The sequence below is a fragment of the Adiantum capillus-veneris genome, chromosome 15 (genome assembly GCF_014529385.1).
Source record: "Adiantum capillus-veneris isolate H3 chromosome 15, ASM1452938v2, whole genome shotgun sequence".
Classification (NCBI taxonomy): Eukaryota; Viridiplantae; Streptophyta; class Polypodiopsida; order Polypodiales; family Pteridaceae; genus Adiantum; species Adiantum capillus-veneris.
In genome coordinates this window covers 108232174-108304262 of record NC_140945.1, presented here as the reverse complement: position 1 = coordinate 108304262, position 72089 = coordinate 108232174, and the positions used below count along the sequence as shown (strand labels likewise).

General features: G+C 43.8%; 1 protein-coding gene and 1 pseudogene across 5 annotated transcripts; one reads left to right on the top strand and one right to left on the bottom strand.

Moving 5' to 3' along the window:
- Positions 1-17887: 17887 nt before the first annotated feature.
- Positions 17888-18418, bottom strand: LOC147441238 (16 kDa phloem protein 2-like; annotated as a pseudogene).
- A 10179-nt stretch (positions 18419-28597) lies between these two features.
- On the top strand, positions 28598-69940 carry LOC147441237 (uncharacterized). Of its 5 annotated transcripts, none has more exons than XM_086482917.1 (12): positions 28598-28785; positions 28892-29017; positions 29141-29382; positions 30184-30396; positions 30955-31431; positions 31510-31629; positions 31699-31821; positions 32237-32344; positions 48469-48541; positions 48632-48711; positions 68744-68823; positions 68997-69940. In XM_086482917.1, exons 3-12 carry the CDS (start codon positions 29239-29241, stop codon positions 69493-69495), a joined length of 1917 nt encoding a protein of 638 aa, XP_086339043.1. In that variant the 5' UTR covers positions 28598-28785; positions 28892-29017; positions 29141-29238; the 3' UTR covers positions 69496-69940. The 5 variants fall into 5 exon arrangements, with proteins under 5 accessions (XP_086339043.1, XP_086339042.1, XP_086339041.1 ...); XM_086482916.1 differs by having other exon boundaries at positions 28881-29017; XM_086482915.1 differs by lacking the exon at positions 28892-29017.
- The last annotated feature ends 2149 nt before the right edge of the window (positions 69941-72089 follow it).

The following is a 72089-nucleotide window of genomic DNA, read 5'->3' as shown; positions in this document are numbered from 1 at the left end:
GTGGTAGCAATGTGGTTTCTAATTCCTCACTCATGCAAGCTATGGTTCAAACAAAGAATGTTGAGAATGTGGATGTGGAGGAGTTGAAGGAACGGGAGCGACGTTCCAAGAACATTGTTATTCGTGGAATTCCCGAAGAGAAGCTAGAGACACCTCCTTCTCTTGCCATTGTTATTGAAGATTTCTTCAAAACCCACTTTGGCATGTCCGGAGTTATGGTCTATGGAGCACATAGAGTGGGGAAGCAAGGAGCTCCTCGCTCGGGAGAACGGCCAATTGTATGCACCATGCCGGATGAGACCAAGCGAAAGATTATCCTTGATAATAGTTGGATCTATTTGAGGGATACAAAATGTTTTTTATGTGAAGATCGCACTATTAAGCAACAAAATATGCGTCGCAAGGCATATGAGGAAAAGAATAATAAAAACAAGGAGATCTCTCATGAAGAAAATGTGCCCAAGGAGGAGGCAAGTCTCTCAAGCAAATAGGGATGCGTGACCTATGAGACCGAGTTACAATTGAAAATATGCTTTTGGAATTGTAATGGATACCCATGGAATGCGAGGGTTGGCATTGATGAACTAACAAGCAAAGCCGATGTTGTACTTCTTGTTGAAACTTGGGAGCATGACACACAAAGGATTAACGGCTTGGAGGATTACAATGTACATTCATTGATGTGGTCAAAGAATCTCAAGCAACGAAGAGGACAAGGAGGGTTAGCATGTATGGTTAAGAAAGGATTGGAAGATTTTGTATCAATTGTGAAAGATGACAAGTACAAACGTTATGTATGGCTGAAAATTATGACACCAAAAAGAGCACCCATTTTTGTAGCCGGTTGCTACATTCCTCATCATGATTCTCCCTTTTATGCTTGCATGGATAGAGATCAATCATTTTCTGATTTGGAAGAGGACATTGCTTATTTCAAAGGTGAAGGTGATGTTATTGTATTTGGGGATATGAATGCTCGCACAAAAACATTGCAACATGATACTCAACAATTTGATATGCCATACATTTCAAGGGAGTTGGAGGAAGTTCACTTGTATGATCGTACTTCAATGGATGAGAAAGAGCCGGATCACTATGGAAAGTGACTTTTACACATGTGTAATAGCACGGGTATGCTCATTGCCAATGGTGTATCTTTGTGGAGTGGAACCAATGGATTTACATGTAGGAGACATAATGGGGATAGTATGATTGACTATATGCTACTCTCTGAAGCCATCATGTATCGCATAAAGAGTTTTATGTTTGGTCAATGGACCCCGGAATCCGACCATCGCACCTTATGTATTGACCTTTCATGTTGAGAAGCAACTAATCATGATAATCTCAGCCAAAGGAAAGAGAAGTTATCACTATGTATGGATTTCAAACGGGCACCAATGCACATTGAAATGGTTGAGCAAAAATTATGGATGACAAAGCTTCAATGTGATGTACCATTGGAAACTAAATGGGAAGCTTTCAAGAAAGCTATTTGTTCTTGTGCGGAAGAATACTTTGCCATAAAGCATCTCCATGGTATCAACAAAGATAGATCACGCAAAAGGTGGTTTGATAAAGAATGTCAAGATGCTCGAATGTCCTTGATAAAGCTTGATGCAACTATGGACAAAGACAACTATCAAAGTCATTTGCATACATACAAGGCATTGATTCAAAAGAAGAGAAGAAGATGGGAAGTAAAGCAACAAGAATTTCAAGTCCAAGAAAAGGCACATGCATGTGGAAGATTTTGGAGAAACTTGAGAGGCAAGCGGGTTGAGAATTTTGGTAACTTGAGTCTAGTGGATATGTACACACATTGTAGGCAATTATATGAGCAAGCAAATATTGAAAAAATGCCATTTTATGGTTCACTCCCATGTATGCCGTCTTTTTTTACTATTGAGGATGTCTGCGGTGGGCTTAAAAAGTTGGCCACTTGCAAAGCGGGAGATCTTCAAGGTATCAAGCCGGAGATGATCAAATGGACGGGAGATTTTACCCATGAGTGGATGTGTGATATGTTCAACCTTGCACTTCAACATGGTATACCTTATGATTGGAGTACTAATTGGGTTAAGCCTTTGCATAAAGGAGGGGATGTAAAGAATGTAAGCAACTACCGGACTATAATGATTGGGTCTCTTATGGCAAAGTTGTTTGGGTGCATAATGGAGATGAAATTGAGTGATTGGGCTGAAGAGAATGACAAGCGTGCAAAGGGACAAGCGGGTTTTCGTCGATACCATAGCACCATTGATCATCTTGTCACTCTTCGTGTTCTCATGGAGGAAAGTCGGTTGAAAGGCAAGCGATTGTATTGTTGTTTTGTGGACTTTAGGAAAGCCTTTGATATGATTCCACGTAACAATTTGTGGAGAAGGATGGAAGAACTCCAAGTGCCAAGTGAGTTTATGCTTGCGGTTTCTCGAATCTATGAGAAGGTGATTTGTCAATTGCGCATGGGAAGAGAAATTTCAGAAATTTTTGTAAGCACTATTGGGGTTAAACAAGGATGTCCATTGTCACCAACTCTCTTTGGTCTATGCATCGATCAATTGGAACAAAAGGTAATTGACTTTATGCAAGAAGAAGGCATTGAAGAGGTCACTATTTGCAATGCGGTAATCATGCTTTTGTTGTATGCGGATGATGTAGTGCTTCTAGCACACACTTTAGAAGATGCACAAAAGCTTATGGTTGTCCTTGAGAACTTTTGCTTGCATAGTGGGCTGATTGTAAATGAATCCAAAACAAAGGTTATGCTTGTGAAAACCAACCATAAGGAGAAGCCATGCATTGTGTACAACAACGAGACACTTGAAGTTGTTGAGAGCTTTAAGTACCTTGGCCTTGAGGTTCCATCCAATCACAAGTGGCATGAATGTGCTATGCGTCGTTTGGAAGCGGGAAAGAGAGCATATTATGCATTTGAGAACATGTGTAATGCGGGAAACATCAAGTGTTGGGTTCTCAAGAAGTATCTTTTTGATGCATTGGTGACACCGGTTCTTCTTTATGGAGTTGAAGTGTGGGGCGGGAGCATCTCAAAGTCTACTTGGAAAGAGTTTGAGAATGTCCAAAAGTGTTTTCTTACAAACTTTCTCCAAGTTAAGACACAAACACCATATATGCTCCTACTTCTTGAGTCGGGATCTCTTCCAATTGAAGTTATGGGCATGGAAAGGGTTGTGGAGTACATGATAAAGATGCGTCAAAACCCCTCACATCGACTTCCTACAATTGCATGGGAAGCAAGCAAAAAAGTTCAAAAGAGGCATAAAAGCAAGATCTTGAGCACGGGATGGATGCAAGACATAAAGAAGTGGTTTGGGAGATGGGATGCATTACACTTGCTACATGATGCTTCAATTGATTCTCAAGTGAATGAAGCTTTTCTACAACGCCAATGTATTACGGCTTGGGAGAAATCCGATGGGTCACGCTTCATACATTACACCACCTATATTGCCCCCAACTACAAAACCATGTTCTTCGCTGAGAGAGGAAATCGTACTCACACTTACATGCTTGAGCCTATTCCCTTGTCCGCGATACGCACTATCGCAGCAATTCGGCTTAGCTCCCATTTCCTTCGATGCGAGATAGGGCGTTGGGGCAATGGAGAAGAGTCAAATCGATTGTGCACATTATGCTCACTGCAAGTTCGAGAGTCTGAGTACCACACACTACTAGAGTGCTCAGCTTTTGATCACATCCGAACTTGCTTCTCTCACATTTTCAGCCATAACTTAGACCTACACACTTTCCTCTCCCAGCCAAAGTGTGGGCTCTCCATTGCGACTCTCATCACTACAATTTTGGAGCATCGAGAGTCACTCATCAGCCATACACATACTACATCACATGTAACTTTGGTCCCATAGGTCATATTTGACCTCCGAGGACGATAATAAAATCTATCTATCTATCTATCTCTCTCTCTCTCTCTCTCTCTCTCTCTCTCTCTCTCTCTCTCTCTCTCTCTCTCTCTCTCTTTTGATGCACAAAAGCTTATGAGTGTCTTGGAACGCTTTTGCCTACATAGCGGGCTGATCGTGAATGGATCCAAAACCAAGGTTATGCTTGTAAAGACCCTCGATGATGAAAATCCATGCATTGTATATAACAATGAGAAACTTGAAGTGGTAGATCACTTCAAGTACCTTGGCCTTGAGGTTCCATCCAATCATAAATGGAAGGATTGTGCAATGCGTCGCTTGGAAGCCGGAAAGAGGGCCTATTATGCATTTGAGAACATGTGCAATGCAGGAGATATCAAGTGTTGGGCTCTCAAAAAGTACCTCTTTGACACATTGGTGACACCGGTGCTTCTTTATGGAGTGGAGGTGTGGAGTGGAAGCATCGGGAAGTCTACTTGGAAAGAGTTTGAGAATGTCCAAAAGCGTTTTCTCACCAACTTTCTCCAAGTCAAGACACAAACACCCTACATGCTCTTACTTCTTGAGTCCGGATTGCTTCCCATTGAGGTCTTGGGCATGCAAAGGGTTGTGGAGTACATGCGTAAGACACAACGTAGCCCTTTGCATCGACTTCCTAGAATCGCATATGAAGCAAGTCAAATGGTTCAAAAGACATGCAAGAGCAAAATACTAAGTTCGGGGTGGATGCTTAATATCAAGAAATGGTTTGGAAGATGGGATGCATGTCACTTGGTCAAGGATGCGTCGATCGACTCCCAAGTTAATGAGGCCTTCTTACAACGCCAATGTATCACGGCTTGGGAGAAATCCGGAGGTTCTCGCTTCAGCCATTACACCACACACGTTGCCCCAAACTACAAATCTCTCTTCTTCTCGGAACGAGGTAACCGAACCCATTCCTACATCCTTGAGCCCATCCCGTTGAGTGCGATCCGCACCATTGCCTCCATTCGTCTTAGCTCCCATTCTCTACGCTGCGAGACAGGACGTTGGGGCACTGGCGAGGAGTGTCATCGACTTTGCACCTTATGCCCTCGTCAAGTGCGAGAGAGTGAGTACCACACACTACTTGAGTTCTCAGCTTTTGACCACATTAGGTCCTCTTTTCCCCATATATTCAGCCATGATCTCTCCCTACATACCTTCCTCTCCCAACCACGATGTGGACTCTCTATTGCAACGCTCATTTCAGCCATTTTTGAGCATCGAGAGTCACTTATGAACTCCACTCACACCACGTGACATGTTCATTTGGTCCCATAGGTCATATTTGACCTCCCAGGACGATAATAGAACTATCTATCTCTCTCTCTCTCTCTCTCTCTCTCTCTCTCTCTCTCTCTCTCTCGTTTATGAAAATGGATTTTTATCTTTGAGGATCTTAGACAAAATTATTTGCAATGAGCTCCAAAATCCTAATCATGTCAGCTAATACGAGGTACATTGGGATTTTTAAAGATTTGAGGGTTTTTTAAAGGAATTTCCACTAGTTACAGGGTTATTTGGATAATGGTGAGAGAAGCAAAGAGAGGATGGGAGTGAGATTGATGAAGTAATTGAGTGAAGAGGGATGAGATAGACTATAGGAGTTCATGGTGGAAGACATACATGGAGGGAGTGGTTGAAAGTGGGGGGGGGGGGGGGGGGGGGGGGGAGAGAGAGAGAGAGAGAGAGAGAGAGAGATGACAATGTAGGAAGAGAGTGTGATATGTGGTAGAGGGTGGAGCAAGAGCGAGAAAACAAGAGTGGGAGAACAAGCGAGTTAGAGATGAAGAGATAATCAAGATGACCATATGGACAAACGTGAATATAGAGAGGTGGGTAGTGTTTCTGAGATAGGAGTATTGTGAATTGTCTATAATATACCTTTGTGTGTAACAAATTTCATCTAGCCATAGCCCTGAACAATTATCTCACAGATATTGGCTTCCTCTTCATCATGCAAGGTCATTTTGTTTTTGGATACTTTTTGTGCTGCACCAATATTACTTGATTGTCTTGCAAGATCTGTGATGGTCAATCCTTGATATTTTGGGGTTAGTAGTAACAGTAAGATGTTTGCTTTCATGTCTACCCTTGAGGGAGATATTCAAACTCAAGTGAAACATGGTGTGACATACGGTGATCAATTTCACGGACTCAACCTTGTCTACAAAATTCCTATTGGTTATAAACAAGGGTACAACTAGGAATCTCGGTGTAGATATGCTCACAACATCCAATGTGGCAATAGTTGAGCTATCTGATAGATCTTATGAAGAAAAGGAAGAGCAAGGATAAAAACATCCTTTCTCATTCAAACAAGCTTGAGAAAATACTAAGTACATTGGAGTACATAGTGCTAAATAGTCAACAATTCCCCAAGCTAAGTAGAATGATTTCCAGGTGTTTGATCAAGAGAAGGTTATAGAAGTATCACAAGTGTATAATGGTGTTTGCATCTATGAGCTAGATCCTATATTGGATGGTGTTTTTTAAAAATGGTGGGGATGGAACAAAAGTATGACAGCCATTGTTGGGTTAAGCTTGTTCAATCTAGAATGAAGTATCTGGCTATAATCAAACAAAGTAAATATGGTTGACATCTCTCTGCAAAAACATCTTATCAGATTGGGAAGTTGATGACATCAAATTTGTATGTAGGTATGTTAAGCTCAACAAACAGAACTCTGAGGTGCTTCCATTGTGGGCAAAGTCTAGTTCTACTTCGGGAATGTCCTTGTACTATTTATTACTTACTCATTTAGAACAAATAGAGCTACTTGTTCATCCTCAGAAGCCATAACCACCATGTTGCAAAGGGTGTTTTGCAATTGGCAATACAATGGACGAGGGAGCTCAAGTCTCGCGTGGTGTCAGAAACACCTATGACTGGTCTAAGGAATTTGCAGCTAAATCTTGCAAAGAAGATGGTGATGGGAACAATTGTTCAAAAAAATAGACAACTATTAAATAGGAATGAGCTTCTCTTTATACTGGAAGAGATAAGGCCATTGATCCATACACAAAGGTAATGTCGTAACATATCTAGGAACATCTTCAACGTTCTTGTAAGTAACATTCAAATAATGCCCACATTTATAGGTTTAAGCACTTGATGGAGAAGCCACATCTACAAGGATTGGAGTAGGCGATGAGTGTCAATTGCCAAGGCTGAAGAACACTTGTAGACATAAAGTTTTGTCATGGCATGTTGTTTCCAAGACAATCCACAAATCCAACTAAAAGATGTCACATATTCAAAACGTGAATCAATGGACCAGTGTTTGGTGTCGAGCTAGTCAATAGAATGCAAGAAGATGGGAATGGAGACTTGCAAGGGAGCTCGGTTTGCTTTGATCACGTTCAAAGGGTTGTGGGATAGACAACAATGGTAGCACATGTTTACGATCCTTTGTAAGTCTTTCTTAAACAAGCTAAGAATCTTTTCTCGTTTGTTGAGGCATTGAACAACCCTTCATCCATGTTGAATTCAAGAGAAGCAAACCATTGCTATATGTGAAATGAAAGAACAAGACACGTAGTCACAAATCATGTTTTGGGAAATGATGAATGCCGTGTTTTTGGATAACGGACACCGACACCGTCCAACTGATTTCAAAGGTTTCATGGCCGATGAGGGTGGAGCAAATTGGAAAGGAATATGCACGGTGTTTAATAGAGGTCCTAACAATGTTACCGAGAAGAAGAGAGCACTCATGCTTGTTTCACTGGGAGCAAATCTTACAAATTCATACCACTCAATTTGTACATAAGAATTTCCAAGATGAGCACAAGCGTATGTGTGAATTATGGCATTGCGAAATGAGTGAGGATGAAGCGACCAACTTGTATAGAAACGTAAATGCTTGGTGGGCATTTGGGAAAGTGTTAGACTGTAACTTATCGTAAATGGATTGTTGGCTAAGTTGGTGGCATGCACGGTCCTCATTGGAGGAAACACTTTGTTTGGGTAAACATTACCTAACCATATTCTGGATAGAGTTCATTATAGGAAGCGTATATTGTCACTAAAAACAATTGTGTTGCAGGAAGTAGATGACCTATCATTCATTCCTACTACAAACCTCACCAAAACAAAGCATGTGAGTTGGTTGGCAGGCGAGGGAAACAAAGAAATGTTAAGCTTGTATGATGCATACGCGATTGATATATCAAAATCTTTGCTTCAAATTGTGAAAATGCTTGGTTTTGTGGAGGGCAGATATCATGGGGCTGGACCTTCTGTAGAAAAGCAGTCTTATCAAGCATAACAAGGATGAGCACCCACACTAGCTGCTACTACAAGAGAGATTGAGGATCAACTCGGAGATACACCTCTCTATCAACAACCAACAATTGAAGGGGAGAATATTACAATATCTAGGAAGCAAAATTAGGTTGGGCATGTCATTTGTGCGGAAGAAAATGTTTCACATTGACCCAAATTTTTGACACAAAACATTTCGCGTAATTGGTGGAGGTATTCAAGCAACTGCCAGGATAGCCAATCAAGAAGGTGATGAACAAGAGGGTAGATTGGTGGTTGAGGAGACAGACATTCACAAGACAATGTGGAGAATTTTTCATATACCAAAGGGTAGTAGAGTTCAATGCCAGTAGTGGTTAGGGTCTAGAGTAAAAAAATGCAAAAAGAACATTAAAAACACCGGCACAGATATTGTTGCACCATCCTTTTGGGGTATCAATACTTGGGAAAGTGGGATAGACATTGCTCATGGTAAAGGTTCAAAGGAACAATTCATGTGGTTTTGCAATGATAGTGTGGATAACACGTGGCAAATTTGTAACACAATCACTCAATGCCTGACTAGAGTACCCAATGGAAAAGGGAACAAATTTGATTGCTTTTGAGTTGCAAAATTTGGAGTCAAGAGGGTTCACAATAAAGAAGATTGCAAATAAGGAAACATAGAATGTGTGTTATCTTTAAACGTTATTGGCCAAGAGTTTCAATTCAAGCCTCCAAGAGAATTGAGTCAGCAGTAACCATGGAAGCTCAAATTGGGCAGCACACTATTGTTAAGATGAACATGCATGAGAAATTCATGGTAGAAACAACCATTTCACATGTTTGAGGCGAGAGGTTCATATCGCAAGTTGTAAGGTCTCCAAAAATTCCAGATTGATTATATTGTGTCTAAACTTTACTTGCAACTGATGTACACAAAAAGTGAGAAAGCACTATTCCAAAATTAAGTAAGATTGGGATTTTTGGAATCTTAAGCAAGGCAATACTATAGCTAGAAACTTTTACAATTTAGTTCGGTCAGAAATTGACCAGATAGACTCTCTCGAAGTTTTCATTGTTAATTTTACCCACTAGGCCTTATGGATAAGAAATCACATGGCCTAGAGATTAATCATTAAGCTATCCAATCAAAATTGGTATAGAACCTACCTAAAGTAGCAGACTTAGGCTTCAAGCTGAACAGGGGGTGGCCAAGGGAGAAATCCACCAAAGTCCAGTGAGCAGTTGGGGGTGCCTCCTCTTTTGTAGGGCTGATTTGGACTGGCTAGAGGCCCTGTACACACTAGTCCTGGGCACCAGAAAGCTATAAAAAGGCCCTGAAGCTCTCATTTTACTCATTCTCTGGGAATTCCTCTCATTTTGTTGAGAGAAGCTTCATGTACCTCTTAAGAGAGCAAAACTCTTAAAGAGGATTAGTCCAGGTAATTAGGATTAGTGAATTAATTAGCAGTTAAGCTAGGTTTAATTTTCTTTCTCCTAATTGTAAATTAGGAATCATTAGGCTTCCTAATGTTATTAATTTCTCTTATAATATCTAATTAGAATAAGTAATCTTAATTCTTTGATTTGTAACAATAATTTGTACTAGTTAATTATTATTATAATTAAAATAGTTTGATTTATGGCCTAAATTAGGCATAAATCATCATAATTAGCTTCATTAGTCTTATGATAATTTTTAGAGCTTAATTAAATTATTATTAAGCTATAGTAATTATGTGAAAAAACAGTTAGTCATTTTTATAATTATTGGAGTTAATAATTGCTAATTTTTATTAAAAGTTAAGTGGGAATATTAGTTAATTAAGCTAAATAATTATAATATAATTTTAACAGCTAGAATACATTATTAGAAAGCTATGATAATTAGGTTAGCCACAAAAAAATAATTTAACTAATTATCTTAGTAAAAAAATCCTGTTTTTCAAGGTAAATTAAAGGGGGGAATTAGTGAATTAGATTATATAGCTTTGAGATATATTTCAGAGTTATAATAAATTATTCAAAATCCATGATAATTACTTAGTGATAAAAAATTAATTTAGCTAATTTTCTTAGTTAAAACCCTTGTTTTCTGAAGGTAAATAAAAGGGGAAAATTAATAAATTAGATTAGATGGCTTTGAAATATTTTTGAGAGTTAGAATACATTATTAAGACACTGTGATTATTAGCTTAGCTACAGAAAATTAATCTAACTAATTATCTTAGTCAAAAATACTTGTTTTTGAAGGTAAACTAAAGGGAGAAATTAATAATTTAGGTTGGAAAGCTCTTAGGTAATTTTTAGAGTTAGAATACATCATTATATAGCCATGATAATTATCTTAGCCACAGAAAAATAATTTAGCTAATTATCTTAGTAAAAAACTCTATTTTTGAGAGTAAATTAAAGGGAAAAATTAGTAAATTAGATTAGATAGCTTTGGATAATTTTTAGAGTTAGAATACATCATTAGGGAGCTATGATAAATAGATCAACTATAGAAAATCAACTTATCCAAGTAATTGGCTTATTTAGAATGAATTTTTCTATAAAATTAATTAGGAAAATAGCCAATATAATTAAGGAATAATTACTAGAGCTTGATGATGGATATTTTTCTATGCCTGGGCCATGGAGCAGGACCAGACAAGAAAACCAAGCAAAGACAAAAAGACAAACTCCCAACCCAAGCCCACCAACAAGGAAGTATGGTTGGAGATGTGCTGCTAAAATCTGCTGCCAAGGAATGAAATGCAGTCTCGGTGCCAGATTGTATCAATGATTATCCACGAACATGATCACTTAACAGTTTAGCAAAAGGGCAGAGAGAGAACATTGTCTTTAGTTTGAAAGAGAGAGACGAAAATCGAGACGAGAACGAGATATTGTGAAATTATTGAGCAATTTGAATAGTGAAAATATTGTTTTTACAACAAGTTTTACAAAACTTATCTTTGGCTTCAAAACCTTTCATCGATGCAGCTTCGTAAGCTTCCACTTTGCTTGAAGGTATCAGGGCTTACACCCTATAGGGCAGCGCAGGTATTTGGCTTGCACCCTATAGGGCAACACGATGACTCGTTTCTTTCTCTCTCTCTCTCTCTCTCTCTCTCTCTCTCTCTCTCTCTCTCTCTCACACACACACAACAGCCTCATGGCAAACTCACTCACTCTCTCTCAACAGTAGCCCCGAACAGGCATCCCAAGCGTCCTCTTTCTCTCTCTAGCCCGACTTGCAGCTGCCAACAACGACAAATCGCTCTTTCTCTTCAATCGTCCTCGAATCCCTTCCTATGGGAGCATCCCTAGTGGGTTTTAATAAAGCCAAAGGCTTCAAAGAAAGAAAGCATCTCTCACTCTCTCTTTCGGTAGCAAGCCATCTCATCTTTCTCTTTCACTCACGACCTGCAAAGAGTTCTTCTCTCTCTCGTCATCATCTCGCAGGAATCCTCTCTCCCCTTGATTTCGGTAGCCTAGAGAGGCTCTCCTGCCCTCTCTTTGGTTACCCACACCAAGAGATCTCTCTCTCCTCACTCGTTTAATCCTCAGCAGGGCTGAGTACACTCTCTAGCTCTCTTGCTTCGCAACAGGGCAGCGCCCTCTCTCTCTTTGATTATGCACACAGAGAGATATCTCTCTCTCGTTCATGGTGCAGCCAGCAAAGGCTCCCCTCCTCTCGTTCTCGGCACAACAAACCCCTCGCAACTTCTCTCATGGGCTGCAAATTGTGGTTCTTCTCTCCATCAATCGGCACCCCCTCATGTTCTCATCACAGCCAGTAAAAAATGCTCTCCTCTCCTGCTCTCGGTGCAGCCCGAGCCTCAATCAATAACCCCTCTCATGGCAACCCTCTGGCACCTCGCGACTCCTGCTTGCGACCAAAATCGGCGCCCCTTCCTGCTCATGGCTCTCGTGGCCTGCTCGGACCCTCCTTTGCCAACGGTGGTGTCTCTCCAATTGACCCCCCTGTTCGCCACCCTCTCGTCAGTTTATTCCAGACAAAAAAAATCCTTTACAATACCTTTTTTTTTTGTTTCATTCATCATAGCCTCCTCAAGCCCCCCCTTTCACACGAATCTTGCGGCAGCTCTCTCTCTTCTCTCTCGTCAGCATGCAAAAAAAAAACATTAATATCACCTTTTCCAATTTAAGCAAGCCTTCTCAAACACTCTCGTTCACACCCGACTTGGCCTACAGCGAGGCTCGTAGCCAAGTCTCGTCCTCTCTCTCACATACGGCCTATCTCAACTCCCACGGCTCTCTTTCATTCGTCTATCTCCTCATGGGCACCACACATAGGGGAATCCCTCAAACTATTGCGACCCCCTCTCGGCCATCATGGTCCTCTTGTTCTCGACAGCCTCGACATGGTTCAAAAACAACGCATATGGCTACCTCATCATGCTCAGTTCCCTTCCTCTGGACAGCTTCAACATGCTTCCCGCAACACATTAAACAAACATATTAAAGCCCATTTTTTATATTTGACAAAGGCTTCTCCAAACTCCCTTTGACAAACACACACACTCGCACAATATGATAAAGTCACAGATGATATGCAAAAACAATAAGCGGCCATTGGTGGCCATCCTCTTCAAAGTCTTGCCCAACTTCCTTTGTACACCTCTAGTAGTGACCGATCTCGATCTTTAGTCATCAAGGTCGTGGACTTCATTGTAGCATTTCCAAGCATATCATACCCTGTCAAAACAACTCCTTAAAGCAAACCAAGTGAGATCATCGCTGTGAAAATTATGATAAAACAACCTTTCAAGCTCGCTTCAACACTCAAATCTCATGTAGATGCTCTGTTTCTCTGTCGAAATCCCCATGCCCTTGGCCAAAAAAAAGTGCAACACTTGAAAATGACCTTGGAGTCTATAGATAAAAATATCATAGCCTATTTTATCGCTAAGGAGCTATTATGCTTAAAACAATTAAGTTGGGTCCTAGAAAAGGAAAAGGAAAATAGGTAAGTAATTGGACAATCAGAATTAAAAATACTCAAGGATTGGATAATGAATCTATTGAGAAATTGATTATTATCGAAGCGCTCATTTGGATTAAAACGAAAATTCAAATGATTCAAGCGACTAATAAAGTCTCTCATTAACTCCCCTTCCTCTCGTTTGGCTTTCTGGAGTTGAAATGCTACACCCCAAAGCACACCCTCTCATATGTACTCTTTCAAGGACAGTCTCCCAAGAGTAGGATAGTTCGTGCGCTCTTCATTTCGTAGGGTTCTATACCAGTCCCTTGCCTTCCGACTTAGATTCAAGCTCAAAGCTTTGCATTTATGCAGTTCATGGTGCTCTTCCAAAAATCACATACATGCTCAAATACCTCAATATGGTTTATAACATCCCTGTCCCCTCTATATTATTGTGTAAGCTTGGCCACCTATAATGCCTTACTTCTAGGCTCTCTATCATGCGTATTATGCATATTTTCAGCAATAGATCAATCAATAGCTTGAGGAAGTTTTGCCAAGTCACCCAAGTGAGTAGGTATAGTGGGGACAGGCGCTCTGGGACTACATGTGGAATGGGGGTTGTCATTGAGGTAGGCATACGGGTGATCCTCGGGTCCCAAGCTGGGTACGATGTTTGTGCCATGTTATGCACAAAGTTCATATGTGTGGCCCTAGGCATATCAGACATAGGATATGACATGTTAATACTAGCTGGTATGGCCCCACTAGAATGAGTACTCGGATAGGGTAGTTGTGGAGTGTAGGCTGTCAAAACAATCAAGGGTATGGGAGCTACATGGGTATGAGGCCCCATAAGTACATATGATTGATGTACACTTATTTATAGGTATTGTTGTGGGCACTGTGCTACTATGTAGCGGTGCTTTACTCACGAATGAGGTCCAAGGTGTACTTTTTGGTGGGATGGACATAGTAGCCGTAGATTCTTTGAGGGAAAGATGAGCTAAATTTGGGAACGTGAAACTGTTGCTTGTGGGTTCAGAGGGCATTGAAAATTGAGGCGAAACAGCATATGAAAGATCAATGGGACTCACTAAGGGAGTCTCCATTTGTGATAGCGTTGGTGTTTGGCCTTTTTCGTATCCAAGAATCTCATAAGACCCATTGAAGGAATGTTAATTCTCTGCTCTTGCCTCCCTAATTGGATGGCAACATGGATGACATCACAGATTAACCGTTGCTGCTCCTCTAATCTTGTGGCCCCAAATGTGGATTGTACCACCTCTAACCACCCCACAGGGTATGTACAGCTTGTGTATAGGTCGTTCAATGTCTCAATTTGTAGGTCATACTCCCAATTTTCTCTGAGAAATATCCCCTCTAAGCTTGGCATGCTGGAGGTTCCCCTTGAAGTGGAAGCATTATGGCTCCCCATCGCCTGACCCTCCGTGTGACTGCTATCTTGGGAGCACTCGGTTTCTTGGCTGGCATGGTTGTTGTTAGAGGGCTCTTTGCGTTCATAGCTCACCTTTGTTCTAGCATTCTTAGGTTCTCAATTTCCCTCTCCCTTGTTACTTGCATATATCGTTTGATCTCTTGCACTTCGGCAAGACTTCTACCATCGGGTAGTAGAACCTTCGGGGGTGATGGCTCACTAAGGTCTTTAATGAACAGAGTAGGTAGGATGTCAACATGGGCACCCTTGGGGAGTACAGGGTCTACATGAGAAGTGAAAGGCAAATCTACCTCCCCATTGCCTTCGTTCACTTCACTAGTTGTGGGCTCCGAACGGGTGACTCGACTAAAAATCTCTTTTAAGCGGCTAAACATGATAGACCCGTGTCGTGGGGCAAAGACATGCATGGCTTGACTTGACATCTCAGGGTTTTGTGTAGGATATCCCTCCATGATGTCGTAGTCAGAGGAAGAGTCACTAGATGCGATATGAGGGTCTTGCGTTGCACTACCTTGGTTTCCAGCCGAAGGCCCGGAACCTAACATGGGTGGATAATGGGTTCCCCTGCAATTCGAGGCACTCTCTAATGGATTGGACTCTATCACTCATCCAAAGTGAAAATACATGTGAGGCGCATATCCCAAAAGTGCTGAGTGACAAGTACTCTAAGAGGTCTCGCCACTAGAGATTTTGGTCATTTTACTTGGTTTTGTTTGTTTTGTAATTTTTTTTAAAACCCCTTTTTATGTGCGTGAGATGGAATAGGTCCTTGTGATAGCTCAAACCGAGCGTATCGTTCGTGCTTTACAATACACAAAACTCTCGTGACCCCCAAAATAGTTGAATTCTAGTTGGGCATGTAGGCAAAAATGGGGAAAGTCCAAGGAAGTTAGTGGAAGGAAAGGATGAAGCCTAAATCCCACATGCTTTCTTTTGACCTCTAGACTTGGGGTATACATATAGTATAAGGTACTCTATTCCTTCACTTGAAAGCAAGCTATGGAGGTCTCCTCTTCCTATAATATATATATATCAAAGATCGAGACCGAGGCCGGAGCTGAGGCTAATGGGGTCTTTTCTTTTTCGAACGCTCAAGGGCTAGCCATAGTCGGAGGGTTTTTTTTGCCAATTCAAAAACTGTATGGGCGTTTTGGTTTTTTTCCCCTTTTTTCCTTTTTCTTCTTCTTTTTTGTTCAAATTGTGAAATTTCAAAATTACTGAAATGCAAAATCACAGAAATGCAGATTTACACAAATGCAACAGAAATTTAGATTTGTAGAAATACAATACCTAGGCGCACACATCTAAAGCAAACATAGTTTTGATAGAAAATTAAAAAAGACAATGCCAGCTTCACTAGATCTACTTCCAAATCTGCAAAAACAAACACACACACACACTCTTTCCAACCTTTCTCTGTAAACAAAAGGAAATATTAACCTCATCAATGCAGTATGTAGGCTACAGGCGGAGCTTGGCGCAAAGCATTTCCCCGGCAGCGGCACCAAAAATGTCTATTTCGCTATACATCGTGTGCAAGCCATAGGGCTACAAGCACACAACGTGACAGATGCAAACAAGCTCTACGTCTACAGGGTGGTGTGTCACTCACCTCCTACAGTGCTGCCACTGAGGGACTTTGTGTGCGTGTAGAGAAGAAGAAGTCGTTGCGTCACCGCTCGTCCTTCTCCATGTCGCCGTGCTCATCGATGCTCTCTCTCTCTCTCTCTCTCTCTCTCTCTCTCTCTCTCTCTCTCTCTCTCTCTCTCTCTCTCTCAGACAGGTAAGAAGAGGTGAAGCCAGAGCAAAGCTTGCGCATTCAAAATCCCTTGAAAATCCTAGTTTATAGCCTTATCTAGGGCTTGCCATCCTTTTCACATTCGGGCGTCCATAAATTGTCACTCATTGCTAAATGGGTATGGTGCGTCTTTCATCGGCTATCACCAGCCTTTTACGATAAACCTCTAGGATCAACAAGCCCGGCATATGCACAAAAGAATAATGGCGGCATCATGGGTTAACACCATGGCAATAAGTTTATTGCTTTCATGGATAATGTCCTTGAAGCTGGCTGCCATGGTATTATTCTCAAAAAATCCGACAACTTCTGGCTTTCCACAAGTGTTGAAAATAGCAAAATCTAACAGTTTGAGTACATATCAGTAGCGCTTGGCTTTCAATTGCAAGTGAGAGGCTTAGTTTTTACCTTTCTAAAATAGAGTTTTAACTCTCATGACCCCTCATTAATCACTTTTTTGCCTTTTGAAGGCCCCCGTGAAGACTTCAGCTTGTTGAACTACTATCCTGAGGCATTCCTAAACTTCAAAACAATATAATATAAATTCAAGGTATCATTAAACTAATAATATAATATAAACAACTCGTTATAACGAGACAAGATTATATTGACGCTATTCCTCTCGCATATGAAATTCATGGAGAGAGAGAGAGAGAGAGAGAGAGAGAGAGAGAGAGAGAGAGAGAGAGAGAGCTACATGCACTCATACTCTATACATTTTTGGCCTACATAAAGCCTTAATCTTATTATCTATATTAAAACGACAAGGGTTGATTGCCATGCGGCAGCATTTTCACGATCGCCCTCCCCTCTGCCTTGCCACCTCAGCAATGAAACCTCTCTCTCTCTCTCTCTCTCTCTCTCTCTGGCTTTGCAGCGCCCTTGAGGTGCGAGCACGTGCACTCTATCTATTTCTCTCCTCTCGGCTTCGCAACATAGTACCATTGAGCTACGGGCGTTCTCTCTCTCTCTCTCTCTCTCTCTCTCTGTGTGCATGTGTGTGTGTGTGAGAGAGAGACTTTAAACTAGCCCCGTTCTTCCATGGCCACCTCCTCCTTCTAGTGCCCTGCCACCCATCCGTTGCTCTGTCATCCTCTGATGATCGTTGCTAGTGGCTCTGCTGCTAGGGAATCGAACAGCTCTACGTCCACTCTGTTACCTAAGCTAGGGGTCCCTGCACTACTGGCAACAATAGCCTTCATGGCCTCAAGGTGTAGATTATTAAGTCTTGGACCCTCTCTCTCTCTCTCTCTCTCTCTCTCTCTCTCTCTCTCTCTCTCTCTCTCTCTGTGCATTGAGAGACAAGGTGCCTGTGTTACTGGCAACGACAGCCTTCATGGCCTCAAGGTGTAGAGTATTAAGGCTTGGACCCTATGTGTGCATGTGTGTGTGTGTGTGCACGTGCGCATTGACAGACAACCCTAAACCCCCATACATACAATACACATAGAATCTCTAACTTCAGCTCAGTTTTTGCAAAGTCAATCAATGACTCATGGTACAAAGCAAGATGCTGTCAAGGCTGGCATAACCTCTGCCAGCCACCCTCATTACTATCACCATATGGACCATTGCTACCATGATGTGCGGGATTGAAATGAATGGCATGAGGACGATGCGCCCTATATGGATGGGATGGCAAAGGTTGGGGCTTGCTTTCCTATTTTGAGGGAACAAACTTGAGCAAAACCTTTACTTGCCCTTACGTCTTGCCGTACACTAGGTCATACGAGCTTGTTGGCACTTCAAGCTCCTCCAGTACTCTATCTATAGGAATCTTAGCTTCTCTGATGGCATCATCTTTACTGCGATCATCTTCATCAAATATCTTGATGATCACATCGGTAGCATCATCACCATCCTCCACTTGAAAGAAAAAGGATTGGTCCCAGACTGGATCAGAGCCTCCAATTTCCAAAGTTTTGCTTTTCTAGTCGTGCGTTTTGTAGGAGAGCAATGCATATGGATCATTCTTTCCAAAGAATTCCACATTTCACATGTCTTTGCCACCATGCATACGAACTTTGAGAGTGTCTTTGGCAGCCATTCTCTTCTTTTGCTCCACGCTCCAAATTTTGGCTTTTGTCTTCTATGGATATCTCTCTGTCTCTCTCTCTCTCTCTCTCTCTCTCTCTCTCTCTCTCTCTCTCTCTCTCTCTCTCTCTCTGTTTGCAATTGTGAACCAGAGGAAGGATCATTGCAAAGACATTAAGTAACTGGTGGTTATTTGTGTCTGACAATGTGTGTGTGTGTGTGTGTGTGTGTGAGAGAGAGAGAGAGAGAGAGAGAGAGAGAGCTGTTTGCAATTATGAACCAAAGGAAGAATCATTGCAAAGACATTAAGCAGTTGGTGGCTATTTGTGTGTGACATTGTGTGTGTGTGTGTGTGTGTGTGTGTGTGTGTGTGTGTGTGAGAGAGAGAGAGAGAGAGAGAGAGAGAGAGAGAGAGAGAGAGAGAGAGAGGCAATGTGTTTGTAGACGATGAAGAGTTGAGAGCTGAGATGATGGCACTCTGTATGAAACAACAACGCTTTGATTTCCCATGGAAGGATGCCAACACAGTGCACACACAGAAGCGAGGCAAGGGCCATGCATTGACCTCTGTCTACATCCCTCCTCTGTTCTGTTTTGCAAAATGGGAAAGTTGGAGGCCTCCTTACTCTTCATCTTCCCGGTTGCCTACACAACAATCGCTTCCGTTGTCAACGTTGTCAATGCCCAACTCAATTGCAACAAAGCCCATGTGGGAATCGCTAGGCAAGACTCCATGAACACCATCAGCATACTTACCAAGGATATTTTCACACTCCAACCCAGCCACTTGATGCAAGAGGTCTTTGGGTCATGTAAGGCCAAATTGTTTGTGTAACATCTTGGCATATAGGCGAGAGAGATAGATAGATAGATAGATTTTATTCTCATCCTTGGAGGTCAAATATGACCTATGTATCCAAAGTTACATGTGATGTAGTATGTGTATGGCTGATGAGTGACTCTTGATGCTCCAAAATTATGATGATGAGAGTCACAATGGGGAGCCCACACTGTGGGTGGGAGAGGAAAGTGTGTAGGTCTAAGTCATGGTTGAGAGAAGCAAGTTTGGATGTGACAAAAAGTTGAGCACTCTAGTAGTGTGTGGTACTCAGACTCTCGAACTTATAGTGAGCAGAATGTGCACATTCAATTTGACCCTTCTCCATTGCCCCAACGCCCTATCTTGCATCAAAGGAAATGGGAGCTAAGCCGAATGGCTGCAATAGTGTGTATCGCCGACAAGGGGATAAGCTCGAGCATATAAGTGTGAGTACGGTTTTTTTCTTTTAGCGAAGAACATGGTTTTGTAGTTGGGGTCAATATGGGTGGTGCAATGTATGAAGCGTGACCCACTGGATTTCTCCCAAGCCGTAATACATTGGCGTTCTAGAAAAGCTTCATTCACTTGGGAGTCAATTGAAGCATCATGTAGCAAGTGTAATGCATCCCATCTCCCAAACCACTTCTTTATGTCTTGCATCCATCCCGTGCTGAAGATATTGCTTTTATGCATCTTTTGAACTTTTTTGCTTGCTTCCCATGCAATTGTAGGAAGTCGATGTGAGGGGTTTTGATGCATCTTTATCATGTACTCCACAACTCTTTCCATGCCCATAACCTCAATTGGAAGAGATCCCGACTCAAGAAGTAGGAGCATATATGGTGTTTGTGTCTTAACTTGGAGAAAGTTTGTAAGAAAACGCTTCTGGACATTCTCAATCCAAGTAGACTTTGAGATGCTCCTGCCCCACACTTCAACTCCATAAAGAAGAACCGGTGTCACCAATGCATCAATAAGGTACTTCTTGAGAACCCAACACTTGATGTTTCCCGCATTACACATGTTCTCAAATGCATAATATGATCTCTTTCCCGCTTCCAAACGCCGCATAGCACATTCATGCCGCTTGTGATTGGACGGAACCTCAAGGCCAAGGTACTTAAATCTCTCAACCTTTTCAAGTCTCATCGTTGTACATAATCCATGGCTTCTCCTTATGGTTGGTTTTCACAAGCATGACCTTTGTTTTGGATTCATTCACAATCAGCCCACTATGCAAGAAAAAGTTATCAAGGACAACCATAAACTTTTGTGCATCTTCTAAAGTGTGTGCTAGAAGCACTACATCATCCGCATACAACAAAAGCATGATTACCGCATTGCAAATAGTGACCTTTTCAGTGCCTTCTTCTTGCATAAAGTCAAGTACCATTTTTTCCAATTGATCAATACATAGACCAAAGAGAGTTGGTGACAACGGACATCCTTGTTTAACCCCAATAGTACTTACAAAAAAATCTGAAACTTCTCTTTCCATGCGCAATTGACAAATCACCTTCTCATATTCAAGAAACCGCAAGCATAAACTCACTTGGCACTTGAAGTTCTTCCATCCTTCTCCACAGATTGTTACGTGGAATCATATCAAAGGCTTTCTTACAGTCCACAAAACAACAATACAATTGCTTGCCTTTCAACCGACTTGCCTCCATGAGAATCGAAGAGTGACAAGATGATCAATGGTGCTATGGCATCGACAAAAACCCGCTTGTCATTTTGCACACTCGTCATTCTCTTCAGCCCAATCACTCAATTTCATCTCCATTATGCACCCAAAAAACTTTTCCATAAGAGACCCAACCATTATAGTCCGGTTGTTGTTTACATTTTTTTCATCCCCTCCTTTATGTAAAGGCTTGACCCAATTAGTACAATAATAAGGCATACCATGTTGAAGTGCAAGGTTGAACATATCACACATCCACTCATGGGTAAAATCTCCCGTCCATTTGATCATCTCCGGCTTGATACCTTGAAGATCTCCCGCTTTGCAAGTGGCGAACTTTTCAAGCCCACCGCATACATCCTCAATAGTAAAAAAAAGAGGGCATACACGGGAGTGAACCATAAAATGGCATTTTTTCATCATTTTCTTGCTCATATAATTGCCTACAATGTGTGTACATATCCACAAGACTCAAGTTATTAAAATTCTCAACCTACTTGCCCCTCAAGTTTCTCCAAAATCTTCCACATGCATGCGCCTTTTCTTGAACTTGAAAAAATTGCTGCTTTACTTCCCATCTTCTTCTCTTCTTTTGAAGCAATGCCTTGTATGTATGCAAATGACTTTGATAGTTGTCTTTGTCCATAGTTGCATCATGCTTTATCAAGGACTTTCGAGCATCTTGTCATCTTTATCGAACCACCTTTGAGTGATCTATCTTCAATATTAAAATGAAGGCCCAAAATGTAGGTGAGGTCAGATGCAGAGAGAGAGAGAGAGAGAGAGAGAGAGAGAGAGAGAGAGAGAGAGAGAGAGCACAATTGTAAAATGTAGGTGAGGTTGGACGCCGCTAGAGAGAGATCTAGAGATAGTGTAGCAAAGAAGGAAGAGAAGGAGGTGCCCATAGACTCCACTGAGAGAACCTCAATCAGTTAATTATCTGCTTGCACACACACATACACAACTCAAGCGAGGTAGCTTCTTAATAATTCTCTTTGCATGATTGCTTTGTGCTTGCAATTTTGACGTGAAAATCGAAAGTAATTTTCTCTTTCAACAAACGGTAATTTTTAAAAGCATACTATACTTTCATTTTTTGATTTAAAACTTCAAAATGCGGTCTTTAAATATTTAAATTTTGAGAGTGCAACTGTGAAAATGGCCAAGCCACAAACACACCCTACCGTAATGAATCAACACGAAGCAGAAGTCCCAAAAGTTCCAACAACAACAACCACAACATGAGTAGTTGTGGTGGCAAAGGTATGGCCGTAGTGCTGATGGGCAGAGAGAGCCAAAGACAATGGGGGTGGACTCTCACCTCAAGGTGCGCGTGCCCACTCCACCATTTATCCATCTATAGCATCCGTGCTCTATTGCCTACTTCTCCATCTCTCCCATTATCATGCACCACCCTGCCCTTCAACGCTGTAGGTCAGGCTCTGTTGTGCCACCTATTAAGCTGCATTTCTTCCACCCTCCAAGCTTCCATAAGCATCTAGGTCTTTGTTCACGTAACTAGGATAGAAATTTCGATAAAAACATATAATGGCAAGCATAGTAAATTTAGACCACATTAATATCCAAACGAGGCCTTGTGATTTTAGCATATGTTTGTTTTATAACGCCAACGTGACCCTTGACCTTGTTTAGTTTCTAACTGGGTCCCTTCATTTAAGAACCTCATGAATTCATTTATTGAGGTTTGTTTTAAAATGTCATTCTTCATTTATATATAAGAGCTTCGAGAATTTATTTTCAACTTTTTTTGGGCACTGCCCAAAGGGCAGTCCATTGCTTTGGACAAGCCCACTTGAAAAGGTTCACAACAACAAGTACAAAGATGGCAGGTGCGCCTTCTTTCAAAAGAAATGTGATAACGTGGTTCATATCTAGGGCATTTTCTAACTATGTCAAAGGCTGCAAGTTGTTGTACCAAAGCCAACTAAATGTGGAAGCCATCTTCTTGCCGTCGTTGCCCATTCTCTCTCTCTCTCTCTCTCTCTCTATGTAAATATAAATAAATAAATCAATCAATATATATATATATATCTTGCACATAAATCTAAACACTACCTCTCACATCTCTCAAGTGTCCTCTTTCTCCCTTTGTAGGTTTTGTAGGTCGTGTATGATAAGGTAATTTATTTATTTACTTTCCCAAAAGAGAGACCTCTTTGAGCATCGAGCTCCAGTTTCTTGCTGATGGGTTGCATGATATTAAGAAATGCACTATTTTAATCGGGGTCGTGCTTGTTGCTATCTACAAGGCTTTGTGTGATCATTTTGTACCCTTGGTGAGAATTTTGTCAAAGCCAAACAGTTGGCTAAAATGCTGATTTTGTGTGTGTGTGTGTGTGTGTTTGTGTGTGTGTGTGTGTGTGTGTGTGTGTGTGTGTGAGTGAGAGAGAGAGAGAGAGAGAGAGAGAGAGAGAGAGAGAGATTTCATTATCGTCCTCGGAGGTCACATATGACCCATGGGACCAAAAAAGAGAGTGTTACAACGGAGTTTTCAAAGATATACATATCAGTTAGGGACTGAGGGTCCATTGGAAGGGAAAAGAGGCAAAAGGAAAATAGAAGATCCTAAGGGGGTTTAAGAGACGGAGATGCATGTTTAGGAGTTCGAAACTCCTGGATGATGGCTTTACCACCTCGGTAGACAACCCATTTACCTTGTCTACGAGCTTCGTGCATTTTCTTGAGCTCGCTGGCTTTAAGCTTGAGTTGATGTGGAGTCAATTCCTCGGCAATCCAAAGTGTTCTTCCCTTGAGGAGGCGAGATTGTTGCATTATTTTCATCCGTGCTTATTTGTCCTTGAATGTAAGAATACATTGTTGGGGCGGAACTGCCTTGTTTGTATCGTTGATCCACGAGATGTAATTGGGCTTGATGTGGATTGGTTGGAGGATATCATTGAGCTTGGTGATGGCTTCTTTGAGTGTGTCTTGTTCAGTGCACCATGGGGAGTTGAGCCCTCCAATCATGAGCTTGAGGCCAAGAGACTCTTGCCGTCGGTTTTCTTGTAGCACTTTTTGTATTTGTTGTGAGTTACTCGTGCAATTCTTTTTGTACCTCCATGACAGTTTCGGTGAGGGAAGCTTCGACTTTGTGAGCTTTTTCAAGTAAAGCTTGACTCTCTATTTCTTTTGCTTCCTCGAGCAAATGCAAGCGTTGCTGAAGCTACGCACTCCTTGATTAACTCTTGGATCTGCGTCTCCAAGATTGTAATCCGTGCATCTTGACAGGCAAAAGGCTTTTTTTTTGGAGCGGCCGCCATCGCAAGAAACCTCTTGCGGCTCTGTGCTGGAGTACTATGGGAAGACATAATCAAGGCCCCTATGTGAGTGGTTAAGTCCGTCAAAAAAGAGTAGGAGTTTCGGACCTCGTCAAGCACCAGGGACCTCGTCAAGAACTAGGTCGGCCTATGGTGAGCAGGACACAATAATGCCGAGTTTGCATAGGCAGAGCAGACCCATATGCTTGCACCCGAGCTGGAATCACGTCAACTTTGTGGCCTACCACCACAGACAGACAACGCTGCAGCAGCCGGAACTTCGTGGCCTACCACAGACTATAGCCCGTCAAACCAGGAGACCAGACCATAGACTGCAGCCCGTCAAACCAGGAGACCGAACATGTCGAGTTTGCATAGACAGAGCAGGTTCGGACAAGCAGAACACCGAAACTAGGTCATTGCTGGCTTCTTGGCCTACAACGGGCAATGTTGCAACGATGTAGCTTCGAGGTTGAGATGTGCTGAGAGAGACTATCCCCCCCCCCCATGGTTGCCCCTCGCCCTAGGGGGAGACAGTGCAGACGAAGCCGGAACCACGTCAACTTCGTGGCCTACCACAGACTGTAGCGTGTCAAACCAGGAGACCAGGACTACCACAGACTGCAGCCCGCCAAACCAGGAGACCGAACGTGTCGAGTTTGCATAGACAAAGCAGGTTCAGACAGGCAGAGCACCGGAACTAGGTCGTTGCTGGCTTCTTGGCCTACAACGGGTAGTGTTGCAACGTTGTAGCTTCGAGGTTGGGACGTGCTGAGAGAGACTAACGGCCCCCCCACAAGGCTACCCCTTGCCCTTGGGGAGACAATGCAGACGAACTGAGGCGAGACTTAGGGTTGAGAGAGAGAGAGAGAGAGAGAGAGAGAGAGAGAGAGAGAGATTTTTCCTAAGTTTGAGCTGTTAAGATTTGATTGCAATCATGGTTGATGTTTTGTGATAATGTTGATAAAAACAAATGGGCTATTTTTTTGAAGCTTATGTAATAGGATTTAGCTATTGTTCTTTCTTAGTAATGTGTAATGTATTTTATGTAGTATACCTAGAGGTTTAATACTAAAGTTTGAGTGTTCTTAGTTGTCCATCAAAATGGTCACATCTATATTTTTGGTTTGAAGAAGGCCTTAGAGGAGTGGTGGAGGAAACTTCCAAACCTATCACCATAAAAAAATCACCATCACATTAAATGTAATATAGCCTTTGTTTGCACTTTAGTGTTTTTATTACCATCTATTAGATACAACAAGACATTTTTTTCATTTTAGTGTTTGTAAAAGGTGTCTCCATATTGGTGCTGATGAGAGGCATTAAAATCATCACCACAAAGTTTTATCTTTGCCATAATATTTAATTCAATGTGGAAAAAGATAAGATCTTTGGGTAACAATCACATCATTTTCTATTTTTGTATGATCTTCTCTTTCTCTCTCTCTCTCTCTCTCTCTCTCTCTCTTAAGAATGTCTTATGAAGTGCACTTGTAGGCACAAGTTATTTCAAAAACACAAGTTATTTTAATTAAGAATGTCTTATAAATGAAGTGCACTCTTAAGCAGAAGTTATTCCAAAATTTTAATTGAACTCTCTCTCTCTCTCTCTCTCATGCGTGCTAATTTGGTTATGCCATTTCCCCGTTGGATAGATCTTTAAGGTCTCTTGGAATAGTTTCCTACAACGTTAAAAATTCTCTTCTTCTTCTTCTTCTCTCTCTCTCTTCTCCAAAATTTAATGTATAAAGAAGATATTCTCTCTCTCTCTCTCTCTCACACACACACACACACAATTTATTACAGCTAAAAATATTGCCTTCTTGAAGCCACTGGAAAAACTTTACCTTGTTACTATATGGATCAAGGCATTACAACTTTTCCAAAGGTTTTCTTATTTAACAAACAAAGAGTTGTGTCAAAATCTATTCTACAAACAATTTTGATTGTTTAGTGAGTCTCATTTATGTTATACATTTCAATCGAAATCAAGTTGACTAAAAGCGAAAATTTGTAAGAAATTAGCCTTTGACTTGTATGCTCAAACTCTACGTCATCAAGTTATGATGGTGCCTTTTCATTTTATTTTATTTTATTGGCAATTCCAACGTTATGTGGGAATTTTGTATTAATAGAAACAAACAAGTGAAAAGGTCAGAGTGGCTTTCTAAAACAATAAGAAAGTGAGAAAATCATTAGGTTGAGTTTAATTGGAATCAATGTTTGGGAAAGGATTGCCTCAACTTAGCCTTGAGCCGATTGAAAATTGAAACTAACCAGTTATAAACCTTGGTTAACAGAAGAAAAAATTGTGTAATATGAGAGAAAATGGTAAAAAAATCCTGCAAATTTTGAAAATTTTGCTAATATTTCCGGTTTGCTTCTTTGTAAGGAGGAAACTCAATCGGTGGCCACTTATTAAAAAAGACTTTTCCGAACACTAACTGGAATTAAGCTATAGAATGCAAGAAAAGTCGAGCCATGTGAGACTATGAAATGAAAGCTAAAAGAACAAGTGAGAGAATCACGATGGCTTTCTAAAATAATTAGAACGTGATAAAATCATTAGGTTGAGTTTAAGTAGAATCAGTGTTCAAGAAAGGATTGCCTCAACTTAGCCTTGAGCCGGTTGAAAATAGAGACTACCTGGTTTGCAAACCATGGTAAAGGAAAGAAAAACTGGTGAAATATGTGAGAAAAAAGTTCAAAAATCTTGCAAATTTTAAATTTATGCTATTATTTCTGGTTTGCTTAATTGTGGGAAGAAATCTCGGTAGACGGCCGCTTAATAAAAGAGACTTTCCTGAATATTGACTAAAATTAATTTATAGAATGTAAGAAACGTCAAGCCATGTGAGACTATGAAATTAAAAAAACTCATTAATATATATGTGTGTGTGTGTGTGTGTATCCATTAAAATTTACTAGAATTATGCAAGTGAAGTTTCACTTTAACGTTATAGAATGCAAAGTCAAGACATGTCAGTATATGAAATGAAAGTGAAATAAACATTTAAAGTAAGTCTCCATCATGCACCGAAAACAATTAAAGTCTCCCTAACCCAACACAACACTAAGGTTTCTTTTAGAAACCAAAAAGAACTCATTAATGTGTGTGTGGGTGTGTGTGTGTGTATATATATATATATATATATATATATATATTATGTGTGTGTGTATGTATGTATATAATTTACTAGAATTATGCAAAGTGAAGCTTCACTTTAGCATTCTAAAGCAATAAAATGCAAGAAAAGTCAAGACATGTCAGGATGTGAAATGAAAGGTGAAATAAAAGATCCATTAAATATTTTAAAACCGAAATAACATTTAAGATAAGTCTCAATCATCACTGAAAATAATGAAAGTATGCCTAACTCAACTCTTCCCTAAGGCTTCTTTTAGAAAGCCAAAAAGATACAGTGATAGCCCATGCATAGAAGGCGTGCCATGTGGACCAAGAGACAAAGGACAACCTGTCTAGGGAGCCAGCAACGCAGACAAACAAATTGAGTGTTGAACGAGTGACAATCATTGCATTGTTTTGACCCAATTAGAAGAGCTTGAGTGGGCAATTTTAGTGATACGAAGACTAGATGGGGTCTTTGGCCTATTTAAAACCTTAATAAAAGGATTTAGCTCTTGGAAATCGTCGGATAAAGCTTGTTGATTGGTTGTACATGGCAAGTTAATGATGACAAACTTTTTTGTTCCTCTTTATTGAAAGAATGTTAATTTGCTTCATCCTTTAACAATGTTTGACGAAATCTTTGTGGAGAGGAATTTCTGAATAGCATTTTCATCGATAGCAATCTTGTGGACAATCCAATACAAGAAAGCAATGATATAAAAAATAGTCACTTACTTGATCTTTAGAGAAGCTGAAAAAAATACTATTTGAAAACCATATTCATCTCCTTAAGGTAGTCCAATTGCGCATGTGCGCTGCATTATTTAATATGCCAATGTGAGCCTTCACCTTGTTGATGGTTGTAGTCCATCTAGAAAGCACGTCCCTCCTTGCAAAGACGTTGTGGGCTCAAAGCTCAATCCTTGGACCTTTAGTAAAGATGGTTCTCTCCTGGGTTGGGGGTGACGCCATCGATCTGTTGTCCATCTATAGCGATCGGGAGAAGGTGTGACATGATTCTTACAAAGGTAAGAAGAGGAGTCAAGGGAGGTTGCCACTTGCCCAACGCCAACCCTTTGATTCTATGGGGCCGAAATATAAGCTAGCAGCAACAAGAGTCACGCAAGTCAAACGAGACTCAATTTCCTATCTCACGTGGCACTCCCTCACTAATAGAGAGACACGCCGTCTGCCACGCAAGCAAGGGGGAAGACGTGGCGCGCCACGTCATAGCGCACCGAGCGCTTTACGCGCTCATTTCTCGCAGTGTGCGATTGGCATGAAAAGAGCTGCTCTCTCTCTCACAGTCTCTCTCTCTCTCTCTCTAGCAGCACCGGGACATGTGCGCAGGTTTTTCCTCTAGAACCCATACGATGAAAGGGAAATAGAACAACTCTCCAGCTTCGCAGCTTTAAGCTCAACTACAACAACCCACCTCAACAAACTTTGCGCTCTGCTCAATACAGTAAGTCAGAGAGAGAGAGAGAGAGAGAGAGAGAGAGAGAGAGAGAATTCTTTGCGTACCAAGTAGTCTACCTGATCAGTTTCTTCTTAACGTAGTAATTTTTCAGAATTCTCTCGAGTGAGGAAGTGGGTTTTAGTAGCTTGCCGAAGAACACAAATTGTTGTGCTTCTCAAGTAAAATTTTTAGCTTCATTCGTAAGCATCCACAAATGTTGGAGGTTTTCGTGAAGCTTGTGAGTGTTTCTAAAGCCTTTGATTGAGGTATTTGAGAGAGAGAGAGAGAGAGAGAGAGAGAGAGAGAGAGAGAGAGAGAGAGAGAGACACGATTGGGTTAGATATATGCAAAGAAATGACAGGAGCTCCTCTACATGGAAGCCTGTAGCAAGATTATGTGAAATGGCATGAAACCAATATGCACAGAATAACCGATTTGAAGGGTTGGGCTTCGTGAAGAATGGGAATGGAAGACATCAAAAGTCTTGATGAGCGGACAGGATGGGCCTTTTTGTGGACAGGTGCTGAATGGGTGCGACATTTCCTCGTTCTCACTCCAGGAGTCTTAACAATCTATCCTTCTATCCACAGAAGTAATGTTGAGGTAAACATCACCTATGTAGATTAATTACTAGTAATATCTTCTCTGCAATTCCAAGTTGTAAGGCGAGCCTAATCAAGCTACAAGGCATAAATGTTCATAATTGCATAATGATTCTTGTCCTACTTTATTTCGTGTTCGTTGCCCTACCAAGAAGCTAAGTCAAAGTTCATTCTTGCCTAAAACATATGCAGTTGTTCAAAAATCAACCCCTTTCTTTTCTGATCCCTCTCTTTATGATTGGTATGTGAGTGAATCTAAAGCCTTTGCAAATGAGTGGACCGATGTGCATATTTACTTGTTTAGATGGAACCTCAATGTAATTTGAGTGGCAGACAAATGACAAAAGTCTGCCCTATTTTGCCTAGAGAAATTGCTCACTTTTTGCAGCTGGCACACATGTTCACGATTCATCTGTTGAAGTCGGACATGTGTAGACATATAGACAAACAGTTACTTGTACATCTATGTTTGCTTACCGCTTGCATATATCAAAGCTATCTATTGGCAAGAGCGGATGTTCCAAAATTTAGTTGCTGTTCTGTACACCTGCCTTTTGAACTTGGGATGTCTATGCAGCATACAGGTTCTTATTTTTATGTAAATTTGTTCATTCATGTAATAGTTTGTTTGTTCAAGTACTTCTCAGACGTTGGAGAGATATTGTTGCTCCTATTGTGTAAGAAATAGCAATAAAAATCTTTTGGCTGCAGTTCCATTGCAGCTTGTGCGGTATGCAAAGGCATATTTATTGGTTCATGATATAAATCTATTCAAGCTACTTATTTCTTGTCAAAATTGCAGAAAACAGTTCTTGTGGATAAATGTGCCATTGGACTCCACAAACCTTTGCCATTGACAGAGTCTAAATCATCCAAGTACTCTTTGAAAAAACGCATATGGAAGAACCTGTTAAAGCTGGTACTATCTGATCAAATCTTTTCTCAGACAGACTTGGCAGTAATTTCGATCAGGCCACGGAGAGGGAAGACATGTTACTTGATGTTTCCGAGTGAGGTAGGTCAAGATCTCACAATTAATTGTGCTAGAATACTGAGATTTTTACAAATTTTTTGCTAGTGTAACCTTTTGTATAGATGGCATTTTTCCCACCTTCGGTTTCTTTCTTTTCCATGTTTCCCCCATTTGTAAGTTCAGAGTTATGCGACGTAATAGGGGTTGTGTGCAGGAATTGTGTCAAATAGTCAGCTTTTAGCACAACGAAAATTCTGGTAATGATATTAACAATAGAGTTCCTCATGAAAAAATCCTTTAGATGAAAACCTTTGCAGCTTCGTTAGGTAGAGATGTTTTTTTTCTAGGTTCTGGGACTATGTGAAGTTTACAAACATTGTCCAATGTCGTAGTTGTCGCGACAAATTGTTTACTTTTTTGTTCCCCTTTTGAGAAAGAAGGTCGTGGGGCAAAGGACGCAAACATTACAGTTTTTACAGCTTCCTTTTGAATGTTGGCATCATGCTCACAATTTGTGGAGGACTAAGCCGTGTAGTTGAAGTAAGGTTCATTCTCTTTTTTTTTAATGAATTGATTTTAGCATGGTTAAATCCATGGCAGGCAGAAGCTGAGGTTTGGAAGGCCGGGATTGAGGAATCAATAGTGCTTGTTACTGTGAGTGATTCAAAAAAAGTACGAAAAAAGTGGCGAAGAAGTAAGGCGATGCAACAAGCTTCTGATGCTTTTGATCAGACAAAGACATTTTTGCAAACGAAGTCACTGTTGATACCACCTTTTGGACTGAGGTGGCAAGCATATTCACCATTGTTTAAAGTTCGAGAAGCCAAGCAAACAGCATCCCTTACTAATCCATGTAAAGGGGAGACTGTGAATGCCAATGCAGCTGAAAATGTTAATCCTGCATGTATCAAAGCAAACCCGATTAAACCACTTTGGTATGATCTAGAGTCGCTGAATGGCTGCACCAATTTTCTTTGTTCCAGCTATTTAAACCTTCGGGCATTGGAGCATACATCTTTAATGGTTGATCATTTTAAAGGGTCTTATCAAATGGGCGATTCATCTTTGCCTGACGAGGTGAGTGTACTTGTAATACTTCAGCATGTATAGTGAATATCAGTATGAAAGGGTATGTCATTTGTGCTATATTTGCAGTTGAGACTGGAGGCATGGAAAGGGACGGCCCACAGAATTGTCAAGGCTTTGGTAGATCAATTACTACTGAACAATCCTTCTCTAGAGCCGTGCATTTCAAATGATGAACTTCTGGACCAGGTTAGGGCTTTATTATCCAAGTGTGGCATCTCTTAGCATTTTACACTAAAGTGATCTTGTGTTTTTCAGCTCTGGTGTGCAAGTGAAGTCTGGGTTTTTGGTGCAGTTCATGACAAAATAATGGGTGCTTGCAAACAAATGTTTGCCATTCAAGATGCTTCTTTGAATAACATTCTTGCCAGACTAGAGAAGGTAATCAATTGAACACCAATTTCATCCCACATCTTTCGGGACCTCAATGTCTGTTGTGTCTCTATTCCTTAGGCACCAGAGCCTAGAGGTCCTGTAGTACATGTCTAGACCATTTCAAGAGGAATGCATTGTTATGTTGAGTCAAAGGGCTTTTACAAGGGTAAGTTCCAATTTTTGAGGGCTTGAAATGAACAAATTGGGCCTTTTTCTCCTAAACCACCATTGAGTTGTTGGTCTTGGTCAGCTATAACATGGCCCACAAAGGTTTGCCCATGCTTTACAGGGCGTCAAGTCATGTGTGATGTTCAAGTCCTCAATGATTTGTGTGATGTTGCATCTGTAGTGTTTGAATGTTTTAACTTCATCTTCTGGCTAATGTCTAGAGCTTAGCAAACTAAGTTATTCAATTATTTAGGTGGATCCAGAAAAATTAGGTGTGAGAGCTGAGTTTGAGGTCTTGGTACTTGGTGAAGCACTGGATGAGTTTCGTCGATTGAATCAGTTTCGGACTCCTTATGAAAAGGTGTGCATTAAATTCCCAAGAGGGCAAATGTATAGTAGGTAAAGATTGTATTCACACTCATGCGTGCGATCTTATATATCTATAAACAGTGTGTGTGTGTGTGTGTGTGTGTGTGTGTGTGTGTGTGTGTGTGTGTGTGTGTGTAGTGTTGCAGGTCTTAAGTCTGACAAGCAGTCGTGAGTGGTCGTTATAGGTAAATTGCAACAGGGTTGTTCTTTTGCCGGGACCTATTTTACAACATGCTCACAGCTCACAAATTATGTTTTTTTTTCTTTCTTGACCTCTCAAATGAGTGTGCTTGCTGTAGTTGCACTAGGAGAGTTTAACAAGAGCTGCAACACAGCCCATTTAGGGGCGAAATATGTGCATAAGTTATTTCACCTGGTTTTATGAGGGGTGGGGTCGGTTGCTTAGAGCTTTGTGGCTCAGTCTTACCAGTTCTTTTGGATGAGAATCTCGACAGGCTCTAAGATTGTTCAGCCAAAGGAATTAGTTGCTTTATTTATTCAGTCCTAGGATAGTTTGAGCTGCAGCTTTACCTTTTCTTGAAGATTGGCCCTTGGCTAGATTGCCAAAAGAACCTTCAATCGGACCTCTGAACTTTGATAAATGGGCCTTTACATTTCCTCTCTTTACTATACGTTACCTGGTTGGACACTAAGAGGACAAACACTTGTATGCTCTAAACGTAATCTTACAAAAACCAAAACCAAACTTTAGAAACGGCTAACAGGAACGCACACGGCTTGCCCTTGTCCCTATTGTTGATTTGGGCAAGCCGTATGCGAAGCGGCAAATGCAAACTGTAGGAGGGCAAACTGTTTTTGAAGTTCGTTTGTGATTATATGAGAAAAAATGCAAACAAACTTCAGAGACGGCTTGTACACTTGCCATTTCTGCTTGCTGCATTGCACATTGCTTGCCTTTGTCCTTGGCTATCTGTTAGGAAGTCGTTTTGACGCACAACGCACAAAAAGCACACATTTTATTTTTAGTTGAATTCTTTTGAAAATTTTGCCCTATTTCTAGCTATTGCATCTCCCTATAAGAGTTGGTAAGCTTTTAGTGTCAAAATTCTCGGCTTCCCCTGGTCTCGTCCAAGTTATGGTCATTTCCAATCTTTGAGACTAAGAATTCTCTTCCCCTTTGATTTCTTGGGGGGAGAGAGAGAGAGAGAGAGAGAGAGAGAGAGAGAGAGAGAGAGAGAGAGAGAGAGAAATGAAATGAAATGAAATGTTATATTAACGTCTTCAAAAGGCCAAAATGACCTATGAGACCAATCAGTTACAAAATAGTGAATCTAATACCATGTCTGGGTACAAAAGAACTAGAAAAGAACGAGAGAGAGAGAGAGAGAGAGAGAGAGAGAGAGGAAATGAAATGAAATGTTATATTAACGTCTTCGAAAGGTCAAAATGACCTATGAGACCAAAAAATTACAATTGGTGAATCTGATATCATGTATGAGTACGGAAATTACAAAGAACTAACACTAAAACACTAAGGAAAAAGGAAAAAGGAAATGAATCTGAAGCTGATTCTGAATTGAGGTGAGATACAGGGAGGAGAGGGGGGGGGGGGGGGGGTTGGTGGGTTCAAATGAAATCTCTCATCTGTCGCTGTCGAATCTCATCAACCTCCTCCATGGTTAGTACTCTGGTTGGGTGTCTTGCATGTCGAGCTAGAGTGATCCGTATCTTCTGCTGCAGCCTTCGTTGATGGTGGGAGACCCTGAGAGAGAGAGAGAGAGAGAGAGAGAGAGAGAGAGAGAGAGAGAGAGAGAGAGAGAGAGAGAGAGAGAGTTGAAATGAAATGAAATGTTATATTAACATCTTCAAAAGGCCAAAGTGACCTCTGAGACCAAAAAAGTTACAATGTGGTGGATCTGATACAAAGTCAGAGTAACAAAAGTAACAAATTGACAAAATGAAAATATTGTGCTATGGAATCCTGAACTGCTAGGTGTGAAAGCAGCTAGCTGGGATGGCTAAATCACAAGAGAGATCACAAGAGATCTAGCATCGGTCGTCGCTGGCGCATCTCATCAATCTCCTCCATGGTCAGTAGTCTGACCGAGCATCGTGCATGTCGGGCCAAAGTGATCCGGATCCTCTGATGCAGCCTCCGTCGATGCTGTGTAGTCCTGCGCAGTCGTGGGCGTCTGGATTTTCCCATCTCGGTCGCTCGATCGATCAGTGTGCCTTCGGTGTAAGGCAACAAACTCTGCTGTGGTGGTAGCTCCTCCGGGTGTCCAGTGTCTTCTCTAAAGAAGTCTGTGATCTGTCTTTGAGACTACCTAGCCTGTCCTCTCGTCAGGCTCTCTTTGTGTCTGCGCAGCTCGAGCAAAAACAAACCCAGGCATCTCTAATCCTCGTACCGCATTACTTTGGAGAGAGGTCCAAATCCCTCTCTGAACAAGCAGTGGAAGCGGCCTCGTATCTCGTAGTAGACGGGGCAGTGGCATGTGTAGTGCAACTCTGTCTCAGGCTCCATTTCACACATGGGGCATGTCCTGGCCAATAGCACATCGTATCCCATGAGACAAGTGGGTGTCCATGTATCTGGGCCTCGTGACAAAACCGTCCTCCGTAAACTGGAGAAAATGTTCTCTGTAGAAAGCCATCTTCGTGCCTAGCTCTTGTACTGGCTATATCCATGTCCTCCTGGTGTCTAGCTGAGTCCAGTCCTGGTGGATGAGCCTGGTGATCTTGGACTGTGTAAGAGTCAGAGAGGGCGCATCTATTGAGTACTGGAAGGGGGGCAATCTGTCTATGCTGTATCTCCCAGTCTCGATCCGCAGTTGGTGTGAAAATGTGCGTATCTGGCCAATAGCTCATCGTATCCCATGAGAGAAGTGGGTGTCCATGTATTTGGGCCTCGTCACAAAACCGTCCTCTGTAAGCAGGAGAAAATGCTCTTTGTAGAAAGCCATCTTCGTGCCCAGCTCCTGTATTGGTTGTATCCATGTCCTCCTGGTGTCTAGCTGAGTCTAGTCCTGGCGGATGAGCCTGGTGATCTTGGACTGTGTAAGAGTCAGAGAGGGCGCATCCAGTGAGTACTGGAAGGGGGGCAATCTGTCTATGCTGAACCCATGCGCCTGAAACCATGATGTCATCTCCCCATACCAGCATGCTGTATCTCCCTGCATGGCTAATTGTCGAGAGGACTCAAGTGCAAGGCGGGCATATCTGTCTCTGGGAAGTTTCCACATGCGGTGTTTGAAGGAGATAGATCTGGTGAGTGCCTCAACCACTAGTGGGGGGCAGCTAGCTCTGCTCGGATAATGGCACGTGGTACTGAAGCCTTGGCTCTAATAAGCCGCGAGATCATAGAGACCAGAAGGCTTCTACATGTCTCCACATCCATCAGTGCGACCCGTCCTCTCGTGATGATCCAACGAAGGTCCCCATATCTCAGCTCCATAGAGCAATGCAGAAGCCACCAAAGTGTCAAAGAGCCAGAGCTTCGTTTGAGGTCCTGAAACTGAATGTGTGAACACATCCTCTCCAGTCTAGCCAATGCTGCATGGGCTCTGGTCAATCTAGTCTCTGCTGCTCTCCTTAATGAAAATGCCGGTCCACTAAAAACCACTCCAATGTAAGTGTAAGCATTTGTATACTCCACTGTCTCCTGGCGGTATGTGTATGCGGGTGCTGACCTCCTGGTCCCTGCCAGCTGTGCACCTCTATCACCATCTCTCTCAATGTAGTCAGAAACCTCATCCACATACATACCAAATAGAGTAGGAGAGCGGGCAGCCCTGCTTCACCCCAATAGTGGAGTAAACCCGTGTAGGTAGACCCTCCGAGGTGCGTACATGCCCCACTACTGACCTGTATAATGCCATGACCCCCCAAATGAGCTCTGTGGGTACTCCCATCTCCTGTAATTTGCGCATCAGTCTAGCTCTGGGTACTGTGTCAAATGCTTTGTGGAAGTCCACAAAGCTACAATAGATCCGTCTCCCATGTGATCTGCCCTCCTCAATGATGGCTCTGATTGTCAAGATATGGTCAAGAGTAGAAAAACCTCTCCTGAACTCTACTTGTCCAGCTGCGCGTTTCCCCTCCCTCTTTGCCCATCTACTCAGTTGCTGCTCAAGAATGGATGCATACAACCGTGCCAATGTGTGTCCAATCATGATAGGGCGATAATTCCCAGGCTCCATAGGGTCTCCTGACTTGAAGATAGGTACAATAGTAGATAGGCTCCAAGTATCAGGCAAGCCCTCACACATGGCACGGTTAAACATAACTGCTAGAAGCTCTGCTAGTAGATCTTTGGCATGCATGAAATGCTCAGCCACTAAGCCATCATGATCATATGCTGTCCCAGTCCTCATCCTGTCAATGGCCTTCTTCACCATCTCAAGGTGAAAAAAGCACATATGTGGGCATGGATCGGGGGGTCGAGAAGGGGCGGCTGTCCAGGAATTGTGGACAGAGATGATGCGTACTGGCCCCAGGCCTCTGTAGAGGTAATGGCGGGGGGGGGGGGGGGGGGGGGGGGGGGGGAGGGGTGTGTGCGCTCATAAAGAGCCGCCATGCCTCACGTGAAATGAAATATATTAACGTCTTCAAAAGGCCAAAATGACCTATGAGACCAAGCGTTACAACATAGTGAATCTGATACCATGTCCGGATACAAAAAAGGATCTCACAGGCACTCAAAGTAGAGATCTCATCAAGAGGCAGGTCACATACCCGTTATACATTTACACGAGAGACTGACTCAATTTATACAGAGGACATTTGGGATCGTCTATGCACAACTGGTCCAGGCCCCTCAGGAGTGCACCACCTTACTGACCGAGACACTGCATGGTGCTGCATCAAAGGCATACCCACACACTCAACCCGATCGGAGGTGACATTCTGGGAGCATGCCCCAAAATAGTTGGTATGATGAGGAGTGCAGAGAGATGAGAGCCCAACTTCAGAGGGATCTTCTTTTAGGAGTCATCACTTACAGACGATCTCGGATCACTTCCTGACCCCTTGCGCGACAGAAGAAGCGAGCTTACCTCGCCCAGATGGAGCAAGACTTGTATTACTTGTTCTTGAGTAGAGACTTAGGAGAGGCACGGTGACTCTTTTACGGTTCCTGGACAAGACCCCCTTCCACATCCTACTGAGCCATGCCCAACTACGAGCACCTTCTTTACCATTGAGATGGTAAAGAAAGCCATTGACATGATGAGGACCTGGAGGGCATGTGATCATGATGGTCTAGTAGCGGAGCATTTTATACATGCTAGGGATATGTTGGTAGAGGTTCTTGCAGTGTTGTTTAATCGTGCCATGTATGAGAGGTTACTTGAGACTTGGAGGTTGTCTACTTATGTGCCTATCGTCAAGGCAGGCGATCCTACAGAGCCTGGGAACTACCGCACTATTATGGTTGGACACACATTGGCACGATACGCATCCATTCTTGAGCAGCAGTTGAGTAATTGGGCAGAGAGTGAGGGTGTACAGGCAAAGGGTCAGGCCGGTTTCAGGAGGGGTTTCTCCACTCTTGATCATATTCTGACACTCAGAGCCATTATTGAGGTGGGGAGACGGATTTATTGCAGCTTTGTGGATTTCCGCAAAGCATTTGACATGGTACCGAGAGCTTGAGTGATGTGCAGACTGCAGGAGATGTGGGTGCCCATAATGTTGATTTGGGGGATTATGGCTCTATACCGATCAGTGATGGGACATGTACGCATTCCGGAAGGGGTATCTGATTTTGTTCACTCCGAGGTGATAGAGGTGCCCAGCTGGCAGGGACGTGGATCCCGTTGTTGCTATATGCTGATGATATTGTGTTGATCTCTGACTCACCAAAGGGTATGCAACGACATTTGAATGCCCTACATAGTTTTGCAGAGGATAGTGGATTGTCTGTAAACCTTGGTAAAACCAAGGTTATGGTGTTTAACACCACACCGTAGTGGATCAGGAGATCAACACCTACTTTCACATATGGTCAGGAGATTGTGGAGTATACAAATGCATACACTTACCTCGGTGTAGTCTTCACTGGCCGAGATTTTCTTTGAGGAGAGCAGCAGAGACTAGATTGACTAGAGCTTATGCGGCTTTGGGAGGCTTGGAGAGGATGTGCTCGTAGGTTCAATTCCAGGAACCTTGGATAAAGTTATGGCTCTTTGATACTTTGGTAGCCTCAGCTATGCTCTATGGGGTGCAGGTTTGGAGACCTTCTATAGGCCAGGATGGTTGGAAAAGTATGGAGAGGCCCTTGGTATCTATGATCTCTCGACTGATTAGAGCCAAGGCCTCCGTACCACACGATATCATTCGAGTGGAGCTAGCTGCCCCCCCTTTGGAGGGAGGCTCTTACCAGATCAGTCTCCTTTGTACGTAGCCTATGGGATACTACTAGAGACAGATATGCTAGATTGGTCCTTGAGTCTTCCAGACAGTTAGCTCTATAGGGGGACACATCATGCTGGTATGCACAGATGACATCATGGTTTCACATGGCTTCACCATGGACAGGCTGCCTCCTTTCCAGTACTCTCTTCAGGCACTCTCGATGTCTCTGACACGGGTGGAGATTACTAGACTCATTTGTCAGGACGTGATTGAGCTTGACACCAGGAGGACATGGATAGAGCCGACACAAGAGTTGGGCACGGAGATGGCTTTCTATAGAGAGCATCTTCTCCACCTCACAAGAGATGGGTTTGTGATTCGACCCAACTTTATGGACACACATCTATCTCATGGTCTACGTTGTGCCATTGGTCAGATATGCACATCCTCATATCAGCTCAAGATTGAGACTAGTAGATTCAGAGGGATACCAGCAGATAGCAAGATATGCTGCTTATGTCTTCTAGATCCAGAGACAGAGGTACATTACATGTGTCATTGCACAATGTACTATGAGATATGAGGCCATTTCCATTGTCTATTCAGAGAGGGGTCAGGCCTCTATCTAGGGTCACGAGTTATGAAGATCAGAGATGTCTTGGACTGTATCTACTTGAGTTACACATGCATAAGAGACACTTTACTGAGGAGAGCTGGAGAGATAGTCCCAGAGATAGATTACAGATTTCTTTACACTAGATATTGGACAGCCACACACACACACACACACACACACACACACACACACACACAGAGAGAGAGAGAGAGAGAGAGAGAGAGAGAGAGAGAGAGAGAGAGAGAGAGAGAGAGAGAGAGAGAGAGAGAGAGAGAGAGAAAGAAAGAAAGAAAGAAAGATTTTTAACGTCTATGTCAGGCCGAAATCGGCCTATGAGACAAATCAAATGTACATGGTGTGTATGTCATCCGTCTATCGGAAAGACAAATGAAACAAAAACTGATACAAAACTGAACTGAGTGTAGGTAGTGGGGTATCTGAGGAGGGATGGAGCTCTATCTCTAGGGGTATATGCATGTCTATATGCTCAAGGTAGTACAATCATGAGAATGCATCAAGCTATCTAGCTCCATCCTGTACTAATGGGGGGATGTAAGATGTGGTACATGGGCGGGTCTGGTGCCAAGGCTGCCCGGATGAAAGCTGTCGGGTCGGCCCTCATCCGAGCCACTCGCTCCTCAGTGGCACGGCGCTCCCGGGCTCGGATCTCCTCGATCTGTCGGTGGTGGGAGCTCGCGCCCCTGTAGCCTGTGACTCGTGGTCGTCGTCTAGCTCGGCTCACCTCCGCCTGTGGGAGTGTCACTCCCCTCTGAGTGTCTGGTGGGGGAGGGGCGGTAATCCTCTGAAAGAAGTCTGTGAGCTGCGACTGTCTCCCCTCTGTCTGTGTAGCTGTGTGTGGCTGTAGTAGTGTGTCCCGATGGCTCTGTATCTCTAGTAAGAACCGTCCGAGCTGTCTCTGATCTCGAGAGTCCATGATCTCTCGGAGAGTGGGCTGTCCTCTAAATAGGGCCTCATACCTGCCTCTGATCTTAGTGTATGCTCTGCATCTACATACAAAGTGCTCCTCACTCTCCACCTCCTCTGTGCAGGCTCTGCAGACGCGCTCCTCCTTGGGAACACCAGTATGTCTCCCGATCTCAATCTCTAACCTGTGTGAAGCCACTCTCAGCTGACCAATCGCCACCCGTGAGCTATGTGGCATATATGTGTCCATGTAGCGTGGTCTCTGTATGAACCCCCCGGACAATATGGTGAGAAACTGGTCTCTGTAATCTGACATCCTCGTCCCCAAGCCAGGTGACTCCCAGACTCTCCTAGTGTATAGCTGCCACAGATCCTGTCTCAGTACCAAGTTCCTCTCACTGCGAGAGAGGTGAACATATGGTGAGTGGGGGTCGTACTGGAATGGTGGTAGGCTCTCCATGTCAAGACCGTGTCCCTCAAACCATGCTCTGACCTGTGAGTACCATGCTCTCTCATGCCCACTCTCTGATAGCTGTATAGCTGCCTCAAATGCTCTACGAGTAAGTCTGTCAGGAGGTAGCTCTCTCATCCTCTGGATGAAGCGGACTGTCTGGAATAGTGCCTCTACCACCATGGGTGGTGTGGCGAGCTCGGCTCTAATAATGTCATGTGGCACTGTCTTCTTGCTGCGGAGCAAGCGTGAGATCATACATACCTGTGGCCTCTCAAGCTGTGTCCACTGGTCAGCTGTCAATCCTGGTGCCCATACTGCCGCCGAGTACATCAAGGCCGGGGTGACTAAGGTGTCGAAAAGCCACCCCTTCGTGCGGGGTTCCTGAAAGTGTGCCTGGTGGCATCTCCGCTCTAGCATGGCCAGAGCTGCATATCCTCGGGTGAGCCTGTCAGCAGCAGCCTGCCTCATAGTGAAGGGTCCTGGTAGGCTGGTGAATGTGATGCCAAGGTAGACATAGGAGGTGACTACATCAACCTTTCCTCCTGCTGCTGTGAAGGTGGCAGCGCTCCTCACTGCACTGGATGTGTGAAAGATCATAACCTTGGTTTTGCCAAGGTTCACAGTCAACCCCCTGTGTGTGCTGAATTCGTCCAAGGCCTCAAGATGGCGTTGCAAGCCCTCGGGTGACTCTGAAATCAACACAATATCATCAGCATATAACATGATGTGGACCGGAGTACCTGCCAAGTCGCTCCCCTCTCCCCCTGCTCGCAGTATGTAGTCGGAGATCTCGTCGATGTAGAGCCCAAAGAGTGTCGGGGAGAGTGGGCATCCTTGCTTAACACCAATGGTGCTAGCAATGGTCTCTGAAAAACCGCCTGGGCAACGAACTCGACCCGTCACCTTCTCGTAGAGAGCATATATGGCCCAAATCATCTCTGTTGGTACCCCAATGCTGTGAAGGCGCTGGAAGAGTCTCTCGCGTGGGACTGTGTCAAAGGCCTTGCGGAAATCCACAAAGCAGCAGTAAAGCCTCTTCTTCCGCGCCTTTGCCCCATCAATGAGGCAGCGCAGAACGAAGATGTGATCAGTGGTGGAGAAAGCTCTTCTGAAACCTGCCTGGCCTGGAGCTCGTAAACCCTCGATCTCTGCGTAGCAGCTGAGCTGTGCCTCAAGTACTGCTCCATATAGCTTGGCCATCGTGTGGCCAATCATGATAGTCCTGTAGTTCCCTGGATCCAGGGTGTCGCCAGATTTGTGGATAGGCACTATGGTGTGCTGTGTCCACTCCTCTGGGAAGCCCTCCCCTATAGCCCGGTTGAAGACATGTGCAATCAACGGGGCTATAGTGGAGGCCGCATAAATGATGTGCTCACTCTGTAATCCAGTATGGTCAGCTGATCGTCTGTGCTGCATGCGGCGTATGGCCCTCTCTACCATCTGTGCTGTAAAGAAGGAGCACGTGGGGCGTGGCTCGTGTGGCTGTGGGATAGGAGGCTGTCCTGGCACCTCGTAAAGTTGCTCTGCATAATCATGCCATATCTGTGGATCCTCAATAGCTGTAGTCGGACGTGGCTCGCGCAGGGTGCGCCATGCTGTCGCGCTATCCATGCTCATGAATAGGCGGTATAGCTCAAGCTCCTGTGCCTCTTCGAATGCTCGCCGCTTTTGGCGTGTCAGCGTCTTCATATGCCGTCTGGCCTCTTTCTCTGTGGTCTCTCCTAAGGCTCACTGTGCGCGGAGGCGTCGGTATAGCTCTCTGCACTCATCATCATACCAGCGGTTCTGAGGCATAGTCCCGGGGGGGGGAGTGCGTCCTGTGTGAGTGGTGTGTGGAAAGGAGCTAATAGCTGAAGTGTGGAGAACGGAAGAGATATGTGATGTGAGAACTGAGAGTGGTGTGGATGGGTGGAGGAGGCATAGGCCATGCTCGACCTCGGCCGAGTAAAGAGAGGCTAGCTCATGTGTGAAATGGATGGTGGTGTGTGGAGTGTGTGCTGTGGAGCTGTGTGGGATGGTATCTCCGGTGATGGAGAAAGAGAGGTATGTGTGGTCGGCTCCGATGGGTATGGGTGGAATGGTGAAGGATGTGATAAGGTGTGTAGCCTCCCTGGGTCCCAGAATATAGTCGACTGTACTCCCCCCTCCCTCTGCAACTCCATGTGGCATACAAGTCAGGCCCCCTGAGGTGGGCCACTGGACCATCCTGTTATAAATAACGAGACGGTGCTGGGAGCCAAGTCGAAGTAGATGTCGTCCGTAGGCTGTGACTGGAGCTCTGTCTGCTATATCTCTCATAGTAGCCTCCTCATCTAGAGTGTGTAGTGCCTCTGGGTCCTCGTGGTCATATGCCTCACACTGCTCACTGCGCGTACGGGCATTGAAGTCTCCCATAAGGAAGACTTCACCCAGTGTGGAGTACTCCATAATCTCCTCCGTGAGGCATGCGTACGGTGACTCCTGCTCAATAGGGGCGAATCTGGAGCTTGTGGGAGCAAAGTAGCAAAGGGCAATGTAGACGATCCTGTCTCGTGAGAGCTCGAGGCGAATCCACATGTAGCGGGCCTGTGGGTCCCGGGCAACAATCTGTAGTCTACTGTGAAGCCCCTGTCTAAAGAGTATGGCCACTCCTCCTGAGCCACGAGTGGTGTGTTGGCGCATACACCCCCGATGTAGAGACTCCCACTGGAATCCATGTATCCGTGGTAGCCCTCTCTCTGGGCTCTCGTGTGTCTCTGTAAGTAGAATGATGTCTCGACCTCTCATCACCTCCTCAAGTCTCTGTGGGTGTGTCCATAGGTCTCCATTGCAATTCCAAACCGTGACATGAATCTCCTCGTGTGTCCCACAGGCCGCGAGTCCCTATGCGATAGTCTTGCCATCAATGATAACCCTACCATCTCGATATACTGCCTTCTTCCCTTCTTTGCGGGCTTGGTGGACTCTAGGCATGCACGCGCGACGGTGATCTTGTTGCATCTTTGTGAGGTCATCATCAAGATAAATCGGGGGGCCTTCTAGCCATAGTAACAGGGGACGCCCTTTTTCGGGCTTTTTTACACTAAAAATCCATTTCAGCCCCGTCCCCCGTCCCCCGTTCCCCCGTCCCGGAATGCGTCCCTTGTGACTATGCTTCTAGCCCTCTCAAGATGACCCTCTTTCGGAGGAAAGAAGTTCGAGACTCCTCGGAGGCGAATTGGAGGATGAGAGCTCTCTTCTTTGGATCTTTGCCGGCTCTCCAAACTTTGGAGAAAGGGATCTCTTCTTCCTTGTATCCCACTTTCTTGCATAAAGCTTTCCCATCGCTCTCGGGTGTAGACCCTTCTTCTTCTTTGATGCCGGTCACTCGCACATTGAGACGGCGAGCTTGTCGCATCTTCTCCTCCTCGATGGTTGTGTGTACGATGAGTACCTCATCTTTTTGGGCTTCCTCTCTTGCAACCTTCTTGATGTTCTTTTTGACCACTTCGACCCATCCTTCTTTGGTGGCCTCTAATTTGTCCTCAATGCTTGCGGTGAGGGCTTTGGTGATCTCCTCCTTGAGGGCTTCCTTAGCCTCCTCTTTAATCTCTCCTTCTTCGGGGGTGAGGGATGTGATGGAAGCATGAAGGAGATCGATTTGTGCCTTCATCTCTTCTTGCTCTTTCCTCCATCTCTCCCTCTCCTTCCCGTTCTCCCGTTCCCTTCTCTCCTTCTCCTCTTTGAGATTTTGGATTTCCGCTCTCATGTCCTCCTTCTCTTCGTTCCATAGCTTGATGAGGGTGGCTTTCTCCTCCTCCCATATCTCTCTCTCCATCCGCCATTCTTTCATGTCCTTCTCCAATTGTGCAAGCCTCTTGTTCGTGAGCATGAACGTTGTCTTCATTGTCGATGCCGGCGTCTTGATGATGGGGGAAGACATGGCTGTCTTCGTAACTACCCTCTCTTCATATTGTGAAGAAGAGGGGAGAAGGGGAAGAGAGGGAGTACTTGTGTGTATGCGTGTAGTGTGTGTGTGGGTATGTATCCGTGTGTGAGAGATTGGGGGCAGCGGGCCTGGTGCACTTGGTAATGCTGCCACAGTGAGGCAGCGGCAAGTGCTACAGCCTTGGCAGCGTGCAGTCGCAACAGGTCAGCTACAACGGGTTCAGCAGCAGCAGCAGGGCGCGCGCAGGGGGTGAAACAGCAGCAGCAGTGGCGCGCGCAGGAGCAGCAGCAGTGGCGCGCGCAGAGAGAGAGAGAGAGAGAGAGAGAGAGAGAGAGAGAGAGAGAGAGAGAGAGAGAGAGAGAGAGAGAGAGAGAGAGAGAGAGAGAGAAAGAATGAATTGAAATGAAATATTAAAACGTCTTCAAAAGGCCAAACTGACCAATGAGACCAAACTGAGAAATCCATGTTCGTGCCCAACTCTTGTACCGGCTGTATCCACGTGCTTCTGGTATCTAGCTGAATCAAATCCTGATGTATAAATCTAGTGATCTTTGTTCGTGTAAGAGAAAGGTAGGGTGCATCCAAGGAGTACTGGAAGGCAGGCAGTCTATCCATGCTGAAGCCATGTGACTGAAACCATGATGTCATCTGCCCTTACCACAGCATGCTGTGTCCCCCTGTAGCGCTAGCTGTCGGGATGGCTCAAGGGCTAGCTGAGCATATGTGTGTCTGGGGAGGTCCCATAAATGATGCATGAAGGAAACTGATCTAGTAAGGGCCTCAACTATGAGAGCGGGGGCAGCTAGCTCGGCTTGAATAATCTCATTAGGCACTGAGGCCTTAGTCTGAATCAGCCGAGAGATCAATAGAGACTAAAGGCCTCTCCATAGATCTCCATCCATCAGTGCTACCATATCTTCCATGGTCATCTGCTGAGGGTCCCCAAATCTGAGCCCCATAAAGCATAGCTGAAGCACTAGAGTGTCAAGAAGCCACAACTTTGTTTGAGGTTCCTGAAACTGAACTTGCGAACAAATCTTCCTCAATCCTCCCAAGGCTGCATAAGCTCTCGTCAATCTAGTCTTTGCTGCTCTCCTCAATGAAAACACTGGTCCACTGAAGACTACCCCAAGATATGTGTATGCATTTGTATACTCCACCGTCTCCTGGCCATATGTAAAAGTGCGTGCTGACCTTCTGGCCCACTGTGGTGTGGTGTTAAACACCATAAACTTGGTTTTCCCCAGGTTAATAGACAATCCATTGGTTTTCCGCAGGTTAATAGACAATCCACTATCGTGGGCAAATGTGTACAAAACATCTAAATGACGGTGCATTCCCTCTGGGGAGTCAGAAATCAACATGACATCATCAACATATAACAATAGTGGGATCCATGTCCCTGCCAATTGTGCTCCTCTATCACCATCCCTCTCAATGTAGTCAGCAATCTCATCCACATACATGCCAAATAGTGTAGGAGATAGTGGGCAACCCTGTTTCACCCCAGTAGTGGAGTAAACCAAATCAGAATCCCCTTTGAAGTGCGTACATGCCCCACTACTGACTTGTATAGAGGATTGATCCCCCATATCAACTCTTTGGGTACCCCAATCTCCTGCAATTTAATCTAGCTCTGGGTACTGTATTGCAAGCTTTGCGGAAGTCCACAAAGCAACAATAGAGCCGGTCACAAAATGATGACGTGGCAGTACTACCCGGACATGATAGATGACGTGGCAGGACACTACGGCAGGCCAACGTGGCAGATGATGCGGCAGGACCGTACGACAGATGTGGCAAGGTTGTACGGATTTCCGCAATTTGCGTTGGTGCTTTTTGGCAGATTTTGAGGGACAATTGCTTTTTGGGACTCCTTGTTTTTGAGTTAGAAGCTTTTGGACCAATTGCTTTTGAGTTTATTGCTGTTGGGGCTTTGCTTTTGGCATCCCTTGTAAGAATAAAAAAGGCCCACGGCCTCACTCTTCAGAGCATCTGGATGCAGAGTCTGAGAGCCGAGAACCTGCGAGAATTGTACTTTGATCAAGCATTAGAATAAAAGAAATACCGAAAGGGGCGCCAGTCTTTGGGGCCAATCTCTCTGGCACGGAACTACGCCGTGCCGTTTCGACCAAAGTGAACTGTGATTTTAAAGCTGTGAAATGTTTTAAGTGATTCTCTCGTGTGTGGTGCCAGATTCCCGACTTGGGGTGCCCAAGCCTGTGACAACAGTCTCTCACGTGATCTCCCCTCCTCAATAATGGCTTTGAGTGTCAGAATATGATCAAGACTAGAGAAACCTCTCTTGAAACCCGCCTGTCCTGCTGCGCGTACATCCTTTTTCTCTGCCCATCTACTCAACTGCTGCTTGTGTGTCCAATCATGATAGTGCGGTAATTCCCAGGCTCCATAGGGTCCCCTGACTTGAAGATAGGTACGATAGTGGACAAACTCCAAGTATCAGGTAGGCCCTCTCACATGGCGCGGTTGAACATCACTGCTAGAAGCTTTGCAAGTAGATCTTTCACATGATTAAAATGCTATGCTCTAGGCCATCGTGATCATATGCTCTCCTAGTCTTCATCCTGTCAATGGATTTCTTTACCATCTCGGCGGTAAAGAAAGCACATGTGTGTGGGCATGGCTCTATAGTTTGGATGTCGAGATAGTATGGCTCGAATCCTTCGTTGTAGTCTCCGTCGATGCTGTGAAGCTCCTCTCCTCAGTCGTGGGCGTCTCGATCTCCCTAGTTCTAATGTTCGGTCAATGAGAGTACCGCGGGTGTGAGTATGAGCTGAGCTTTGCAGTGGTGGATGCTCCTCTATCAGTCCATTGTTTGGTGTGAAGAAATCAATAATCTGTCTTTGGGATTGTCTCTCTCCACATCTCCTCACTAAACTATCTCTGTGTCTGTGTAACTCAAGTAGAGTCAGGCCAACACATCTCTGGTCATGATAGCTCACGACTCTCGAGAAGGGTCCAAAGCCTTCTCTGAATAGATAGTGGAAGCGTAATACACTGTGCACCGACATATATAATGTGTCTCTGTCTCGACTCTCTGCATAGGTGGCATATCCTGCCAGCTGCTGGTATCCCTCTGAATCTACCAGTCTCAATCTCAAGCTGGTGTAAAGATGTTTGTATCTGACCGATGGCACACTGTAACCCATGAGATAGATGTATATCCATATAGCTAGGACGAATCACAAACCCATCCCCTGTGAGTTGAAGAAGATTCTCTCTATAGAAAGGCATCTTTGTGCCCAAGTCGTGTCGGCTCTCTCCATGTCCTCTTGGTGTCCAACTGGGTCAGGTCCTGGCGAATGAGTCTAGTAACCTCCACCCGTGTAAGAGACAACGATGGTGCATCAAGGGAGTACTGGAAGGGAGGCAAGCTGTCCATACTGAAGCTATGTATTTGGAACCATCCTTTCCATGGCTATCAGGGTTCCTGCAGGCTGGGAGCTATAGATATAGACCAATAGGTTATATCAAGCCTGCTGGGATGGTTTGCTATATAAACGTTGCATGCGGCAGTAAGTTTTTCCTGATGAGGTACGGTGAGAGTACTCCAGGATGTTCTGAATGATTTATGCTCCTTGTGCGCAGCGTAATGCCTATTTCTTTCTTATGGTGGGGATGCTCTAATTGAATGCTGTAAGAAATTTGCATGTTGCTTTGAGTTTGTTCTCAAGTGTGCTTGACTATTTGAGATATGGTAACCCTGGCGGTTTTGAATATAATGGTTTTTCTTCCTTCCTGGCAGCACATTATCCATTTCATCAGAATTTTCTAGTACCTCTTGGTATAAATATGAGTGTTATCTATGTGTTAGCTTGATATATGGGCTCACAAGTAAGATTCCTAACAACCACTGTAAAAAAATATTGACCCTTTCAGGCTATGTGCTTGCGGAAGACAGTACTGTGTATAATTAATGGAATCCAAAGCCTGATCAAATCCTGCACTGGAGGTTTATATTCTTTGCATACAGTTGCATAAAAAGTTGGAACTGTTTGGATGAAGTTCATGAATAGAGAAGATTCTCTTGCTATTTTGGCAGCTTTGAAAGATACAGAAGGACTCTTGCCTTGTACAGACGATCTCTTATCGTTTATGCTGCTATTGATGGCTCGTGCAAAGGTAATGCTTCATATATTTACTTCATGATTTTGTTTTCTTTATGCTGCCGTTAGTGGTCATGCAAAGGTAATACTTTTAAATGAACAGTATGATTTGCTCCCTACTTTTTACTTATGTTAAAAATAAAATAAGCTAATTTGATCTTTGTCTAAAGGGTCATTAGAGCCCCCAGCATATTGATTAGTTTGATCAGGAATGCACTATGTGATACGTACTTTGTCAGAGTTGCATTTCCTTGAAAGGGTGGCTTTACAAGGGTTGAGAGATGATGACCCTAAATCAAATTTTTCATGGAATTGAGTCAGAATCTTGGTTATTCTGCACATTATTAGTACCTAAACCTTCTTAGACCTGATAATGACTGCAAAAAGTTTTTTGTAAATTATTTTAATAGACCGATTGGACGTTCACCTTCTCCAGATGTATATCTAGTATTCACACCTCTATTCTGGCTATATCTTGCTGGTTTTTGTGCATGTGATTGGTCAAGTCTAACAAAGCCGGTTATGTGTTCCATTGGTACCATAGGGGTAGATATTTGTCCCAAGTTTCTTTTCCTGGAATCAGATGGCATCTTGGCTGTAATGGTGGCCGCTGCATAGACCTCCATATGGAAACTGTAGCACAACAGACCAAGGACTATGCTCTCATGTTCAAGAACATCTAGCCATATACAGGCAGACGCCTTGGAATCCGAGTAACAGTTATTGTCAGCAAGTTCTTGGCCATTAATAATAGTCCCCATCTTGCACCGCCCGTAGGGCGGTAAGGTCATGAAACATAGATACAAATGATTTAATGAGACCTTCATACTTTTGTCATTTCATCTACGATAGAACTGAGCATAATACCTTTAGCATTTGTAGAGCAATGTCCACTTCTATTGCATTGAATCCGTATGTATATTTGATATTTGTAGGCTCAGATGTGCAGGGATGGTGAAGACGTGTTGTGTGTATAGACTCGCTACTCAAAACGACGACGTTGGACCATATATCTCGAAGATGATGATCCTGACCCAACCGCTACTACTCACATGTACCTCCCCAAAGAGCCACCAACGGCTCATAAATGTCAGCCATCTAAGTCTATCTCCAAACTGAGTGGTGGTGGTGACCTGGCCACGATGTCCAATAGACCACCGTTCGTATCCTTGCCACGTGTCACTGCTTAGCCCAGAGAGTTCGTCCAGTGTGAACCAGGTCAGACCAACTGTACTAACTGTGTCTTGTGAAAGTGGCACTGTAGCCTGCTACATGTTGCCCGCCACAAGACTGCTCACCGCCTCGGTGAGAGGAATAGTGAAAAAACTGTGAAAGAAAACCACTAGGTAGTGCATCCGTACATCTTTCCTAAAGCAGGTGCTAAGCCCATGACCTTCCATGCCTCAAAAGTGGAGTTAAAAAACACTGCACTGCTTGCAAACGCCTTAAGCCTTTAAATAGGTAGGAACCTAGTATGTATGATTGCATAGTCCAAGAATCCCAATCGGCAAAACAGAATGAGACTCTACAGCAAAGAGATAAGCTCAGTTTGGTTCCAGCGCATCTTTATCCTCCATAACCATAGTGAGAGGAAAATGACCTGGTCTATGCTTGCAGTTGCAGATGAACCTTCCCACACTTTTTGCAACAGCACTCTTTGGAAAAGAGGGATGACCATAAGCCCAAGTAACACCGCAAATAGGGTTAAGCTCCATGATGAACAAAAAGCCTTCACAGCAATAGGATGGCAACCAGGTGAATGCTTGAGAGCCACATGCTAATGGGCTGATCATGCGGGGTGGGGGAAAAACCGGCTGAGGTTGAGAGGGGTGGGGAGGGCTAGATAGGAGCGAGAGGGGAGTAGATAGGGGAGAGAGGGGGAAAGTGTAGGGGCGAGGGAGAATTGGGTGAGTAGGGGCGAGGGGGTCTAGATAGGGGCGAGTGGTGGAAGGGGGTGGGTAGGGGTGAGGGGGGGCTGGTTAGGGGCGAGGGGAAGGGAGGGGGTGGGTAGGGACGAGGGGTGGCTGGGTAGGGCGAGGGGAAGGGAGGGGGTGGGTAGGGGCGAGGGGTGGGTAGGGGCGAGGGCTAGATAGGGGGACGAGGGCTAGGTAGGGGGTGGGTAGGGGTGAGGGGGAAAAGGGTAGGGGCAAGGGCTAGGTAGGGGGTGGGTAGGGGCGAGGGGGGAAGGGTAGGGGCGAGGGCTGGTGAGGGGGAACTAGGGGCGAGGGTAGGGAGGGAGAGGGGGGTAGTGCGAGGTGAGGCTGGCACTCAAAGGGTAGTGGGTTCTTGTAGGTGAAGAGGTTGGCATGACATGGAGCAGAGAGATATCATGAGCATGAGCATGAGCATGAGCATGAGGAGGGAATTTATCATGCTTGAAATGAACATCTTTTTGGTTGTATCCCGTCTTGAGGAAGCTTTGTGAAGGGAGTTCGCTAGACACAGAGGAGAGCTTTGTTCTGGTAGGAGAAGTAGACACTGATGGGATTGATGTTGAAGGTTTTTGAGCTTCTCTTTCTTTCCGCTTCTGTGATTCTTCATAGGCTCACCAGATCCAAAGGCTACCACCAAGGGCGCACTGGGAGTAGCTTCTGTGACCTTCAACCTTTGTGTTGGCTCAGGTGGCTCATTAGGTTTAGTTACTGTGGAAACATTGGAAGAGGGTGTACCTTTAGGCAAAGAGTGAATAGAGACTCCATAACAAGGCATATATTTGGTAGCATCCAACCACTCTAACAGATCCTGGTCTGACCCGTCAGGTGGAGTAGGCTGTTCCAATTCAAGGCTGGTTGCTAGGGACAAAGAACTATGTTGCACGACGGGATCCATGCCTCCTTCTAGGCGAATGGGTTGCATCGGGGTGCCAGAAATATGTATCCACATGGCATCGTTTCCCCAATCATGAAGTGCTTTAGTGTGTCGTAGCCATGGTCTACCGATGAGCAAGGGAAATCCGTCCTCCACCTGTGGAAGACGAATCACAACAAAATCCAAACTAAAAGTGAAATGTTGTACCTGCAGAGGCACCTTTTCCACTATGCCCACAGGGTATACTGTCCTCTGGTCGGCCAATGTTACTGTGAAAGAAGGTTGAGTAGGCTGCATGCCTAAAGCCATCATAGTGAACTCAGGCATCATATTGATGCCAGATCCACCATCCACAATTACTCCTGAAAATTGCCCATCCAAGACGGACACTGTAAGGCGAGGGCTTCTATAATCGGACTCTGATGGTCGCCACTGGGAGGTGCCCGCCACTAGGACTTGCTCCGGGGTAAAGTGACTGAATAACAACAAAGGTGTCACTTCTAAAACTTGCATCTAGTCGCAGCATGTCATAAAGCGACACTTGTTGGAGGGTGTTCTTTAAGAGTGTCTCTGCTGTAAGCTTTTCCTGTTCTACCAGTGGTTTCTCTAGTACCTTGATCTTCTGTAGATCGGAAACTGCTTCCAAGAAAGCTTCATTAATATCGGAGAGTAAAGATTTGGATTCTTTCATGGCACTGGGGGATGACTTGTTAACAGCTGAAGGCAGGGTATCCACTGGTGTGAGAATGTGTGGGGGAGTTGAACTTGCTGGAATGCTAAGACCGAGAGCGGCTCTCTGGGATCGGGTGAGGACGCCTGCCGACTCCTTTACCAACTGTAACTTCTGTAGAGTCGTAACCACATTGGGCTGAAGGGGGTGGTTGAGGAGTGGGGCTCACAGCTATCAAATTGAGCTTGGGAAAGGTAAACTCATTTTGGCTTTGATTTGGGTTCGCAGCCGTGGATGTATGAAGTTTAGGGCAATCTTTACTGTAGTGATCCTTCGTTTCAGGGCAATGATGGCAGGGAGGGGACCCTTTGGGCAGAGGGCATTTGCTTTGGTAATGACCATATTCCCCGCATCTGTAGCACAAAATGGGCCGATTTAATGGACGAGTCGAAGGACGAGGTGGTCCTTGCTCCATTGAGTTAGAGGTGGAGGCATAGAAGCTGTGAGGTGGGGAGGGAGCATGGGTGTGATAAAACCTCTGAGAGGGAAAAGTGCTATGCATACATTGCATAGGAGGCGCTGACAATAAAGGTGGCATGTGGTGTGGATGGCCACAGGGAGAGACCATGTTGGATGCAGGTGCTGGCCCTTGTTGAAGAGTAGGACCAAGACTTTGCTGTATTTGTCGCAATCCCTTGAGGTAGTAGCAGTCCTTGTCCTCATGCCTAGACTTTTCGCAGAAGTGGTAATAAGCCCGAAGGGGACAGTCCTATGGAGGGTGTCCTGGAGAGCGACACGAGTTGCACCATACCATAGCTTTAGTCTCCTGCTGAGACCGAAGCTCTTCTAGCTCTCTCTTGATTTGATCCAAAGCCTCGTGATGTGGGGGCTTCTCCTGTTTGAGACAGATTGATTTCTCCTCTTGAAGAGCTCGTTGTAACTTTAGGGCTTCCAATTCTCTGCGTAAAGAAGTTAACAGATCAGAAGAACTTTCCGAAAACACTGAGGTGGTCTCTACCTGAGGGGAGTTGGTGAACAGCTTCCTAGCTCTCTCTATCGTAGTAACAGCCGCGACAAACTCCTCCAGAGTTGCGTCAGGTCGGAGACTCTCTCGGAGTTTTTGCTGGGAAGTTTTAGGAAGAGCCTTCTCCACCCACTTCTTAACCATAAATTCCCCTGGTTGCTGAGGAAGCTTGGCAACCAGAGACTTGGTTTTAGTCATGAGTTCTGCAATCTGGCTGGAGCACCATGTTAGCCAACTCGTCCAAAACCTTTTCTTGGTAGTCGCCTGGCCTAAATGCTGCACAAACTGTTGTTGTAAAGTGGTCCAAGTCGCAAAGTGGTTCTCTTCAAACTGACTGTACCACTTGTCTGCTAAACCATCCAAGGTAGATGGGAAGATTACTAAGTAGGCATCTTCTCGGTTGAGGCCACGACCTCTGCAGAGAGAAACAAATCTCCGGGCATGGTCGTCAGCATCCTCTGAGGAGAGACCCTTGAAAGTCGGGAACTTAATATTCACCTTAGCTAGAACGCTTGTGAGCTCCTCCATGGCTGTTTGTGCAAGAGCTTGTTGCAGTAGAGCTTGCTGTAACACGGGATAAAAAGTTTATTGATTTGGGTGATTGGGGAGGTGTAGAACTTGTTGAGGGAATGGAGGTAGCTGTAGGGGAAGGTAGGGGTACTGGAGCTTGTAGACTTCTACTTGGCACGAAGGGTTGACGTTTCCTGTGGTAGTACTTCAGAGGACTGAGTAGTGGGCTTTGTCGCTCTTTTGATTGCCTTGTATGTGTCATGCAGTAACCAAAAGCCCACACAAGCCTTGAGCACGAAGACCTTGTACTTATTGTTCCTTGATGAAAACTGGTCCAATCGCCACTAGACCAAGGCGAGTGACTAGACCACCTGGCTGGACCAGGGACGAGGAAGGACTAGACCAGGGACGAGGAAGGCCTAGACCAGGACCGGACCAGTTGGACCAGGAGCGAGAAAGGACCAGACTAGCAAGCTGCACAGCTAAAGGCAAAGTAGGCGAAGCTAGGTAAAAACCAGCTAGCTTCTCGATTTGTACCTCAACAGAGAGTGAGACTTGAGTTGAGGTCCCACCGTGATCGCCAAAATGAGAGCACCTGCAGCGCAGATAGTGTGTCGTGCTCTCTACACTGGGTGCTACTCGGTGCAATGTGTGTGACAATCTCACTCAAAACAGACTGAAAACAAAGGAACAATAGACAACAATTGAGCTCACTGAGACACAACAGCAGACCACAACATATGACTCGACTATCTCAAAGAACTGATATAGACTGGCGTGGCAGCACACTTAGCTTCAGCCCAGGACTCACAGGTACAATGGGGTGTCGAGGCTCAGATGTTTTGGGATGGTGAAGACGTGCTGTGTGTATAGACTTGCTACTCAAAACGACGACGTTGGACCATATATCTCGAAGATGATGATCTTGACCCAACCGCTACTACTCACACGTACCTCTCTAAAGAGCCACCAACGGCTCATAAATGTCAGCCATCTAAGTCTATCCCCAAACTGAGTGGTGGTGGTGACCTGGCCACGATGTCCAATAGACCACCGTCTATATCCCTGCCATGTGTCACTGCCCAGCCCAGAGAGTTCGTCCATTGTGAACCAGGTTAGACCAACTGTACTAACTGTGTCCTGTGAAAGTGGCACTGTAGCCTGCTACACTTTTTAAACCATAAAAGTACCCAATCACCAGGTGAAAACAATAATTCACGACGGTGACGATCAACAGTCCTTTTTTGCTTTGCGTGAGTCTTCTCCAAGGCAAGCTTGATTTTCTTATACATTTCATTCATATTCTCAACATAACGATCTGCTTCGAAAATTTTATCCTTTGTGTGCAAAATGGGAGGAACCTTTTTGCCACCCTCAACAATCTCAAAAGGTGCCTTGCCTGATGACGAATGCAACGTATTGTTGCACGCATATTCAAGCATGGGTAGATACTGTTCCCACTTGCCCTTATTATCTGACACATAACATTTCAGTAGATCTAAGACCGTAGAACTAGCCTCTTTTGACTGCCCATCAGTTTGTGGATGAAATGAGGATGAAAATTTGAGCGTGCCCATGTTTTCAAACAAGCCTCTCCAAAACAGGCTCGTCATACGAGGATCACAGTCACTTACAATAGATTGTGGCATACCATGGTGTTCTTAAACACATTGTACATAAACAACCGTGCCATTTGGTCAGATTTTGTCTTCTTCATGACAGGAATAAAATGGGCCTGCTTGTTGAACCTGCAAATAATTGTCCATATACTATCACTCCCTGTCGGCGTTCTCAGATCAAAGATAAAATCCATAGCAATGCTTTCCCATGGCTTATCTGGAATAGGCAGTGGCTGTAACAACCCTGGTGCCTTTTGCTTGTCAAACTTGACCTTTTGGCAAATCACGCATGCTCGCACAAAGGTATCCAAATCTCTCCTCAAAGTAGGCAAATAAAAGAATGTCTCGACCGCTTTCACTGTCGCATCTATACCACGATGCCTTGCATACGGTGGGACATGGATTTCTACCATAACTTTATGTCGCAATGGCCTAGTGACACATAGTCTGCCATGCATCTTCATAAAACCATCCTTGAGGAGGTATTCTCATGGCATTGCCCATCTTGCAACTGTTCAAAAATCCTTGCAAAATCTGTCACAAACGGGAATGCACACAAATAATCAACAAGCTGAAAATAAGTAATCTTTCAACTCAAAAGAGATGTGGGACAACATCGACACAGTATTTGGGACCAAAAGATGGGTTGCCCCTCCCCCCCCCCCCCCCCCACCCCCCACATAGAGAATCTTTATTAGGGAGAATCTTTTTTACAAGCACAAGAACTGGAGAAAACCCCTCCGTTCTAGATCTTCCGACTCGATGGTCAATTTCCTTCTCATTCGAGAGTTTCCCGAGAGACGAGCTGGCAATTCTGTATTCATCTCTTCCCATAGCGTGAAGCTCAACAGACTATTTCCGATTCCATTCCTAGAATCTCTGAGTATAGGCCGAGGCATCATTCCTCCTCCTTTGTGATGGAGTACCTGCAAAAGCACAAACACGAAACAAGAACGCGAATCACAAATTCACGATTGATACCTGTTGCTCCAAGTGCGGGAAATGAGACCTTGTGCATTGCCTTGGCTCGATCACTTGCAGGTTCTCCACTGGAAGTGTTCCTTGCTGCTAGCGCTGGCAATTCTTTTCAGCCGAGAGAGCGTGTGCTGCTTTTATAGGCTCCTGCACCCGGCAAGAATAGCCGGTGCGGAGCTGTCAGGAATAGCAGTGGGGGTGGCGCTAGAGAGCTTGCGGGCTGTTTTTGCTGCATTGGGGAAGGGAGATAGTCCGTACGGTTCAGCCAGCAGCCAGTGCTGTTTTTTTTAAATTTAAACCTTGCTTTATTTTTAATGGGCTGCCCACTTATCAAGTGAGCGGCCGGTCACTTTTCAATAAAAAAAATGTGAACCTTGCCAAAACTCAATAAAACTGAGTGAGCTGAAAATTGATGCTATGCAATCACATTCCATGCGTCCCCGGGTGCAGTTCTCAGGCATAGATGCAATGCAAACACAGATTCCTCTCGGGAAAGCATTCGCGCTTCTCGGAAAATACTTAAAAATATACCGCTTTTTAGAAAAAGCTTCTCGGAACCCATCTTTATTCTTGTGCTTGCTTCTTTACGTGTATTCCTTTCTCCAGTCCGGGTTTCTTGCCTGACCAACATAATAATCCCTTTCCGATGCTCTCGTCACCCATCACATGACGCATCAAGAATATCCGTTTCCCGGTCTCTTCTATCGAACTAACGGTACAACCCCTTCGCGATGCTTAATGTCACCCATCATATGACACATCAAGGTTGTCCGTTCCTGATGGCTTTTTAATAATTCAAGTAGATCTAAAGTTCCTAACCTTACGGTTTAAGTGCACACATTTAAATATCCTAATTTCAATAAAAAGAAATTACTCGAGAAGATAAGAAAGTAGTCCATTTAGCAACATCCCTCTGGGTTCTAAACAGTTGTCCTCAAGTGTAGTGCTTGTACATATCCTTCAAGTTTCGCGAGATAGAGTGCTAATTCCTGCTCGGTTGTCCCTTGAGCATCCAAAGTGTAATCTTTCCATACTTAAGTGTTCGGTCCTGATGATGGATGGTCTACTCCGGTTGAGTATCTCTTCTGTAGTTAGAGTGTAGGTCGTCAGCAAATTGCTGACTCCATCATCCTGTGAAGGGTATTATAAGGATACACCTTCGCGCTCTTCCGAAGTTGTGGTAGGAGATCCGCTTCGAATTTTCGCATCTTTTCCGAAGGAGTAACCTTTAGAAGAACTGACTAATACTTGTTAACATAAGTGGTGACTTTAAAATTACTCGCGAAAATGAGAAAGTAGTCCATTTAGCAACATCCCTCTGGCTTCTAAACACTTGTACTCAATTGTAGTGCTTGTACATATCCTTCAAGTTTAACGGGATAGAGTGCTAATTCTTGCTCGGTTGTCCCTTGGGCATCCAAAATGTAATCTTTCCAGACTTAAGTGTTCGGTCTTGATGATGGATGGTCTACTCTGGTTGGAGTATCTCTTCTGTAGTTAGAGTGTAGGTCCTCAGCAATGATTGCTGACTCCATCATCCTGTGAAGGGTATTATGAGGATACACCTTCATGCTCTTCCGAAGCTGTGGTAGGAGATCCGCTTCGAATTTTCACATCTTTTCCTCGTCGGAAATCAACATAAGTGGTGACTTTCTCATGTTCTCTCTGGGGGAGCCACTCCCATTCCTTCTGAATGTCCTTCTTGAGATCTGGTGGAAGGAATTGTTCATAAAATTGTGCTTTGAACCGAGTCCGTGTTTTGGCTTGAGAGCCTTCACCAGTTGCTTGAGATACATCCCAACATGACACAACTTTGATTTTTTCGTGAAGTGCTCATTACCGCGAAAGCAACTTCAAAGTGCCTGATAAAGGACAGTGCTTTAGAGATATCTCTCCGTCCAGTATAGCTGTCAAACTTGACATCCTTGTCACCAGATTTGAAAATCCTCGGGCGGCGATGAGACTTGCGACTATCCTTCTTGAATCTGAGCTTCTCTTTAGTTTTACGTAGGGCAGTAGTAGTAGTGGCTTCTTTCTTCTTGGGAGGAGATTTAGATACTGTATGAGAAGTGGAAGTAGTATAATCAGGAGAGTAAGATGGAGAAGAGATAGAGACATCCTTACTGTGCTAATTCTTTCTATCTTTTGTGGTGCGTATGCCCTATCAACTACCTCATTTTTGTGCTAATTTTTCCGATTTAATGCTTCTTTTAGTGCTAGGCTTCATTATGGCTGAGTCTGCCCTTGATCTCCGGAGTCATGATAGAAACTCAGCACGCTGAACTTTGTGTTGATGTATGCTCATGTGTGTGTGTGCGTGTGGTGTGTGTTGTGTTGGGGAGCATATGTTAGTACCTAGTTCTACACCCACTATTGGGCACTGACGACGTTAGTGGGGATGTCGTGGTATTTAGTCAATACTATGCATGATGGAGCTGATGGTTATATTGTCTTGTGGGTGACTACCATGGGTCTATACCTTGCACTTTCCTTCAAGGGTGAATCTGGGCTAATTCTGGATTCATCTAGGTATACATCCTTACTTTCATCCAGCAGAGAGTTCCTTTTCTTGGCCTTTGCTCTTTGTAGGCCGTTTGTTCTGATCCGAAGATCCCTTGTGCATATCGGCACCATCCTCAGCATGTTCCTCCTGCGGTTTTGTACCACCCGCAGTATTTTCCTGATGCTCACCATGAGCTGTTCCTTGCGTGTTCTTAAGTCCGTCCAAAACCTTCTGGATATCTTGCAACATGAGAAGTTGTTGCAATTTCGCAAGCTGAGCTCGCACTTGCTGAAGTTCCTCTTCAGCGCTTCTCCCAGGCGTGACATGGTTCTTCCCGTTCCTTTTCGGAATCCTCCTCCTTTGCAGAGAAAGAGAGATATACGAGGTCTGATACCACTGTCACAAACGGGAGCGCACACGAATAATCAACAAGCTGGAATAAGTAATCTTTCAACTCAAAAGAGATGCGGGACAAAATCGACACAACATTTTGGACCAGAAGATGGCCTGGCCCCCCCCTTAAAGAGAATCTTTATTAGGGAGAATCTTTTTTAAAAGCACAAGAACCGGAGTAAATCCCTCCATTCTAGATCTTCCGACCCAATGGTCAATTTCCTTCCCGTTCGGGAGTTTCTCGATGGACGAGCTGTCAATTCTGTTTTTGTTTGTTCCCAGAGCGTGAAGCTCTACCGACTATTCCTGATTCCGTTCCCGGAATATCTGAGCATAGGCTGAGGCCTCGTTGCTCCTCCTCCGTGATGAAGTACTTGCAAAAGCACAAACACGAAACAAGAACGGGAATCACGAATTCACGATTGATATCTGTTGTCACGATTGTGACTATGTTAACAGTATTACATCTACTCCTAGTTGCAGATACGCGAAGTGCCATGCCAAGGAGGACCCCTACGCATGGATGGTCACACCCCTTCGCCCAATAGACGTGTCTCTTCGCCAAAAGCCACACTCCTTCGACGACTGGTCACACCCCTTCGATCTACGGTTGCGACTCTTCGCCCAATGGTTGCAGCTCTTCGTCGAAAGGATTTGTCCTTACGTCTAAAATCATGTCTCTTCACCAGGGGACGTGTCTTTTCATTTGTGTCTCTTCGTCTCCTATATAAGGAGCCCTTGTATCACACATTCAATCAATCAACACAAAGTCTTCTAAGTCTTATCTCGCTTAGTACAATTCAAGTTTCTTAAGTCTTAATCATGAGTTTAAGTACTTAATTAAGGATTAGCACCCAGAATCCTTACAGTGGTATTAGAGCAATTTTTTTTCATGGGACCCGAAGATTGTGAGCCTCTCACCCTCGCTGTTACACTCTACCCATTTCCTGGAGTTGTATGGAAGCAGAGGAAAGATGGTGCCCAATTACCTATGTGTATGAGAGCATGTGTGTGGCGTACCCGGAGAGTTGTGCACGGCGTGTACCCAAAGGCTCGTGTGTACAGTTAGCACATGGAGCGTTGTGCCCTTTGGCTGCACCTTTTCCCAAGTGGTAAAGAGCAACATCACCAAGCGACAACAGCGTTTGATGTTTCCTTGCGCTGGCTGAATTTTTCCACGATGGCTGAATTTTTCCACGCTGGCCGAATTTTAACGCTGTTGAGTTCTTATGGTGAGGTTTTTTTTACGCTGGCTGGCTGACCTTCATAAGCTTTATAATTTATTTAAAGTGCCCAGCCGCCCCAAATTTGGGGTGACCGGCCAAAAGAGGTGATTTACTAAAAAAAATTAACCACATCATGTAAGCATGGCTGAAAATTACTCAACGCAACCAACCAGCCTTACAACGAAAATTTCCAGCGAGCGCTGGCCTTCAAAATTGATTGACTTGCCCCAATTTTTAAAAAGCCAATGCGAACACACCTTATAATTTCAAAAAAAACTCCCATGAGCCTACATTAAAAAAATAAAAAAACTTACGTTGTCTCTTCCTTGTTCTTCTCTGTGTGCATTTCTCTGTGCAAGACATTTCGCACACATGGCCGACGCGAACCAATACATGGGATTCCCCGATGAAAGTTTGCGGGTGAATTTTCCCTACACATGAAGTGTTCGTGATTCTAGATTCTCTAGAGCAAAGATCATAATTATTCCAGATTATTATCCAATCCAGAACCTGCTTCTGCACCTGTTCAAGAGTTCCCTTTGAGGCGTAACCATGCCGAATTCTCAAGAGGAGGTGGTCAATCTGACGATGCCCTTACTCTTATCAAGGAGCAGATGGCCACACTTTCCACAAGCCTCGCATCACTTCACACTCGCTTGGATGAGATGCAGACGCAAAATATTTCTCGGAGTCGTCCTATGACTTCTCGGACAACTAATGTAGCATCTTCCACACCTTCTTCCGAAGCTTCAGTGGACGAACCAAACGAACTAGATCTAAACGCAGAGGTAGACAAACACAAACTTCAATTACTTTACAAAATTTTTAATGCTACACAGAAGAAGCAGCTTGATGTTAAACTGCCGGAATCGTACACTGGTCGCCGTGACAAGCGCGTGCTGGACCAATGGCTATTCAAAATGGAGGTCTACTTGTCCAACACGAACTTAGTCCAGAGTAAAAAAGTTGTACTTGCTAGTTCTTTGCTCAAAGACACAACATTTCTTTGGTGGCAACGACGGGTTGCTGATGGTAAACACACCTTCTTGGGATAAATTCCGGCGTGCTATTCGCAAGGCATTCGAACCTGCCAATGCGGATTTTCATGCTCGGTCCTCTCTTCGCTGCGCCTGAGCCAGACAGGTTCCTTGGCTGCGTACATCGCAGAGTTCCAAAGGCTACCTCTGGAGATAAAGACCCTTAGTCCCTCTGATAAACTCCACAGCTTTATCAACAGACTCGAACCCAACCTGAAGGACGATGTGCACAAATACAACCTTACCACCTTGGATGCTGCAATTGCCTATGTGGAGCGTCTTGGCGATAATCGGCGCCCAACACAGAATTTTCTCCCTGGTGACGGATCTTCAAACAGCGCTCGCATTTCACAGCGCGATTGCAAAGACAGCTATAGCCAAATTCAACAACATCAGTCTCAGTTCAGAAAGCAAGCAACAACACCTTATTCAACTTCAAGGTTCTATTCTCAAGATCGACAATCTCAAAGTAGATCTTCTTCAAATGTTCCTCCACTTGATCGTGGTAAAGGACGTGATTTTTCTCAAGATCAGCATTCCAATACTCAGCAAGGCTCTTCGTAAAATGCTTCTTTGACTTCAAAGAAGGAAGGATTATGTACAATTTACGGTGGTGATCATAGATGGTATCAATATCCAAAGAGACCAAATCCGTCTAATTCGAAAAGAAATTCCAACGCGGAAACATCATCGAATTATGAACAACCAGATTCTGCTAAGGATAAAGGAAAATCAATGGTCAATACGATTCGTGTCTCAGAGGATATGACTATTCTTATGAAGCATGCTCAGTGTGGTTCATCAGTTTTGGAGCTTCTTTCAAAGCAAGTTTTGAGTCTTCTTGGAACTCTGAATGGTCCCTCCATCAACATTTTGGTGGACAGTGGATGCTCTAATAATTTCGTCAGCACTCAGATAGTGCGACAGCTTGGCTTACTAACTTGGAAGACATCTCACTTATATGATGTGGAATTAGCAGATGGATCAATTTTGACTTGCGATCAGACAGTTCGACACTTGCAATGTGAGATTCAAACTTATGCCAGATCAATTGGATTTCGAAGTCATGCCTATGATTCTTGGTCAGTATTGGTTATTTCAATATGATCCAACAATTAGCTTTCCAGGACATACTATCAATTTGTTCAAAGATGGACGTGAACTGATTTTACACGGGCTTTATCATGTGGAACGAGTGATTCAAGCCTCACGTGTACTAGTCAAATGACATGATACAAAGGATTATGAAGCAAATATGATCTCCAATGCAGATGCAAAAATTCTAATTGATGAATTTTCCTTAATCAATTGCTGAAGACAAAGATGATTTCAAGCAAGAAGTTTTTCCAAGTGATACTTCGTTACCAGACAAAGATAAGGAGATAGTTGCAGATTCTGAGTCTGAAGACGACTATGCTTTCTTTGATTTTTTGCTGGTTGATGATATGCCAATTACAAGTCATGAAGTGATAGTTTTTGAAGATGATTCTTAAGAATTTTGGGATTCATTATTGGACGATGATTACACTCTCCAGCCAAAATCCTCTCCGGTGATTATTGAAGTTAAAGTTATCCCATCTGAAGAGTACCTTGAGAAGATTTCCTCTTCCCCAAATATTTCGCATTTACTGGAAGATTTTGAACGAGAAATCTTACATCGCATGAAGAATTTTGAAAAAGTGTTAATAAGTGGGCGACTAGTCGGTCACGTTTTAATAGAAAAAGTGTGAACCTGGCAAAACTCAATAAAACTGAGTAAGCTGAAAATTGGTGCTATGCAATCACATTCCAGGCGTCCTCGAGTATAGTTCTCAGGCACAGATCTAATGCAAACATAGATTCCTCGCGGGAAAGCATTCTATAAAAATATTTTGCTTTTCAAAAAAAGCTTCTTAGAACCTTTATTCTTGTGCTTGCGTCTTTATGCATATTCCCGATGCTCCCGTTACCCATAATGTAACGCATCAAGAATATCTGTTTCTCGGTCTCTCCTACCAAACTAACGGTACAATCCCTTCGTGATGCTTAATGTCACCCATCATATGACACATCAAGGTTGTTCGTTTCTGATGGCTTTTTAATAATTCTAGTAGATCTATAGTTCCTAACCTTATGGTTCAAGTGCAAACATTTAAATATCCTAATTTCAATAAAAAGATTTTGCTCGAGAAAAAAAGAAAATAGTCCATTTAGCAACAAAATCTTCATCAATAGCATACTGTTCCTTCATGTCATCAAGCTGATGATGATAGGGAATTGACATAGCTGTAATTTGTGGCTTTTTGGGTAACGCATCAGCCACAACATTCTTCTTGCCTTCCATGTGCAAGATTTGAAAGTGGAACATAGAAAGAATGTTTGCCCGTCGCATGTCCTTTTCAGATAACTTTGACTGTGTCAAGAAGTATCGCAAGGTCTGATGATCTGTTTGGACAACAAAATCAGCACCAATTGGTAGTGCTTCCAGGTAGAGAGCGCATGAATCACGGCCAGTAGCTCTTTTTCAGAGATTTGCATAGTCTTTTCTAGCCCTTGCAAGATCTTGCTCTCGTAAGCTACTGCCTGACCATCTTGCATTAGCACTGCCCCAATACTATTGCCACACGCATCACACTGGACCACGAATGACTTCTTGAGATCCAGTAAAATAATTACTGGATCTGAAGTCATCTTTCCTTTAAGAGGTTAAAAGCTGAAATCTCTTTTTGAGTCCACTTGAACGTGACCTCTTTCTTTTGCAAAGCATGAAGGGGTGAAGCAATCTCGACAAAGTTCTTGATAAACCCTCTATAGTAAGAGCATAAGCCCAAGAAGCTACGGCATCATGCACAGTCTTCAAATCTGGCCCTGTCCTTATTGTTCAACCTTGGTAAGATCCATTCTAACACCATCCTTTGACACCATGTGGCCAAGAAAGTGAATCTCTTCCAAGGAGAACTCACTTTTTTTAGGATTGATAAGCAACTGTGACTGCGTAGCTCTTCGAACACAATAGTAATGTGACGCTATGTGGCCAAGAAAGTAAATCTCTTCCAAGGAGAACTCACTTTTTTTAGGATTGACAAGCAACTGTGACTGCATAGCTCTTCGAACACAATAGTCAAGTGACGCCTATGCTCCTCTTCATTCTTTGTAGACTATCATGTCGTCAAAGAATGTGCCAACAAACTTTTGATGTGGGTGGAAAATCGGATCCATCATCCTCTTGAACGTAGCAAAAGCATTTGTAAGACCGAACAACATTACTAAGAACTCATACAGATCAAATGTAGTTCTAACACTAGTTTGATACCAAAACAGGACACTTAAGTGTCCTTTTTTTACAAATTTAAATTAAATGCTACTTGCACTAAACGGTGTATTTAAGAGAACCCTCTTGATATGCTTTAAGATGTTAGCTAGAGGGTCTTTTAAAAATATAACCTTGCATTTTAGAATCTAAGAACTATACTCAGCAAGTTCACCGTCGTAAGACTGCAATTGATGCTTTGAAGAAATTGACTTTATAAGCTCAAGAAAAAATGAAGTGACCTTGTAGAAATATGCAACAATTATTGGATCAGTATAAGAGAAAATTTTGATATTTTCATTCCTGGCACATAAGCATTCAAAACCTAGAATAATATCAAACTTTCCACATAGATAAACTAAATGTATCAAAGTATGTGATACATACACAATTAAGGTGCCTAAAACCTTGGTTTCAATGTTATTATGGAGAACTCAAGATTTTCAAGAGTTTTTGCACATTAAAAAATTCAAGATAGAGTTCAAAGTGACGAGATTTAATTGAGTTAGGGAGCCGAAAAAATACGCAGTTTCTTGGTTTCAACATATAAAGTCACTTGTAGTTGTCATACTACACTACCATGAGGGGACCTTTGGAAGACCAAAATTATGCTCTTATTTAGCACGTGCTCAAATATGAAATTATCTCTATAACTCGCGTATGACTAGGAAACTAGTCTTTGAAGGGCATTCCATTGTAACACTAAGTACTAACACTTGGCTTTTATAAACATAAAAAAGGCCATCTGTACAAAAAGATATGATAATTTTATTATTATTTTGGCAAAACAACTTGAAATATTACTAAAATTCATGACTTAGAGCTTACCATGATTCTCTCCATAGGGATTGTATTTTGACATGGAGAAAAATCTAGTGTTTTCTTTCCCTCATAATCAACCTATTGTGTGTAAAAAACTTCTAAATTGCCAAAACTTGGTAGGAAAATAGGACAGTTTAGTGTCTCAAGGACACTTAAATGTAATTGAGTATCCAATTACAGGACTAGTGCTAAACGCAGTCTTGTGCGCATCCTCTGGCCCGATACGAATCTGATGGTACCCACTCTTAAGGTCTATCCTATTGAAAATTGTAGCCCTCTCTAGTCGGTCAAGAATATCATCAATCCTTGGGATGGGAAACCTGTTCTTGATGGTATTCTTATTCAACGCACGGTAATCAATACGCATGCGCCAAGAGCCATCCTTCTTCTACACTAGAAGCACAGGGGAGCAAAAGGGTGAAGAACTAGGGTTGAATCAACCCTTTCTCTAGCAGCTCCTCTACTTGACCCATAATCTCTTTCTGCCGAGCCGCACTAACCTTGTAGGGAGGTCTATTTGGTGGGCTACAACCTGGCATCAAATCTATCGCATGATCCTCAAGCCTCTCCGGCGGCAACTGAGACGGTAATGAATCAGAAAAACAGTCACTAAACTCTCGCAAAAATGTTGACCTTTCTTTATCTAACACAGATAAATTTTATTGACAATTATCTGAAACATAACATGCAAAAATCAAGTACTCAGAAAGATGATTCTTAATTATAGAAGTGATAGCCGAAGCTAATATAATAGGGACAAACTCCCCTTTAAGCTTTACATCAAGGATGTGAGTTTTGCCCCTATGTTGAAGAGTGATCTTCTTGTTGAAGACATCCAGCACTCCATGTATACGGAACATCCATGGGAGTCCCAATAGCGCATCGCACCCTTGCAGTGGCATGATATAAAATTCCTCTTTGGCTTCGGGTCCTTCGGCTGATGCCAGCTCTTTCCACAGCACGACAGTACACTTGGGGGGCTTGCTTGGTCCACTCTCACAGGCGCTGCACTATAGTTTGAGCTATCTTCCATCAGCAAGATGATAGTGATACAGGGGGGTCGACCTACACTCGAGCCTGCTACAGAGCTTACTCCACAAGAGTGGTGCAGTGAGAGAGAGGTGTGTTGGGAGCTCGTCCGTGGCCTGACACTCTAGTTCATCTGGGGGGCCCGTTCTTCCGCATCCTTGAGGCTCGCCTTGTACCACCAGCGGAGGCTGTTCGAGATTTTTGGCTGGAGCTGATCCATACTCTCAGGGGACAGTTCGAGAGACTTCAGGGCAGCTCCGGCCGCATGCTGGGGGCGTAGAGAGGCATTCCTTCGACTCTGATGCCCTTGGCCTTTCTTCACCATGGTCCGGGGTGTGTTCAGATGGCACTACCGTCCTCCTGTGTGGCTTTTCCCTCCTCCCATCTCCTGATTTAGCCCTCATTGTACATATGCTGTTTTTTCATTGGGAGAGTCTCCCCTTATGATTGTTGTAGCCCTCTCTAGTAGAGGTGGTTGTAGCCCTATGGGCAGTTATATTAACTAATAGAAGGATCTTTTTCTTGGGAAAAAAAAAAGGTCAGCCGTCAAGACATCCAGCACTTGAAATAGCAATACTGCTGCCTGCAGCTCATCCCCTGAATTGCAACCCACCCCACGTCACAAATATGATGGGAGTATGTCATTTTGAGTATGGAGTGTTGGCTCATGATCTATCGACCAAGGTTAAGAACCCTACAAGGTAAGATTCGCTCAGAGCGGCACTGATGAGAGTAGGAAATTGCAAAGGTGGCAGCCATAAAACAGTTTGCAGTTAAGGTAGTGGCAGTTATGGTTTAGAATTCACCACCATTCACCAATGATGATGGGAAGTGCAACATTGCCAATGTAAATCATTTTAAGTATCGAGCTTTGGCTCACTTTCTATTAGCCAAGGTTAAAGGTCCACTTGATAAGATTCGCTTAGAGCACTGTCTACGGAAGTATAAAATTGCAGAGTTAGAACCGGCCGGCACCTCTTGCCAACAGGAAATTGACGATACAACTCATGATAACTTGAACGGAATCAAGAAAACTGCACATTTTACTTTTTGAGCCGACACGGAAGAGGTGGAATTCTTCTTCAGACTGCATTGGCCCCCACTGGGGCGCCTTTGACATTGATTCTTTATTATGGATCACCAGAGTTTTACAAGAAGAAAAATCGGCCATGCTCTGATACCATTGTCATAGGCTTGGGCACCACTTTCATGAGGAGTGTTGTAGTGAGACCCGAGGCTACCGAGTACAGAAAATTGCTTCAGTTATATGGAGAGAGATGACCCTGGGATCAGCTTGGCTTATGTGCCGACACTACTAGTACTTACAAAAGGAAGGCCAACCATCTACTCAGTTCAATCTGAGCTACAACTGGCATGCAGGCCATTTATTTATAGGCCCTTAGGGCATTAAAAGCAGCGAAAAATATCTGCTTTAAACAACCTGACCACAAAAACCTTTGATATTGATAGAATAGCCTCAAAAACAACTGGTAAACATTATCCACATTGAAATCAGCCCAAAAGCATGCGTAGAAACTGCTGCCACGTCATCAGCCGGTACGACTCACATTTTGCTGCAAAACTTGCGGCGCAAATTCCGGGTGCCACATCTTTGTTCTGATTTTCCTCTTCTCCTCTGCACTTGTTCAGTGGCCATGCCATGTCATCAGCTTGTCACATACACCGGTCGAAACAAAACTCAACAGAACATTTTAATAGTTACTTGTGATCATGCAAATATCCACTAGATGACAGTCTGCAACAAGAGAATGCTGTAGACATTCATCTCTTGACTGAAGTAAACCTTTTGTGCACATGACATCCTGGTTTACATAAGTATACACTGTTGCAACAAAATTTTATACGTACATAGATGCCCACAACAATGACGCCACAAAGCATAAAACAGGGTCTGAACCATCAATTCAGTGATTGTTTGTGCTAGGTGAGTTTGTGCATAATTGTCGGGCCTGTGCAAATGCTTAGAAAAGGCTTTCGAATTGTTGCATTAGCTGGTTTTTCTTTCAGTCTACAGGCATGGATATCAATAACTGACTGACACAATTGTGAATGCAATTTTCTCTACTTGGAATGATTATAGGTGTGTATTGTCGAATTTAATGGGTTATTGGTGGCATTACAGGTTAGAAACCTGCATGCAAATGCCTGCTACATGGAAAATTTTATTAACTTGCAGAAAGACACGAATAGAGGGGAGCTCGTGTAAGTTACTGACTTTGCGAAGTCTTGGTTCAGTTCATGAATGTTGTCAAGCTCCTGAATTTTCCCTTGCAGAGTCTATGAGGGCATTTATAAATTTATGGCAGGTGCTATGTGTGAAGGTTGCATAGTGTGCTCGTTGTCAGAGTCTCAATGAGTTGTCCATGTTGATGCAGGTATCATATAACGAACTTCATGGCAGCGTGCAAGTACTTGCAATCTGAGGCAGTCCAGCAATTACTTGCTGATATCTCTCTCCCCCCCAAAACTGCTGTGAGCCAAATGCAAGCCTTATCTTGTGATTCTAGATCAAGCTCCCCATCTTTTTGCAGAAGTTCAAGCAGCTTTGTCACATCGTCTTCAAGTCGAGTGGATAGTCTTGACTTGGAAGCCAATGAAAGCCGGTGGGAAGAAGCTTGCGACAAATCGTCGTGTTTTGACCAGGAGGCCTTCTGCAACAATTGGAGGGGTAGTGACAGCTTGAATGGGAGGGATTTTCCTGAGCTAGAAACCATAGAAGATGACTTTAATCCTGATAAGGCTTGGTTCATGGCAAGAGAGGGTCTGGTTAAAGATGGCAAATTGAAAAGCTACCTCCCATACAGAAGTGGCAGGCGAGTGTTGGCCCTTCCGGGCGAATCACCAGATTTTTTACTGGCACCTACATATCAGTAAAATTCTAGATATGCTTGAATTTGTTAATCTTTGTATATAGTAGCACCACACATATCTGATGTAGCACAAATAGCTTTACTCCAAGATGGCAAAGAGGTGGTCTTGGTGATCTCTATTTAATATAGAACTGCAGAGGATGCAGTTTACATCTAGATTCTGGCATATTTCCAAGTGGAAGTCAACCTTATCTTGGAAAATCAACCTCAGTAAAACTTGCTGAAGGCCGGCCATTTATCTCTGTAAAAGTAGATGAAGTGCCCCCTCCCTCAGTCCATTACGTGCAGACCGCCAAAGCGCAGTAGTGGTTCTGTGCACAAACTGGAGAATAGGTGGAGAGGCTAGTAGGGGAGTGAAAGATACTAAGCAAACCTGATGTAAAACATCACTTGGTGATGGTCAACATTTTAAATGCTGAAGCAAACACAGACGTGTTTTTTGGGCTCAATTTGTTTTGTTGGTATGTAAATTGTCTTTTAACAACTATATTCTACTCCCATAGGCGGCTTTGGTAACTGCAGCAGATATTCGAATGCACGCTTCACTGTCCACAAACACACCGGACCGTTATAGTTGTTGGCACCTGAACTATCTTAATTGGAGTACTTGAGTGATAAGAGCTCAGCTATCATGTTGTTTGGTTCTTATGACATACTCTTTCTGGGAAAAATTTCCAAGTATTGTACATGCCTCCAACAAAACCCTAGGCTCTTGCTTCTCTCTCTCTCTCTCTCTCTCTCTCTCTCTCTCTCTAGAGATCTCTAAATTTTCTGCTGTGACTTGATCTGTGTCATGTCTTTTTGAGAGCTGAGTTATTGGATCAGGGGGATGGTACCAGCCAGATTCCCGAGACTTGCTCATGAGGCCTCCAGATGGTTAGCGTAGTCAGGTAACCAGAGGGAGGTATGTATGCATCAATGGCGAGATGGGTAGAGGAGTATGGAGATATGGTATGCATCAGCAACGAGATGGGTATAGGAGTATGGTTACACCATGGACAATTTACCCCCTACCCAATATGATTTGAACGTGTCACATCTCCCTCTCACGCAGCAAGAGGAATAGGATAGTGAGATGAGCCCAGACAAATACAGAGTTGACTTTGGTGGCACTGGCGCCTGGGCTGCCACCAAGAACGTCCACTACAAAGAGCATTTTCTCATGTTGACACATGATAGCTTTTTTCAATGCCCTCCATTCATTCCTACCACACAACTTGAGGGTGAGTCTCGTGCCACCCTCCTAAGAATTGAGGCAGGTAAGAGTAGCGGGGATTTCATGGGGGGCTAGGATGTGCAGGCTATGAAGGTAGAATTCCAACTGATTACACCATGAGGTGTGCATTTTCTACCAAGTTGAGTTGGAGGCACATCTTGTTTGCAATTATGCTTGCTACAATGCTCTCTTTCTTTAGCATAGTAGTTGACTTAAGACCAACGACCCTCGGAATGTACCAACGCTAGAAATATCCACAAGAAGAGAATATTTTGGAAGCATGAATGACGTAGAGCATCATGGATGGTACATCCCTTGAACCATCCTAAAACATGTATCTCTTGTCAGAGCATTGGGATTAAATTGCGACGGAATTTATAGATTAATTAGAATAATCAATCGTGTAACATTGAGCATATTCGAGCACGCATCAACTTAGATTCAATCACACATCACATACATGTATTGAAACTACAAGAAATAGAGAGAAGGATTCGACACCAGTTGAGCGCTAGAGTTTCTAGAGCCCCCCCCCCCGGGGTGAGAGTTCATATTCATGTCCGGTGGTAGCTCCGGTATCTCCCAGGAGCAGATTAAGGAGTGAGGGTTGTTTTGTGGCTGTGCTCGGGCAGTGAGGTTGTTCTCTCATGTTGGGCCGTGTCTATCCATGTTTAGCTTGGGTTTTGGCTTTGTTCCATGGTCACATAGGCTCTAGAGGCTTGGGATATTTTATTGTAGGCTCCCCTTCCTATTTTTCCCCATGTATTTGGTACCCATTTCCCTCTTTTTCCAGAGTTGTTGAGCTATAGGGTTGGGCCGGGTATATCCCTATCTAGATCATACTAGTAGGAGATGCACTAGATTTATGCTCTCAGAGCATGTTGGAGGTGTGATGCACATGCTTGCAAATGCACATCTTTCTTGGAATTGTCGAGAGCTACCTATCCGATGGCTAGCAGGTTGATGATTTAGTTGCACTTCTGTACCAAATTACGGATAGAGGATGACAGAGGGGGATTTCATTGAAGCAGGGGATGTTCCATTTTTTCATCTAAGGATGGAAGTCCAATTTCAGCTTCAGGTGACTCTTGGTTATCAAGTATGCAACAGTTCAGGTGCATGTTTTAATGCATGTTCTGGAGTTGGCTTTGACAGGCAGAATGGGATACTTCTATCTCCAGAGTCACTTCGTGTTTGATCATCCAACTTTCTTTGGATGAGGTTTAGAGGTGGAGCATGTGGTGCCGGACCCTTGGCCAACAACGACAACAATTTGAGGAGGTTTAATTGGAATGTGGACCCTTCTTATCTCCATGCTCTCTCCTTTCCTCGGTGTTAGTGTGACCCTATAGATTTGGTCACTTCTTTGCCCTTTAGTGAGC

Coding starts and splice junctions, on each gene's coding strand:
- LOC147441237 (XM_086482915.1), top strand. CDS start 29,239: ATGGGAATGGAAGACATCAAAAGTCTTGATGAGCGGACAGGATGGGCC. Junction 31,432..31,509: donor ATTCATCTTTGCCTGACGAG/GTGAGTGTACTT, acceptor CTATATTTGCAG/TTGAGACTGGAGGCATGGAA. Junction 31,630..31,698: donor ATGATGAACTTCTGGACCAG/GTTAGGGCTTTA, acceptor TGTGTTTTTCAG/CTCTGGTGTGCAAGTGAAGT.